Source organism: Micromys minutus (genome assembly GCF_963924665.1).
Source record: "Micromys minutus genome assembly, chromosome: 9".
NCBI lineage: Eukaryota > Metazoa > Chordata > Mammalia > Rodentia > Muridae > Micromys > Micromys minutus.
The window spans coordinates 41410251-41477267 of NC_137978.1; the positions used below are offsets into that span (position 1 = coordinate 41410251).

The 67017-nt window shown below is 42.6% G+C and overlaps 1 protein-coding gene across 1 annotated transcript; it reads left to right on the forward strand.

Moving 5' to 3' along the window:
* Positions 1 to 31966: 31966 nt before the first annotated feature.
* PSMB2 (proteasome 20S subunit beta 2) lies at positions 31967 to 60270 on the forward strand. Its single transcript, XM_080921645.1, has 6 exons — positions 31967 to 32133; positions 38963 to 39085; positions 40703 to 40773; positions 56760 to 56922; positions 58241 to 58290; positions 60034 to 60270. Exons 1-6 carry the CDS (start codon positions 32043 to 32045, stop codon positions 60139 to 60141), a joined length of 606 nt encoding a protein of 201 aa, XP_080777771.1. The 5' UTR covers positions 31967 to 32042; the 3' UTR covers positions 60142 to 60270.
* Positions 60271 to 67017: the final 6747 nt, after the last annotated feature.

Sequence of the window (67017 nt, forward strand, 5' to 3'; positions counted from 1 at the left end):
CACTTTCTCATGTCACTATTAGGGCTGTGTTACATGGTTAGTATCATTCTCTGCCCATGAGAAAAATAGGATCAGAGAGGTTTAGAAACCTGGGAAGCCAGTTTAGAGCACAGCCAAGCATAGCTCTGTTGACTGGGACAGATCAGAGCCCTCTTTTAGAAAATGAAACCTGAGGCCCATAGTTCCCGGAGAGTATTTCTCAAAAGATGATAAACAAGGAAGGGGAGAATCGTGTTATGGTGGGAGGTCCCCAGAGCCAAGGGCAAAGGCACTTGCATGGATGCCACATTTGTTTAGAACTTTCTACTTGAATTTGGGTATTCACTTGTTGGTTCTAGGGATTGAACCCAGGACTTCAGGCATGCTAAGCCCAGACTTTATTATTGAACTCTACCTCAGTCTCTAGTGTTTATTTTTACATTAAAATCTTTATGAATACATGTATGTATGTGTTTAGTTCAGTTTTTGCTGGGGACACAGTTTCATATAGCCCAGACTGACCTCATTATGTAGCTCAGGACAACCTTGTATTTTCTGACCATCTTAAGCGCTGGGATTACAACATGTACCACCATACTCTTTAGGAAGAGCTGGGTTTTGAACTCAGGGCTCTGTGTATGCTAGATGAGCACTGTAACAACTGAGCTTTATCTCCCTCCTACTGTATAGTTTTATAAAGTAGAAGCCATACTTTATTCCTCAGGACCTATAATAAAATAAATCGGGACCTAGATGGGAAGTGTCTTTCATTAAAGGCAGAACTGGACCCAGATCCAGATCCTGTTTTATTTTGTCCCATTGTTCCTTACGTCACTATGAGGTCATCCAGACACAGACCCACACTGTGCTATGACTGGCTCCTCATCACACAGGGTCATTAGCTACATTTAGCTATAGGGGACCAAGACTAAGAGAAGGTCTGTATTCTACACAGACACTTCCCCCACCTCTAGAACTGACAGCACAAACCATCATCTATAGGGGAGGAAGGGCTTTTGAACTGGGGCAGATCTGGCTCTGAGTTGAGGGACAGGGTTCTCAGATGAGGCTGAAAGAGAGGGGTGTGTGTGGGGGGTGGGTTAGCAGGGTCCTAGATAAAGGAGGTTTTGTAGAATTCAGGCAGGAGGCTTTCTGTGTCTTTTTCAGAGAGGTAAGCACTCTGCTCACCCAGAAGCTCAAAGGTGATCAGGAGTGGCAGTAAGAAAGAAAGGCAGAGTGGCTTGCTGAGCCAGCGCAGTTAGGGACAGGTGTATATGGCAGTGAACTGTGTGTTAGAGAGTGTGGTTCCATGATCAGGCTTAGGTCCCAGGTCCAGAGAATAGGAGGGGATTCTCCACCTTTGGCTCTGTGGAGGGACAGATCCAAAAGACAGATTGTAATACACTTAGACCTGGCATGGCCTAGCTCCCGCTACCCCTCAGCTTGTCTTGCCCTGGTGCCAGCCATGCTAGGAGCCACTGGCCATTTAATGCCTCATTAATGGTTACTCATTAAGTTGATCTTTCTCATCTCCTAAGTCTCCCAGTTCTGGGCTGTCACCTCTGTCACTCCCAGCCTGGGGCCGAGTTAACCCTTGGTGACTCCCACACCAGGAATCCTACAGAGGCTGCTGTCAATGCTGTGATACAGATTCCACAGAACCAACCGGAACTCCCCCGAGGGGATGTAGCTGGCTTCTTAATGCTTGTGCAAGACCCCACAAACTGAGGGGCTGGAAGAACAAGAATTTGTTCTGTCATGTTTTTGCATGTGAAGAGGTCCTTCAGGGGGCTTCCTTTGGTTTTGTGTCTTATCTGGGGCTTGTTGGTAATCTATAGTATTGGGTTTATAGATGTATAGGCTCATCTCTGTCTTCATCTTTGCCTGGTGTTCTGTCTGTCTCTATCTCTCTATCTATCTCACTCACTCCATATGGGAGGGGGGCTGTGTCCAAAGTTTACCTTTTTTATAAGGACATCAATCATATTGGATTAAGGCTCCCCCAAATGACCTTATTTTAACCTGTTTGTCTCTGTGATGAGCCTATCTCTAGGTAAGGAAACATCATGAGGTCATAGGGGTTAGGAATCTCCTCCTCTTTTTTCTGTTCTTGCTTAGTGTGTATGAGTGTGTGCATGTGTGTGTGTGTGTATGTGTGTGTGTGTGTGTATGCATGTTTGTACATGTGTACATGTATAGGTAAGTATGTGGAGCTCAAAAGACATCTTTCAGAGTTGGTACTCCCTTCTACTGAGGGTTCCAGGATATGACTCAGGTGGTCAGGCTTCCTTGCAAATGCTTTTCCAGCTGAGCCATCTTGCCAGCTCTCAGCATGTCTTCTGAGGGACACAGGACTATCTGGCTCTGACTTTAACTTTTTGTCCTTGTTTTTTAATAGTCATAACAAATTGGTAAAGAAGCTTGGTTTTCTTATTGCTGTTGGATTTTGTTTGTTTTGTTTCTGCTTTTCAAACAGTTTCTTTGTGTAACACTGGCTGTCCTAGAACTCACTTTGTAGACCAGGCTGGCCTCAAACTCAGAGACCTGCCTCCTCAGTGCTACCGGGATTAAAAGCTTGTGCCACCAATGCCCAGTTTTATTTATTTTTTTAAGTTTTTAAAAATTGTGTGTCTTTGTGTGAGCATTTGATTGCAGCTGCTCAAGAAGGCCAGAGGCCTCACATCCCCTGAAGCTGCAGGTACAGGCGATTGTGAGCTACCCAATGTGTGTGCCGGGCGTTGAACTTGGGTCCTCTGCAGGAACAATTAATGCTCCTAAGGAGCCATCTCTCCAAAGTCCTTATTTAAAATTTGTTCAGAAGTCTCAAACACCTCAGGAGTAGCCACCATATTAGCAATATAAGAAATGGAAAAACATCCTTAAAAAAACACCCAAGAAACAAAAGAGGGCTGGAGAAACAGCGCATTGATTAAGATTAAGAGCACTGACCGCTCTTCCAGAGGTCCTGAGTTCAATTCCCAGTAACCACGTGGTGGCTCACAACCATCTGTCATGGGATCCGATGCCCTCTTCTGGTGTGTCTGAGGACAGCTACAGACAGCTACAATGCACTCATGTATAAAATATTACATTAAATAAATAAATAATTCTTTAAACAAACAGACAAAAACCACCAAAGGGCTAGACAATAGATGTCCTTTAATCCCAGTACTTGGGAGGCCAAGGCAGGAAAATCTCTGAGTTTGAGGCCAGCCTGGTCTACAGAGGGAGTTCCAGTACAACTAGAGTTACACAGAGAATCCCTGTCTCAAAAGCAAAACTAAACAAAACTGAAAGGGACAGAGCCATTCCATTCTACAGGAGGGCTTACATTTCAGCTCTCCTCTGAACACCGTGTGTCTATAAGAAGCAGTCACCTGGAATGGCGGGGTCTCAAGAATGAGTTTTGGAAGGGTAGAGTGTGGGTCATGTCGAAAAGCAGAGGTTGGGAGAAGAGGAGGTATAAAGGGAGAAAGAACGGGGAAGAAAGATTAAAGCAAAATAAATTGCAGGGCAGTGTTTATAAGAGAGGGAAGTGTGGCAAAGCCTCTCTAGTATTCTGCAGTCAAATCTCTCAGTTAGGCCCAACTCAGTGGTAGTACAGGATCCCTACTCAGACATTCTCTGGTGGGGGAGAGGGTGGCCCAGACCCCTGCCTCCTCCCACCTCCAGACGCTGCCCAGTTGTAGGTGGTCATGGAAAGAGTAGAGACTACAAGAGGTGGACGTCTAACTGGAGGACTGCCCATAAAGGAAACTATGAGTCTTTCCTGATGCTAAGTTAGGCTTTGACGGTGCAAATGTCCTATAGGTTCAGTCTCGCTGGCTCACCAAGATGGATTTGAACCGACTTGTTTCTTTGGCCTGCTCTAGGTGGGGTGAACAGAAAGAGGCTCCTCAGGAAAAGTCACACACAAGTTGGCCAGAGGATGTTGATTCACTGCAGTAGAGCGTATCTCTGCTCATAGACAAAAGTTTCGAGAAAAGACACCATCCCATGGAATTCAATGTATGTGAAAAATGAAGACACAGCAAATCCAAATAGCTGTGGCTGTTTCAGGAAGACACGGATAGATTTGGGCATTGTTAAGTTCTCCAGAGCACAGAGATGTGTGTAGCCCTATCTATCTATGACAATTTACAAAGATTTGAATTTAAGAGAACCTTGATTATAATGTCAAAATTATATCCCGAGGGCTGGGGCTGTAGCTCAGTGACTTAGCATGCATGAAACCCTGAGTTTCATCTCCAGCACCACATAAGCATCCTAGCACACAGGAGACAGAGGCAGGAAGATCAGAAGCTCAGGGTCTTCCTTGTCTGTGTGGCAAGTTTGAAGCCTGCCTGGGTTACTTACACAAGGTCTTGTTTTGTTGTTGTTGTTTTTAAAAGATTTATTAATGTATATAAGTATATAAGTACACTGTATATAAGTATATAAGTATACTGTAGTACATAAGCACACTGTAGTTGTACTCAAACACACCAGAAGAGGGCATCAGATCCCATTACAGATGGTTGTGAGCCACCATGTGGTTGCTGAGATTTGAACTCAGGACCTCTAGAAGAGCAGTCAGTGCTCTTAACCACTGAGCCATCTCTCCAGCCAGTTTTGTTTTGTTTTATTTTGACACAGGGTTTCTCTGAGTAGCCCTGGCTGGCCTTAAATTCAGAGAACCTCCTGCCTCTGCCTCCCAAGTGCTGAGACTAAAGGCTTGTGCCACCAAACCCAGCAAGATCCTGCTTTGTTTTTGTTTTTAAAGATAAACACATAATAAAACCAAGAAAGAGTGTGACACGTTTCCTTAGTAATTAGCTACTGCTAAGGTGCCCATGCTCTTGTGAGCAATCTAAGAAAAATTACTGGATTATTTGAAAAAAACATAAGGAAAGAGGGAAGACATGAAGGCCTGGGAGGGGCTAGTGGAGAGGGGGAGTGGAGTCAGTGGGAGGGAACACAGGATGGTAACGGTGGTGAGGCTGATCACATACAGTGTAAGCACGTATAAATATGCAATAATTACATCATTATTACATGCAATCAATATGTGCCAATAAAACATGTATAAATAAGCAATACTATGAAAATAAATAAAATGAACCCCTTCCTTGCTTCTCCACAGTGATGGCAGTAAGATGCTCTGTCCAAGTGTCAGAGCTCACAAATGTGAACACTATTCTTAAAAAACGCATACCTTGTAGTCTAGCACCTTGTCCTGAGGTACAAATCCCCATTCCATGCCCACACACATCATGTTCTGGGGATTCAGCAGTAAGCTGAGAGGTGGTCTGAGAGCTTCCTACCTCCCTGCTCTGGAACAGGGAGCCAGTTGCTGGGAGTCAGGGGGCGTTCAGGCTTTGGTGGAATGGTTCAAACTAGTGTTCCCTCTGCCCAGGAACATAACACAGCCCAGCAGAAACCCCAAATCATAATTAAAAGATGCCCTGCAACTCCCTTGGCAGCATAAATTTTGAAGATGAAAGTAAATGATTAAAATAATTAAACACTTCAAGCTGACAAGCCGGAGCACAATCTTGCCAGCGGACGTTTGTCAGTAATTAGGTAATTAATCCTGGTGCAGATTATACGCCATAACAAACCAGTCAGGCTGAACGGAGCCGGCTGCTCAGAATTAGACTTTTAAAAGAGAAGAGAAGGGTTGGGGGATGAAAGGGCAGATAAGAAGAGAGAAGTTAAAATCGGAGAAAGATGCAGCTAGTGTGGCCACCTGGCTGTACTCTACCAGACAGTGTGGGCTGAGGCTACACTGGGCCTCCTGGAGAGTTCTGGGCTTGAATCTAGACTTGAAAGCAGTTGCCGCTGGGACTTCATGCTGGGGAGGGGGAAGTACCTCTGTATCTCTGTCCCCAAATCAGAAGGAGGGGTGGAAAGGAGCCCAGAGTGGGTGAGGTGTAGAACAGTCAGAACTACACAGTGACACCCTGTCTTGAAAAACAAAAACAAAACAACAACAACAAAAACTAAATACCTCACTTCTGACTTGGCGTAGTGATATATAGTTCTATTACCAACATTCAGAAGGCAGAAGCAGATAAATCTCAGTGAATTCAAGGCTTGCCTGGTCTACATAGCTAGTTCTAGGCCAGCCAAGGCTACATAGTGAGACCCTGTCTCAACACGGCCCCCAAGCAAACAAAACAAAACAAACAAACAAACAAAAAACCCAAAACCAAAATATACACTAAAAACTAAACCAAAACAAATCACACTGACTGCTCTTCCAGAGGTCCTGAGTTCAAATTCCATGGTTATATGGTGGCTCACAACCATCTGTAATGAGATCTGATGCCCTTTCTGGTGTGTCTGAAGACAGCTACAGTGTATTTATAAATAATAAATAAATAAATAAGTCTTTAAAACAAACAAACAAACAAAACACCCCTCACTGCTCCTAAAATTTTATTTTTGTTTAGATAAAATCCATGTGTCCTGTAGGAAGGAGGAGGGAAGATTGTGTATGGTGTATGTCTGTGTATGTATGTGAGTATATATGTCTCTGTGTGTCTGTGTATGTGTGTGTGTCTGTATAAGTGTGTATCTTTGTGTATGTGTGTCTATGTCTTTGTGTGAGTATGTGTGTGTCTGTGTGTCTGAATTTCAGCTTTGTGCCCATAGCAGAAGAAAACAGCACTTCATAAGACCAAAAATAGGACAAAAAAAAAAAAAAAAAAAAATCTTCAGTAGCTCTGAGCTCAGAGACATTCCTGTGCACTGGACCATCAATGCCCTCCCTTAGAAAGAAGCAAGCCCATGCTGTGCCTTGGAAATGGAAGAAATCAGAGAACACAGGAGAGGAAGGAAGGTGTTTTGGCAGAAGAATATAGATTGACTCCATTACAAAATATATCCACATGTGTAATACCCTTTCATACTCATTGGGCTGAAAGACCCTTGAGGTTCTGTCACATTTGATAGGCAATATAGTGGAGTAGCTAAGAGTATGTCTTTAATTTTTTCATGATTAACTATATAGCAGGTGGGATAAACACATGTATGTCTGCTTCCTCATCATACATTATATAATCACCACTACCGCCATCGTCATCATCATATTTCTTTCTGGAGGATGGCAAGTGGATGTGGGAGTTGAGAAATGGAGATAGCTGTGTACCAAGGATGTCAAAAAGAGGGCAGCAGACTGGGGGTGCAGGGCTAGGGAGAGATCAGACATTGTAAACACCACACCAGAGGGTGAGAGTGAAGTTTGAGTTAAAATCTACTCCAGGCATGGTGGAATAGACCTTTCACCCCAACACTCAGAAGGCAGAGGCAGGTGGACCTTTGTGAGCTGGAGGCTAGCCTGGGCTATATAGAGAACAGAGGTTAGAGAGATATCTTGGCAGTTAAAAGCATTCATTGTTCTTGCAGAGGACCTGGGTTCAGTTCCCAGCACCTACACGACAGCTCCAATTCCAGGGGATCCAATGCCTTCTTCAGACCTCTGAGAACACACATGGTGCACAGGCATATATTTGAAATTTTATATTTTATGTATAAAATAAAATGAGTCAATCCAAAAAAAATAGCCAGTGACAGCCAAACACTGGGGGAATGACTTGAAAGTCTCCACGAGACTCAGGCCTCTTCTCTAACATACCACCAGTGGTTGGCTATGCCATCCACCCACACATACAAAATAAGCTTGAGCCATGTGTGGCATCTCACGTCTGTAATCATAATGCTCCTGAGGTTAGGACAGAAAGACTGTCATAAACCCAAGTCCAGCCTGCAGTATAATACAAAACCAAAAAAAAAAAAAAAAAAAAACCCTCCCAAAGCTAAGTGTGGTGGCACAACCTTTATTCCCAGTACTCGGGAGGCAGATGGATCTCTATACACTGGAAGCCAGCCTGGTCTTCAGAGTAAGTTCCAGGACAGGCAGGGATACACAGAGAAACCCTTTCTCAATAAACAACAACAAACCACACACAAAACCCCACCCCAAAACAAACAAACAAACAACAACAACAACAACAACAACAAAACAGTCAAACAAACAAATGGGCTGATGAAGCAATGTGGTGGATACGATGAAGAGTCACAGAACAGGACACCCAACATCCTTCCCTAGGCTCCTCATGTATACAAAGGTATGCACATATAACACACACACACACACACACACACACACACACACATACACACACACACACTAAGAGAAAGAGAGAGAGAGGAGTAATAAAAGATTCTGCAAATCAAGAGTGTTTAGCCCACTGTTTCTCAACCTGTTGATCATATATCAGATATCCTGCACGTCAAATATTTATTTGATGATTCATAACAGTAGCAAAAATTATAGTTATGAAATAGCAACAAAAGAATTTTATGTGGTTGGGGGTCACCACAACGTAAACTGTTCATCTCATTTTTGCAGCTCAAGTACTGAGCTCATACAGTCCACAAGTCTTCGAGGGTTTCTACTGCTTCGCTAAAACACTAGCACCAAAAGCAACGTGGGGAGAAATGGTCCATTTCAGCTTACAGCTGTAGTTCAACCTGAAGGGAACTTGGGGCGGGGATGCTGAAGTAGGAACCAAAGCAGAAGTCATGGAGGAATGCTGCTTACTGGCTAGATCCCATGGCCTGCCTGCCTGCCTGCCTCCTCCCTTTCTTCCTCCTTCCTTCCCTCTATCCCTCCCTTCCTCCCTCTCCCCCTCTTTCTATCTGAGTCTCTCTCCTTCCCTTTCCTTCCCTTCCCTTCCATTTCTTTTTTTCCTTGCAAGACACAGTTTCTCTGTAAAACAGCCCTGGCTATCCTAGAACTCTCTCTCTGTAGACCAGGCTGGCCTCAAACTCAAGAGATCAACCTGCTTCTGCCTCCTGAATGCTGGAATTAAAGATGTGCACCATCAACCAGTCTCAACTTGCTTTCATATGTCATCAGAACTACCTGCCTAGGGATAACACCACCCCCAATGAGCTGGGCCTATCCACACCAATCATTAATTGAAAGAATGCACTAAAGACTTACCTGTAGGCAAATCCATGGAGGCATTTTTTCAATTGAGAGTCCCCCTTTCAAATGATTCTAGCCTGTGTCAGGTTGACTTAAGATAAGCAGGGACATCTCCAAATCCAGTCTGACCTCATCAGAGCTGGAGTTTTAGAAGCATGAAGTTAAAAGTAATCCTTTGCATTTGACATAACTGAAGAGTAGACCCATGTAGCTGAAATGAGTTTGTGCAGGGGAGGAGTGGGCAGTGACCGCTTGTCAGATGGTGGAGGTGAGCAGGGAGCGCTTGTCAGATGGTGGGGGTGAGCAGGGAGCGCTTGTCAGATGGTGGGGGTGAGCAGTGACCGCTTGTCAGATGGTGGGGGTGAGCAGTGACCGCTTGTCAGATGGTGGAGGTGAGCAGTGAGCGCTTGTCAGATGGTGGAGGTAAGCAGTGAGCGCTTGTCAGATGGTGGGGGTGAGCAGTGAGCGCTTGTCAGATGGAGGAGGTGAGCAGTGACCACTTGTCAGATGGTGGAGGTAAGCAGTGAGCGCTTGTCAGATGGTGGGGGTGAGCAGTGAGCGCTTGTCAGATGGAGGAGGTGAGCAGTGACCACTTGTCAGATGGTGGAGGTGAGCAGTGACCGCTTGTCAGATGGTGGGGGTGAGCAGTAACTGATTGTCAGATGGTGGAGGTGAGCAGTGACCACTTGTCAGATGGTGGAGGTGAGCAGTGACTGCTTGTCAGATGGTGGGGGTGAGCAGTGAGCGCTTGTCAGATGGAGGAGGTGAGCAGTGACCACTTGTCAGATGGTGGAGGTAAGCAGTAAGCGCTTGTCAGATGGTGGGGGTGAGCAGTGACCGCTTGTCAGATGGTGGAGGTGAGCAGTGACCGCTTGTCAGATGGTGGGGGTGAGCAGTGACTGATTGTCAGATGGAGGAGGTGAGCAGTGACCGCTTGTCAGATGGTGGAGGTGAGCAGTGACTGATTGTCAGATGGTGGAGGTGAGCAGTGACCACTTGTCAGATGGTGGAGGTGAGCAGTGACTGATTGTCAGATGGTGGAGGTGAGCAGTGACCACTTGTCAGATGGTGGGGGTGAGCAGTGAGCGCTTGTCAGATGGTGGGGGTGGGCATTGAAGGAAAATGGAGGGGGCTGTAATTATTCAGAAGAGATTGGGGAGCCACTAAACGTCCTTTTTAGATGCTTCTTTGGCAGCAGTGTGCAGAATGTACTGTAGCGGGAACAGAGAGCCCGGAGCCTGTTGGGAAGTTGCCACAATGAAACTACAATGTTCTGTGCTGGAAGGTGGAGGCAGAAGTAAGAAAAAACATGTACGATTTAATTAAGTTACCAAAATTAATATCAGAAAGCAGAGAGGGGTTGTCAATATAAAAGAGGCTGATGAAATTGGAAAGAGCTGGGATACATACAGGAACGCCAGCACTTCATAAACTAGGCAGAATGGTATATACCTGTGACTACACACCAGGGAAGTGGGAGCAGCAGGGCTACACTTTCAAAGCTATCCTTGGCTACATAACAAGTTCCAGTCCAGCCTGGGCTACCTGAGAGACTCTGTCTCAAGGACAAATAATGGAAAGAGGCTTATGTCAATGTATCAGAAAACTTGAATATAAAGAATTTTCCTGAATGACTCAAACTCGCTCAAGTAGAACTAGATGACTTGAATAGCCTCATTTCTTTTTTTTTTTAATATTTATTTTATTTATATGAGTACACTGTAGCTACCAGGCACACCAGAAAAGGTCATTGGATCTCATTACAGATAGTTGTAAGCCACCATATGGTTGCTGGGACTTGAACTCAGGACCTCTGGAAGAACAGTCAGTGCTCTTAACTGCTGAGCCATCTCTCCAGCCCGAATAGCCTCATTTCTGTCTTTCTAAAAGTAAAGGAGAGCTGGGTGTGATGGTACATCATTTAACACCAGCCCTTGGGAGGCAAAGGCAGGCAGATCTCTGTGAGTTCAAGGCCAGTCTGATCTACATAGTGAGTCCCAGGCCAACTAAAGTTATGATCTGCTATGTGGTTGTTGGGAATTGAACCTATAGCCTCTGGAAGAGTAGCCAGTGCTCTTAACCTCTGAGCCATCGCTATAGCCCTATTTTATTTTATTTGTTTTTAAGACAGGTCTCACTCTGTAGCCCTTGCTATCCTGGAACCCATCATGTAGACCACGCTAGCTTCTAAAATCACAGAGATTCACCTTCCTCTGCCTCCTAAATGTGCACAGTTTTGCATGCACAAGATTTCATTTCTTCATAATTAAAATAATTTTGACAAACCATACTCCTCCAAGACGGATCTTCCAGGCTAGGGCGGCAGGCGGCGTCTGTCCACGATGTTGCTCATGATCCGATTCTGTTTGTGTTCACACAGTTAGGAAGACCCCTATTCCCCATCCTGGCGTCTGTCCATGGTCCTGAGTACAATTCTCGATTGCCATTATGGCCCACGCTTTCCCGCTTGCTGTGACATCAGGGACTTTAATGGTACAAAAGAGCTTTACTCCAGCAAGACTAAGGACAAGCTCTTGTAACAGATGGTATGAGAAACGTGGGGCAGAGGGCCAGCCATCAGTAGACAAGTCTAGTAGACCCGAGGGGAGAAGTCTGGGCTATTAGGGCAAAGGGACAGAGCTCCTGTGAGCCCGGCAGAGCCTTGAAGGACAGGAAAGAAACCAGGAAGAGAGCACCCTTGTCATATGTACTTGCTACAATTGGGGATAGTGGAAAAGGCCACAGCCTCTGGCCAGTAGCTCCCTCCTGACCCCATCCCGGCAGGCAGAAAAATGCCTAAAACACCCTCTTCTAGATAGCACATGCCGACCTTTGGATGCAATCTCCGGGCCCAAGGAACTCTTAAGGCATGAGAAGCAGAGCCTGTCTTGTTTCTTTATTTGACAGTTTAACGCCCCCAAAGAAAACCCAATATTATGGGTTGAAGTTCCTTGAAGGCAGAACTGCTCCAGGTCTGGCCAAATGGGGAGGCAATTACTATCTGTCACTTCTGTGTGGCATTCAAATGAAGAGAATAGAGGCAGAAGCAGGGTCAACTAGAGAGGGTTTCCCACAGTGAGCACATCCTCAGGAGAGCTGCAGATTCAATTTCCATCTTACATGTTAGGCCACATGTGCTAGGGACTGCAGAGGACTTTCACTTATACTTCCTTATCAAACACAGACAATCTGGGGAGGAAGTTATTTTATTATTGTTGTCATTGTTATTATTTTTATTATTTGCATGCTGAGGAGCTGGGGCTTGCAAAACAGATGATTTACCCAAGGTCACATAATACAAATGTTTGCAGAGTCCTTGCCTTTTCCTTTGTGTGGTTTAGGCTCTAAGGTGAACGTACCCATCCATTCCCACTGGCTCTTTTAAGGGCTGACTCTGTCATGGCTGAATGAGATTCGTGCCAGCCATGTGCCCCTCCTTAGTCAGCAGCATCTCCAGGAGCCATGACTTCCGTTAGATCTGGGTGTTGGAGGAACCTGGAGACCTCTGGGGGCAGGGATGTGGTGAGAGGGAAGAAGATACCTCTGCGAAGGGGGTGAACTGGAGGGACTGGGGACAGAGGGGACTGACTCCCTGCTGGTCCCAGAACGATTCTCACCTGCCAGTCGATAGCTGGAGACTTACGCAAGTGCTAATCAGATCCATTGACACACGCAGGCTGGGGCTACAATCCATTCTCACATGGAATAGCGGATCGATTCCTCATTCTCTGAAGTCCCCAACCAGCCTCATCAGGCCGTCTCTCCTCCAGGGACTGAGAAACTGGTTAACTCTGCACCTCTAGGTACCCGCAAGTTCTGCCTGTCTCTGGATTCTCTACTAGACACAATCTCACTCTCAAAGTTTTGCTTGTAGAGCAATACAGGGGAGCTCGGGCAGGAAGTGCAACAGGCCTTAGTTCCAGTCTTTGATCAGCAGCTAATTGTGTGATGTTGGACCAGTCATGTCACTTTTTTTTTTTTTTTTGTCAAGTCTAACTTCACTTTTCACCTCTTCTAACCTCAATTTTCTCATCTGAGTAATGGGGAGAAAGATGTCGGTTCCACAGGGTTTCTACGGATCTTGACTGAATATAGTGATTGCAAGGCTAGACAAATTCTACAAACTGTGGCTAATATTAATCTAAAGCACAGATATCCACTGCCAGGATCAGAGAGGTTCTACCTTCTCCAAGTCCAGCCCTTTCCTCTCCCCTCAGCCCCATCTTTAAGGTCTAACTTGCTAGGTGGGCAACTCTCTTGACATAGATTTGAAGAGAACTTCTCTTTCTTTGAGTTGTACCAGGTCTCACAGGCACATATGCACAAGTGCACACACACACACACACACACACACACACACGAGCTCTTGATCCCTTGACATACTCAGACTGCCTGGTAGTAGCCTCAGAACCCTAGAAACTTAGCATAGAGGCAGCAGAAACCAAGTCATCCAAGTGGAGCTCCAGAGGAGCAAGTGTCTCTAAAGTTCTGGGTAAACATCTGTGTCCACTTACATGCAAGACAGCATCCCAGCAGCAACTCTGACTATAATGCCATCCCCTCATTCAGGAGGCTGAGGCAGGAGGTTTGCAAGTTTAAGGCTATCCCAGGCCACATAGGAAGTTTGGGGATGGCCTGGGCTGCATTCTGAGTCCCTGTTTCAAACAAACAAGCAAGCAAACTTGACGCCACACATTGACAAATATTTTGACAAGGCTCATCAGTTTAATCTAATCAGGGAGGAGTTCTAGTGCCGAGAAGGGGGATCATGCTGTAGAGAGGTCACTCATTTTCTTATGCCCCGGCTACTGCTGACTCAGTGGACTAGGAGATTCTTGGCCAAGACTGGCTACAGCTTCCTTCCAGCTCCATGTGCTCTGAGGAGGGAGGTAGATATTTGTGAAGTCATCCACATTAGCTTATGTGATAAGCAAGGAAACTGGCTGGCCGGAGGAAACTGGAACAGAGGTAGAGCAATATGGAGAGGCAAGAATTCCGGAGAAGCCAGGCAGTGTGGCTTACAACCAGAATCTCTGCATTTGAGAGCCTGAGGGAGGAAGATTATTATGGGTCTGAGGACATCATGGGCTGCCAAGACTAAACCTGTCCTTCCCACAAGCAAAATAAAACAGTCTGCAGTGTTCCTTTTGAAACAAAAATGGAGGGTGGGAATGTGTGAATGCAGCTCACAGGTATGGTCTAGCTCAGCACACACAAGGCCTGTGGTTCTAGTCACACCAGGAGAGAGAGGGAGGGAAAGAGAGGGAGAGAGGGTGATGGTGAGGGAGAGGAGGAGGGGAAGGGGGAGGGGGAGAAGGAGAGGAGGAGGGGGAGGGAGAGCGACCATAGGGGAAATCACACTGATGGTTTTCCAATTGCAGGGCAAATCAGCCTGCTCTTCTTGTGTATGTGATGGTTCAGCAAGCCTCCCTCTAGCCCTCTACACACAGCCCTCTGTAAGGCAGGCTTTCAAGCACTGTTGTTCCTAACCACCTATATAGAACAGGTGCTAGTCCTGTAACTGGTGCCTTTTGCTTTTCTTTGCTTGTTTGCTATACAGTGTTTGACTATACAGGGTTACTTAGTACTGACACACTGAGAAGGATCAATTATGAATAGCAGGCTGTTTGGCTGGATTTGTTCCCCAGGACTCTGTAAACCCGATGAGAAAGCTTTCATCTGTAATCCCAGCACCTGGGAGGAAGAGACAGGAAAAGTAGAAGTCAGAGTCATCCAACTCAGAAAGAGTTCAGCCTTGGATATATGAGACTATCTCAAAAAACTATATTGAATTAGCTGCTCCAGCTACCATACTAGGTTAATACCTACCTAGGTTAATACAGTACATCTAATATACTTGGGGCAATACAACATCTCTGTAAGTTACCTACTGAGATAATTTCCTCAGATATATAAACTGAGAACCACAGTATCGTTAAATAAAGCAAATTTAAGTAAACTAATCAAATTATTTAAACGCAACGGAACTTAGCAATGTCCTAGGGACTGTGATAATTCACTTTGTATGTTAACCAAAAGATTGATTCCTAAATCCCCTTTACAAGGCCAGTATTACTATGAGCTCTCTCTTTTTTTACAGTTTAGAGAGCTGAGGTATAGAAAACTTAAGATGTCTATCCAAGGCTACAGAGTCATTAGATGGCAGTGCTGAGATTCTAAACCAGGCAATGTGATGCCCTCATGCAGACTACCCATCATGCCTCTCGGTACACATGTGTAACGCCTCAGGACTTAGAATGCATCTCTTTCATCTGGACCTATATCTCCAGATGAGGGCCAGGCAGCTGGTCCTAACTAGCCAGTCACCAAGAGTAACTGAAGAAAACCCCTCTCCTCCAGGCCACGTACAGAACACAGCCTTGTGGTGCTGAAGGGAAGCCTGGCCATTGCCCATCTCATTCCAAGCTTGCCAGACTCCTGAACTACTCAGAGAAATTCCTGTTCACAGAAATGCTTGGTCATTCCCATGGAGGCTGCTACCTCCAACAGAGGCCTGCCCCTGACTCTACTCTTGGTCCTTTTTCTTTCAGGGCATCCATATTTGTTCAGGAGTTTCCACATACTTAAGCCATCCTATGTATCCCATGTTTGGACTGTATCCTTCATCTTGCCCACTAGGATGATGCTGATACCCCCTCTTCCTGGTCCATGTGTATTCATTCTCCCTCCATTCATCTTCCTCCTGTTTTTCCTCCTCTACAACTGCCACAATGAGACTTCTAGTACTTGTTCAGTTACATCTCACTTTGAACACAAAGGCCCCTTTAAGATGTTACCATTTGATGAAACTGTGTAAAGTGTGTACCAGGACGCTCAGTACTTTGCAACTTTCTGTAAGTCTGAAGTGATTCGAAAATAAAAAGTTCACCTAAAAAAAGAGCAGCTCCCAACACCACTTACCCTGACCAGTCAGAATATCCTTCCCAATCCTTCTCCCAGATTCCTGAGGAAGCCATCCTGCTGAAACATCAGGACATTGATGCCATTGTGCAGACTACCCATCGTGCCTCTCAGTACAAATGTGTACATTGTTGGGCAAGCCCTCTTCCTCATGCCTTTAGCTTTTCACGTTGTTAGTCTGAGTATCTCCTAGCCAGCCACATTCATTTATCAGACACGTATGTGATACTTGGCTATATAGCAAAAACTTTACAAAAGTTTCTTTTATAACACCAGAAGGAAGTTACTGTTGTTAATTCATTCTATACACAGGACCAAGGCCTCATGGGGACCAAGGTCTGAAACACAAAGACTCAGCAATGTTCCCTCAGGCATAGGTGATGTTCCAGCCCAAGTGTCTGGGTCCAGGCAGCACTGGGTGCTGCCTTTTCAGCCTTCGGAGTTTAGACCCAGGTGTGGTGGCACACAACTACCATCCCAGCATGTGGGAAGTGGGGTAGGAAGAACTGGAGTTCAAGGCCATCCTCAGTATATAGTGGAGTACATGAGACCATTTCCTCACAAGTGAAGGAAGGGAGGGAGGGAGGTAAGGAAAAGAGAGAAAAAGAACTCAATCACTTCCCTAGAAGCCTTCCTGATTCCTTTAATAAGCTATTCTGTTCCCTGGCTCAGGTCCTGAGCCCTTTGTATAATCATTCGTTTTTATTTACTCATTCCATTGAGTCCAAACTTAGTTACTGAGCACTCACTGCGTATCACTGTCTTCTAGTCATCATGAAGCTACCCATTTACAACTGTCTGTATAATATATATTTATCCCCTTCTTCCTCCTCTTCCTCCTTCACTTACCTTTCCTCTTCCTCTTCTTTTCCTTTTGTGGGTAGAACCCAGGGCTTTGGCATGCCAGAGAAATGCACTGCCACTGAACTCTCTCCCCAACCCCTTAATCTATTTCTTTTTTTAAAAAGATTTATTTATTATATATAAGTACACATTATTCAGACACACCAGAAGAAGGCATCAGGCCTCATTGCAGATGGTTGTGAGCCACCATGTGGTTGCTGGGATTTGAACTCAGGACCTCTGGAAGAGCAGTCAGTGCTCTAACCACTGAGCCATCTCCCCAGCCCCCATAATCTATTTCTTGAAAGTTTTTTTTAATGTGTAACTCCTTTATAACCTCGGCATAAACTGTTATTCATTTTGCCCTCAGTAAATGTACTTTGTAAGACTAAACCCAGAGCTACCAGAAATTGCTATGACAGGAATGACAATGTCAACTATTCAGAGGAAACCAGTGTGTGACTGTGACAGTGTGTACTGTGGGCCAAGGGCCAAGCACATCAGCAGCATGAAGCCTGGGGCTGGGAGGCTCCCAAGGAGATGACAAGTGCCTTCTGCATGTAGACCAAGCCATCGTCGTTGTTGTCACTGTGATTATTTTTGCCATTAGTGTTAGTGTTATGCTACAATGTGGCAGGTGCCAGCAGCAAGATGGCTTGCCAGGCTTCCTCGGAGCAGGAGGCATCGGGGAAGCAAATGCTCTCTAGAGATGAGCAGTGAGGAGGGCCAGATTTCAGGCTGGGCTTTCTGCCCGGTCTCAGCAATCCAAACATCAGTTCTTGGCCACTAGGTCCAGGACACATTGGCATCTTTCTCTTGTAGCCATGATCTAAAACCCTACGTATTATCAGAGGGAAGGCATAGGGGAGTCCGGTGCTATAGGGCATGAGCCAGTAGACTATAGGGCCCTGAGCAAGAAAGCTCACCAATTTCCATTTGCTCAGAGCCTGAGTGGATGGTAGATGCATGGACAGGACTGGATGTTGAGTTTTGGATGAAAATGAAAGGAGGCAGATAAGACAGGGATCAGCAGAGACCTGAGATCCCCGGAAGTCTCAAATCATGAAATCCTATCAGGTTTCATGATATTCTCTCATCTCCTTGGGGGACCAGAAGTCAGATGGCACAAGTGTCACTTTTGATATTTATGTAGAAGTCTCCTAAGTCCCCTGTGACTTTTCTTGAAAATCCCAGCATCACGACATTGACTTATTACAGATTTCCTAGGTGAATGGAATTCTCTGAAAGTCATTAGACCCATTCTCCTGCCTCTGGGCAGGAGTTTGATACAATTACAGATGATAAATAACAATTGTTTGCCAGCTATGTGTTTGCACAGTCAGTTTCAGACAGCGTAAGACACGGGATTCATCACGGACCAGTTCATCTCTGGGGAGCTGTGCCTGTCCCATGGGACCTGCAAGGAGAGCATTGTGTTGTTGACCATCAGCAGGTGTGACTGCCCTGGCCCCTGAGGAGAATACAAGAAATAAGAAGGCATCATCTGTTTGAAATTCCCTTGGGATGCCAGAAACGGTGAAAAGACACTAGTTACCCCTGGTGTTTATACTCTAAACCAATCATATATCTCAAGGGTAATGGGGGGCAGGAGGTGAGCAAAGAGCCAGTTTTCTAACAAGGGACTCTCTTCTCCAAGAAGAGAAGCTAATGCCTGGTGTATGAAACTTAATTTCAAAGTTTTTGGAGGTTTTTATTGTTTTTGTTTTTCTTTGAAATAGTGTCTCACTCTGAAGTCCAGGCTGACCTGGAACTCCTCTGGGGTCCTTTAGCCTCAGCCTCCAGACTGCTGGGATTACAAGTGTGCACCATCATGACCCAAGTCCTCAGTTACAACGTGTCTGCAGTCTCTCTGTCTGAGATTTTCAGTGTGACCTTTCCCCTATGAACAGCTTCAGTCCAAAGCCTCCTCACTGAAAGCAAGTCACCGATGGAGAGGGGATCTGAAATCAAAGGGCTTTCTCTGTTCTGGCTCTGCCTTGTAAGACTGCTTTTTATTACCTCGGTGTACAGTGGATCAGGAGGACCCAAATGGTGTACCTCACCCTTTTGTGCTTTAATCCACTACACCAAACATGTCTTGACCCACCCTAGGTCTTCTTCCTTGTCCTGCTGCTCCAGTAGAGGCAGCTTTGAGAACTTACCTTTCCTTTTCTGTACTTTGGCTTAGTACCCTTCCATCCCTATGGCTTGACCTACCTCTGGGTCAACCTATACTGTAATGGAAACCATTCTGACACATTCCCTAGGACCTTCCACACTGACAGATGGCACTGATGGGGAGCTCCATAGCTGCAGGACGACCCTGAAAGTTCAACAATGACCTTTGCAGACAGTGAATGCTGTTGGTAAAATCAAAACATGTGTTGAATAGTTAAAATATACTAAGTAATGCACTAAGTGTGTTGTTATATATAACTTTATCATCACTAAGAGCTTAAGTAGTGTGAGGATCACATCCCAATTTTAGAGAAAATGAAACTGAGACTGGAAAGAATGGAGCATCTTACTCAGTTCTTCCAGCTTCTATATGGGTAGAATTTAAATTCAGGCTTGTTTGATTGCTAGTATTACAGAAGCTTTGAACCACAGTGTTGCACTGTCTATTCAACTTCGTGGCATTGAGTTTTTTAGAACACGATGAACATCCCTGACAAGTACAGAGGCTGTTGTGTAATCATCAGAAGGACACATTTGGAAGGATTCCTGTCCTGGTTCAGATGGTGCTGAATAAATGGGTGGGGAGGATGTCAGGAGGTGGTGGTGCAAGCCTTCAGTCCCAGCACTCAGGAGGCGGAGGCAGGAGGACCTCGGTAAATTTGAGTCCAACCTGGTCTACAAATAGAATTCCAGGATAGCCAGGGATGCATAGGGAAACTTGTCTCGAAAAACAAAACAAAATAGAGAAAGAAGTGAAGGAGAAAGGTGACTATCCCTACCAGATAAAAATATAAAAAGGAGGTACCACGAAGTCCAGAGGCTCTATAGGAATGGAGAAGGATGCTGGCAGGAAGTCCTGCACAAAAGTACTTCCAAAGAGGTTTTGGAGGAAGGTGGAGAGATGGTGGAGCAGTTAGCAGCACTTACTGCTTTTTCAGAGAAACAGGGTTCAGGTCTCAGCACCCATGTGGAAAATTAAAACCGTCTGTTACTCTAGTTTCAAGGGATCTGATACCCCCTTCTAGTTTCCATGGCCACTGCATACGTGTGATAGGTACACTTATGTACTTGTAAGCAAAACACTCAACACACATCAAATTTTAGAAATAATTTCAAGATAGGCATAGTAGTGCACTCCTTTAATCCCAGCACTCAGAGGCAGAGACAGGTGGGTCTTTATGAGTTCCAGGCCAGCCAAAAGCTACATAGTGAGAACTTGTTGACTTGGGAATTTCTGGTTTCATTTCACAGTTGTGTCTTGTGATTTTTTTTTTTTCTAGAAACTGTCTTATGAGAAGATGTTTTACTGAGAACAGACATAGAGTGTTTTTCTGGAAGCTGCCTGGTGAATGGTGAATGTGATATTTTGCTGGACTGGACACTTGAGAGAGCATGTGATGTTTGGAGAGAGTATAAGTATTAGCTAGCAGACAGTGGATGGCACTCCTGCATTGGTTCACCTTGTAACTCCTTGCTGGTCTTCACTGGGCTTTGCTGACACTGGTAATAGCTAACATCACTCTTGTATTGGTTCACCTTGCTTTCTTCGCTGGTCCTTACTTGTCATGACTTCATAGAGAGAAGTTTGCCAAATGTTATTCTGGCTGCTTCTTGTCAGACTCATGCTGATTGGCAGAGCCTCACAGTTTCTTCTGGCTTGAGCCACTTCTATTGTGGTTGGTGTTTGCCGAGTAGACTGGACTGCTGACAACGAAAATCAGAATTGCTCCCAAAAAACTATTTCTAAACAGACCCATAAACCCCTTCTCCTATTATCCTTTCTTTTCCCCTACCTCTGGTGGGTGGTGGCTCGAAAGGAGGTTGAAGCATTAAAGAACCATAATAGGTTTTGAAAAAAATCTAAGCCTTTTAAAACAGAAGAGGAGGGAAGGAAGGAAGGAAAGTTAATAGGCTAAAATTGCCTTTTATGATTTTAGGTATCTAATCACAAATACACTGTGGATAACAGAAAGTGGCCTTGGACTATTGACTCACTTGGACAGCCTCAGTGGTACCTGTGAGATAAAGTAAAACAGAGTGAGTAACTTGAGTATGAAGTAAGTGCTTACACTCAGTGAATCTATCAAGAACCAATATTCTTGAGAACACAACACTAGAGGGGCAGGTAGCTCATGTTAGAGGCTGTGAAAGGAACAAGGCAAGGGTCTGGAGCTGTAGCTTCATTGTAGAATACTGTCTAGCATGCCCAAGGCCCTAAGTTCTCCAGCACTGAAATAAAAGGGGGCGGGGAAAGGGTGACATTCAAGCCAAGCGTAGATATTGCACACTGGTCGTTGAACATCAAGACCAATCTAGAAAGTAAGGACAAGGTAAACAGTGATCCTGGCTTCACCAAGGGTCAATCAGAGGACACCAAATGCACAAGCACATGAGGCAGGAGAACACAAAGCTTGGAGATGACCATTCAGTCAAGCCCAGTTCTGGCAAATGACTGCTTCCTGTCAAGCTGTGAACTGCCCTAGAGGAACTGCCTTGCATCTAGAAGTGGAAAGACAGTTCTCAAAATACCTAGGCAGTGTGTAGTATCCTGTGACAAGAAAATACTCACCTGGGGATTTTGCTCTCCAGTTCTTATAAGAAGCATCACATGTTCCATGTGACACATCTGTCAAGTAAGTCCTCCTATCAAGAGATTCAATTTCAAAAAAAAAAGGAGGTAGCCCTCTATCTAATATTACAAAAATATTTGAACCATGTGTATTAGCTTGGGTTAGGTTTCCTAGAAGTAGAGTTAGACACGGGGTACTTAATGAGAGATCTGTTTTTTTATTTTTGTTTTTACAGACAGTTTCTCTGTGTAGAATTGTTGTCTTAGAAATAGCTCTGTAAACCAGGCCTGCCTCTGCCTCCCATGTGCTGTGGCTAAAGGTGTGTGCTTCCACCACCTGGTTGACTGCATTTGAAAAATGAGGGTTGGTTTTTTTTATTTTTTTATTTTATGTGTATGACTGTTTTGTTTGTATGTGTATGTGCTTGTGTTTGCACTGCATGTGAGGGATGATGGTTCTCCTGAAGATCAGAAGCATCAAATTTCTTAGGACTAAAGTTACAGATGGCAGTGAACCACCATGTGGGTGCTGGAAATCAAACTCTGGTCTTGAGGGGGGGTGTGTTGAAGGAGTAATTTTTAGGAGAAAGAAGACAATCTGGGTGGGACAGGAAATTAAAAGCTGAAAAGAATGCAATCTTATATGATTTATAGGAGAGATTTTTAAGATACAAATGGAACCACAGAATTAGTTCCTAACAGGAGCAAGATGATCTTCTGTGTTCTTTTTCTTTTCCTTTTATATATATTGGTGTTTTGCCTGCATGTGTGTCTATGCACCATGTGCATGAAGTGCCTGAGGAGGCCAGCAGAGGGCATCAGATACCTTGATGGTTGTAAGACACCCTGTGGGTGCTGTAAATTGAACCTGGGTACTCTGGAAGAGCATCCAGAATTCTTAACCTCTGAGACATCTCTCCAGCCCCAATCTTTTACATTCATCTGTCAACCAGATATTGACCAAAGTGGAAATGAAGCCCTTTAGTTAAGGATGACAGTTATCTGGAATTGTTCCAGAGTCCTTTCTTGCTCTACGCATACTACAACACATTCCTGTGTCGACGGATGAGCCAATCACTCAATACCTAAAGAGAAAACTATGAGGCTTAACTGATTACTTGCTTAAGTGTATACTGGTTGGTGACACCTTCCACCAAGAAGGGCGTTACCACTGATCATAGAGTTTGGTAACAACATGGACTTTGGGTATTAGGTTTTCCATGGGTATGAGCAGGATGAGAGAATCTCTGAAAGTGGGATCACTTAGAGTAGGACTGCTGGTTGGCATTCAGAAATGTACCCGTTGAAATGTGATCTGATTAGCTAACAGAGTTGTGATTAAATGGCTGGTGTGTTCCCATGTGTGTGATGTTGACAACCAACACAAATATTTTAAAGATTTCTCATCATTGATGGTCAGCAAGGCTATAGAACTTGCATTTGTGGTCTAGGTAGGCATAGAATAAACTATGGACTTATACCATGATCTTCCCCAACAGCTTTCTCTAAATATGTGGGGAATTTCAATTTCTTTGGTTCTCTTTGGTTTTCAATCAGCCAAGACCAGTGGAAATGATAAACAAGAATTAGCTAGCTCTTTACCATTATTATTTATTTGCCTTGAAGCTGAGGTTTTATTTGGAAAGATTGAACTTAAGTGTCAAACAACGTAACTTTCCCCAGTCTTTGAGATACTTATGACTCATCTGTCAAGATGGCAACTGTGGCGCTGTGGAGGAGGCCCCCACAACAGGTACCAAGCAACTGTGAGAAAATAAATAAGTGTAATTAGAAATGTAAGAAAGTTTTGAAAAAATATTTTTATAAAATATTTTGAAAAAATATAAAGATATATATGCCTAATATTTCAAATAGCTTTTTAAATCTACCTTGAAGAGACTGAACTTTGTTTAGCTCAAATGTAAGCTTTTCCACTTCACCTGTGGTGTTAATCTAAATACAACAATGAAGCAAGATTTTGCATACCTATGTAGGTTTATATTTTTCTTTTTCTTTTTAAAAAAAGATTTATTTATTTATTTATTTATTTATTTTATGTATGTGAGTACACTGTTGCTGTCTTCAGACACACCAGAAGAGAGCATTGGATCCCATTACAGATGGTTGTGAGCCACCATGTGGTTGCTGGAGATTGAACTCAGGACCTCTGGAAAACAGACAGTGTTCTTAACTGCTGAGTTGTCTCTTCAGCCCAGGTTTATATTTTTCAAAGACCTATTTTAATAAGTGTACTTAAATGTTTTAACCTCCCTTCTAGCTCACCACCCACCAGAGGTAGTGAAAAGGAAAGGTTAATAAAGCAAAAGTGGAAGTGGACCTGTTCAGAAATAGTTCTTTGGGGCAAATCCAATCTGTATTTTGTTTGATTATCAGTAGTTCACTCATACGAATCAGCAGCAGTAGCTTGATCCACTCACAAACAGCATTAGCAAATCAGCAAGACAGTTCAATCCAGAAGAAGCCATAAGGCTCAGCCAATTAGAAGTCTAGAAGTGGCAAGAAGCTGCCAGAACACCACTGGATGTTTTTTGGTGTGTTTCTGTGAAATCATGACAATAATAAGCAAAGAGTGGCAAGGCGAACCAATAGCACACAGTGTTGTCCATTGTCTGTTGTGTTATATTAATACCGTTTCCAAACATCTTGTGTTCGCTCAAGCATTTGCTCTAGCAAATCATCACATGCCCCCTTTCCAAGCAGCTTCCAGAAAAACATGTGGGAGAATATGAAGTGGAAATTTTTTAAGGGTTCTTTGGAATGTCAGTTGTGTTAGAGGGAGTTTTGCTGTGGCAAACACCTGAAGGAGTGTTTTGCTCAAGTGGACACATGTGAAAGTCTAAGGCAGACTCATGAAGGAACGTTTCACTGAAGCAGACACAGGAGAGAGGATGTTCTGCTAAAGCAAACATGTGAAAAGAGGGGCTGGAGAGATTGCTCAGTGGTTAAAAACACTGACTGCTCTTCCAGAGGTCCTAAGTTCAAATCCCAGCAACCACATGGTGGCTCACATCCATCTGTAATAGGATCCAATACCCTCTTCTGGTATGTCTGAAGATAGCTACAGTGGACTTATACATAAAATAAATAAATCTTTTAAAAAATGTGAAAGGACACATGATGAAGATTCTTTGCTAACAACACACATATATCGGTTCACCTCACATTGTGTAGTTGAGCTCCTTGGACAAGCATCTTTGTCTGTATCAGCAAGGCTCTGGCAGAGCCTCTTGGAGATATCCATATCAGGCTCCTGTGAGCAAATACTTCTTGGCATCAGCAATAGTGACTGGGTTTGGCAGCTGCATACGGAATAGATCACCAGGTAGGGCAGATGCTGAATGGCCTGTCTTTCTGTCTCTGCTCTATTCTTTGTTGCTGTATTTCCTTTATACAGGAGCAATTCTTGGTTAAAATGTTGAGAAGGGTGGGTGAGCCCACACCTCAATCAGGGGCCCTGCCTAACCTCTGGATATGGTCTCTACAGGTTCTTTCTCCCCTTTGTTGGGTATTTCAGCTAATGTCATCCCCACCGTGTCCTGAGAGCCTCTTGCTTTCCTGGCATCTAAGACTTTCTGTTGGCTACCCCTGGTTTCCCATCCCCCATTGCTACACACCTCTGTTCATTTTTCTCACCCTCTGTACATCTCCCCTGTCTCCTCTCACACCAAATCCTGCCCCCTTTTCCCTCTCTCCCTCCTTTATTACTCCCAAATTCCACCCACCCTCTACCTCACATAATTATTTTGTTCCCCCTTCTAAATAGGACCGAGGCACCTACATTTTGGTCCTTCTTCTCTTTTACCTCCATATGGTCTATAAGTTGTATCATGGGTACTCTGAGCTTTTTTCCCCTAATATCCACTTATCAGTGAGTATATACCATGTGTGTTCTTTGATGACTGGGTTACCTCACTCAGGTGATATTTTTTAGCTCCATCCATTTGCCTGGGAATTTCATGAAGTCATTGTTTCTAAAGGCTGAGTAGTACTCCATTTTGTAAATGTAACACTTGTTCTGTATCCATTCCTCTGTTGAGGGATATTTGGGTTGTTTCTAGCTTCTGACTTATAAATAAGGCTGCTATGAACATAGTGGAGCATGTGTCCTTGTTATAAGTTGGAGCATCTTTTGGGTATATGCCCAGGAGTGGTATAATTGGGTCTTTTACAACTGGTCTTTACTCTTACTGCCTGCTATTTCAGAAGCAACATCAGGTCATTTAAGCACACAAATGGCCATCTTTACGCTTATTTTTAACAACTGGGCATGCCTTGATAAGGTCATACTTCATTTATTTAAATGGATTTGGCTTCTGGTTAAGGAACCAGCATCTACAAGAGACTAGACTAGTTTTTTTGTAGGAGAATTAATGTGGTAATGAGGCAGCACTGCCACGTGTTCCACGTGGATGCAAACGGTTTCAGACTGTCTTTGAATGACATGGAAGTCAATGCAGGTCTCCACCAGTGTTCAAGATGCTCCACTGAAGACTGTGCTGTTCTGCTCCAACACAGAGAGATGCAATGGTGGCTGTTACACGGCTGTTCGCAGTAGTCTGCTGTCTTCTGTATAAATCTGTATGGTTTTAATGCACCATAGCATTTAGCTAAATGGAGTGCTAGTAGCACTCATCCTTGTACCGTCCAAATATTTTAAAACAGTGTCAGTTTATTATTAATTACAACAGAGCTTCTCTCCAGAACTCTGAGAGCTCCAGTTATCTTACATTAGGATATGTGATTTTGACGCACATCTGGGACTTGCTGGTGTTTTTCAACTTTTTGCTTTTTGTGTTTCTCTACTGGTGTTTTTCTCACACTGATTAGAACTGAAGCTTCCATTTATTCGCTCCTGCTACAATCATTTTATTCCAGAGGACAAGGACTTCCTGTAAAAGTTCTGTCAACACCAGGCAGGCAGTGGAAGTGCACACCCTTTAATCTCAGCACTCAGGCAGGAGTCGGAGGCAGATAGGTCTCTGTAAGTTCAAGGCCAGCCTGGTCTACAGAGCAAGTTCCAGAATAACCAAGGCTACACAGAGAAACCCTGTTTCAAAAAACCCAAAATGTCCTACTAACTGTTAGTGGTGTCTATGTCTGAAGAATACATCTCAAAACTGAGAACTTGTAGAGTCTGGGGACATTCTGGGCTCCATAGCAAGGCTGTGTGCTTCAGAAGAAACCATCCAGGCTGGGGATACCATTCAGCAAGCATTGAGGACCCTGTCTAACACAAAAACAAACAAACAAACAAAAAAACCAAAAAAAAAAAACCCATAATAACAGCAAAGAACCTAAGAAAGTAAACCCAAGGTGACTCTCAGGACAAATGGGACCTACTAGGTCCTGGATCAGGGCTCCATTTATTTTTCTGATCTTGTTTTATACCCTAGCTCAAGTGGGGGTCTACCTCTCTTAAAGGATTCATATCTTCGTGAGTGGGGCTTTCTGATTCTTTCTTTCTTTTTCTTTGTTTTCCTTTTCTATTTATTTATTTAGGATTTTGAGACAGAATCCCATGCAACCCAGGCTGTCCTCTAACTCACTTTGTAGCTAAGTATGGCCTTAAGCCTCTAATTCTTCTGCCTCAGCCTCCCAAGTGCTGACATTCCAGGCATGTACATCAGTGTCTAACCTTTCCAATCCATCCAGACCTCCTTTTAAAAATGAAGCCAGCTGCTATGAAGTTTTGTGATAAAGAATTGGCAGCTATTTAGAAGACTGCTTCAGAAATTATATCTAGGTTAGGGGTTCAACCTTGGCAGAGGACATACACCAGACCAATGAAGTGACAACTTCTAAGATACCTGTCTGTTGTTGTTGTTGTTTTATGTGCATGAGTGTTTTGCCTGCATGTAAGTCTACAAATCACAAACTGTAATTATAGATGATTGTGGCACACCCTGTGGATACTGAGAATCGAATCCTGGTCTTCAGGAAAAGTAGGCTCTTGACAACTAAACTATCTGTCCATCCCAGCATTTTCTTTTGTGAGTTTTCAGATGATGCTAAAGTTCTCCAAACACCTGGCTACAATAAAGCTAGAAACCCAAAGAGTCCTGGCTCATAGTACATTATCTGGGCTGAAATATTGGTAAACAAAACCTCAGCAGGCTCACAGGGAGGTCATCTAATGCTTCTGGAACACCACACATGGGCAGTTATACAATCTCAGCCAGCTTTCATACTCTGTATTCCTAGCACTTGAGAGACTGAGGCAGGAGGATTAAGAGTTCAAGGCCAACCTTGGATACATGAGATGTTGTCTTAAAATCCTTTAAACAACAGCAATAAAAACCTGCCTCCCCACCTAAACAAACCAAAACAAAACAAATGACTACCACCATATCTCAGTGGAATACTGGAAACCCAGATTTTCACTACAGTTTGACCTGTCTTCCGAGCCTGCTCCACACTGTCTAAGACCAGCCACTATGTAGCCACAGCTACCGATTCTTACAATCTTTCTATAGGGCCTATCACTGATAAAAATTTTTGTTGCTTTTCCTGGTGTGGTGTGGTGTGGTGTGTGTGTGTGTGTGTGTGTGTGTGTGTGTGTGTGTGTGTGTGTGTATGTGTGAGCATTGGCCCATGAAAGCCAACTTGTGTATCAGCTCAACAATGCTCTAACCTTGGAACAAATCAGTAAGGTATAGAGAAGAGTTCTCTGCCATGATCTTGGAAACAGTACCTAGAAATTCAAGACCTATGACTGTGTTCTTTCCTGGATAGATGAACAAGGAAATGCTACCCCTGCACTGGGGAGGGCCAGTCAAGGAGATGACATTAAAACAAACTGAGTAAACCAGAGTTGCCATCTGAGCAACTTGCTACAATGGTAACATGCTTTGCCCAATACTCCATATATATATGTATATGCATATGCATATGTGTATAGATGTGTGTATGTGTGTAATTTTAGCATTTAAAGAACACAATTGTAAGCATGTGTCCCAGAGGGAGGAGGGGGTTTCAGTAGGGCTGTCTCTAGTGATGCTTAAGAAAAGAATTCGGTAAGGATGATGGATGCAGTTTGTGTTCGTAGAGATGGCTAGCTTAATGACCTTGCTTGCCCCTGGCAGACATCCCATGATAGATAGGCTTCTCCAACTTCCTCAGGCTCTACGTCCCCTTATGGGTAGAGACCTGGAAGAAACATGCAGACTGAAGTAATTACTAGAATTTCTACAGAGACAAGAGGATCCCATGGTTGTCTTTGGAGATAGAATTGCAACTTATTTTCCATTTCTCATTAAGTGACACGAGGACTCAGTTGCACATGCCAGAGCCTAAGCATGAGGTTATTCCCCCTTTTCAGAATTGCTGCAAGGCTTATAGACTATGGTGGTCTCTGTTGTCTTCTTAATTAAATCCTGGTGTGGTGGCATTTGATTGTAATCCCAGCACTAGTATGGCTGAGGTCGGAGGCTCAGGAGAGTTCAGCTACATAATGAGTTCAAAGCTATCCTGAGCTACTTGAGACCCTAATGCGAGCAGTTACTTGCAAATAATTAGCTGTGGTATAACTCAGTGTGCTTAACATAATAAAGAAGGCCCTGGTCTTAGTCCCTGGCGCACACCTGAGCACCGGAAAACATGCAGAGATATAAGTGTCTGTGTAGCCCTGGCAGTCTTGGAACTCACTCTGTAGACCAGGCTGGCCTTGAACTCAGAGACCTGGCTGCCTCTGCCTCCCAAGTGCTGGGATTAAAGTGCCAGCAGAGCCTGGTGAAAAATCATCCCGTAAATCACACACACTAAATAATAACTGCATATAATTGACCCTGAAATAGTCCTAAGTATTTTTCATTCACAGATGACTATCCCCTGTTTTAATAAAATGGCATCCTAATACAAAGAGGAAAGCAATTTTGTTTTCAGTTCAGTGAAATATATCTTGAGCTATAGAGCAATTTATTTCATTCTTTTTTAGTGCGTGTGTGCGTGTGTGTGTGTGTGTGTGTGTGTGTGTGTGTGTGTGTGTGTGTATTCCACTTTTTCTTTTGTTTGTTTTGAAGTGAGATCTCTCCAGGCCCAGGACTTCACCATTCATGCCAGGTTGGCTGGCCCATGAGCTCCCAGGGACCCTCTTGTCTGCACTTCTCTTTGCCCAATCACTAGGCTACAGGCATATAGCATTATATGAGTGAGGCCTGTGGGTTCCGGAGCGCTGAACTGAGGTCCTTGTGAAACCAAAACTTTACTGACTGAGCCATTGCCTCAGCCCCACTTTATTCTTTGGAATAGATGAATAGTATGTTGCTGTGTGCAATTAGCAGCATATAAAAAACATATCTCTACTTAAACACAGAAGTTGCTCCTCTTTTCATCGATTCCCCAAGGGGGTGACATAACATATATCTGTGCACAAACCTTGTTGTACAGACATTTCTTTGGATACATTCGAAAGATAATGTATATTAAATATACTTCATTTTGTTTTTTGAGACAGGGATTTTCTTTGTATCCCTGACTGTCCTGGAACTTGCTTTGTAGACTAGGTTGACCTCAAATGTAGACATCCACCTGTCCCTGCCTCTGCCTCTGGACCACTGGAATTAAAGGCGAATGCCACATCGACTGGCAAACTGTTTTTATTATTAAAGTATGATCTTAGTTAGGGTTCTCATTGCTGTGATGAAATATTATGACCAAAAGACAAGCTGAGGAAGAAAGGGTTTTTTCAGCTTCTACTTCCGTAGCGCTGTTCATCACTGAAGGAAGTCAGGAGAGGAACTCAAATGGTCAAGATCCTGGAAGCAGGAGCTGATGCAGGGGCCTTGGGGTGGGAGTTGGGGTGCTGCTTACTGGCTTGCTTCCCATGGCTTGCTCAGCCTGCTTTCTTATAGAACCCAGGACCACCAACTCTGGGGCAGCCCCACCCATAATCACTAATTAAGAAAAGCCTTATAGGTGAATCTTATGGAGGCAATTTCTCAATTAAGGTTCCCTCATTTCCATCTATCTTGTGTGTCAAGTTGATAGACTAGCCAGCACAAGTATGTTAATTGTACAGTGTCTCATTAAGACATTTCCATGTGTAGTTTAATTGTAGTCTGTCCTCTGTTACCCCCCTTTTTTGTTAAAGGATTATGTTTACTTTATGTGTAATGGGGTTTTAGCCTAAATGTATTCGTGTGCATCAAGCCCGTGAAGTCCCTTCAGAGGACAGAGACAGATCAGAGTTACTGATAGCCATCTGTGAGTTGCCTTGTGGGTGCTGGGAGTTGAACCTAGGTCTTCTGGAAGAGCAGCCAGTGACCCATCTCTCCAGCCCCTTCCTAATCTCCTATCTATTCTTTTCCAAAAGGTTTCATGTAGGACACGGTGGTCCAGGACTACTTTAATCCTAGCACTGGTGAGTCAGAGGCAGGCAGATACATCTCTGAATTTGAGGTCAGTCTGATCAATATAGTTAAATTAGTTTCAGGACAGCCAAAGCTACATAGTAGTAAGAGTCTCTCTCTCTCTTTCTCAAAAAAAAAAAAAAAAAAAAAAAAAAAAAAAAAAAAAGGAAGGAAGGAAGGAAGGAAGAAAGAAAGTAAATGAAAAAAAAAAAAAAAAAAAAAGGCCTAGGTAGGTGGAGCTCTGAGTTCAAGGTCAGCCTGGTCTACAGAATGACTTTCTGAGCAGCCAAGGCTACACAGAGAAATCCTGTTTGGATAAACCAATATGACAAAGACAAAGAGAGAAAGAGAGAGAGAGGGAGGGAGGGAGGAAGGGAGAGAGAGGGAGAGAGAGCTGTGAACATTTAAGTTTATTTGTTGGGATGAGGAACAGTTGGTGATGAACAACGGCTGGTATGTAAATAATTTTAAAAAATTTAAATGTTATGAAGTAGACGTATAATAAGATGTTCAAATCTAAAATATTTTTTTGGTAGGGAGGCATGGAACGCGCTAGTGTGAAAGTCAGAGAAAAACCTTGGGGGAATCTGTTCTTTCTTTCTACCGTGGGTTCGAGGGATTGAACTTTGGTAGTCAGGATTGACTGACCCACTTTCTGCCTCAGCCTACCCAGTACTAGGATTTCAAGAGTAAACCACGCCAAGTAGTGTTTGTTTTGCTTTTGAGATTTGTTTTCCTATGTTGTTCCGCCGGTCCTTAACTCTACGGCGTAGGATGGTTTTCTTCAATCTGGCTTGCAGGGAAAGATTTCCGCTCCTTTAACCAGCAAGGAAATGAAAACCAGAAACTTGAAGAGCTCGTCTATAGCACCCACAAGTGCCGGCACTTCTCACACTGGGTGCGGTCTTATATACGTACAAGTTCTGAATTTCGAATTGGTAGATAAGGAAACCGACCGTCGCAAAACCCACAGCAACGCTTTTATACACCTCCAGACTAGCCTACTCCACAATCACGGCGAAGAGCAGCCAAGTACGCGCACACACGCTCTCTCGCGAGAGTCGACGTCATTAGCCCGCGCCAATGGCCGGGCGGTCGCGTATCTTGCGTCACACCCAGCTTAGTTCGGGTGTGCTGTCTCACTGGTGAGGCCGTGTGCCCGGGAAGTCCCTGTCTTGGCCCCTGCAGCCTCCCGCTTCCCGGCACCATGGAGTACCTCATTGGCATCCAGGGCCCAGACTATGTCCTGGTCGCTTCTGACAGGGTGGCTGCCAGCAATATTGTCCAGATGAAGGACGGTGAGAGGAAGCAGGGAAAGGCCGGGCGGGCCTGGGTGTAGGGGCAGTCGGTGGGAGTTGGTGAAGGTAGGGTGAGCAGCTACCCAAGGTGGGCAGCTTGGAAGATGGAGCTCCGCGTGCTCTGCCCTCCCGGCACTGCAGGATTTAGAAGCCGGGAAGCTAGCAGACAATCTTAAGACCCTAGCTTAGGATTCTAGGTCAGGGCCGTGTCCCGGCCTTGGCCAGATGAGGCTTGCTAGGTGGGGAATTCAGTTTGTTAGAGCTCAAGTCGGCGCAAGGCGCCTCAGATGTCTGAATTTTTGGTAAGTTACCGTCGTCACAGATAGAGGTTACTTTGCGGGCGCCTTAAGGTGGGATCTTGGGGAATGTGAGACTCCCCAGAGTTTGGCATTTCCGCCCTTCTTCCCGCTGTCTTCAGTTGCGCAGCTCAGAGCCTCTTGTGGCTTTCACTGGCTGTTAGGTTAAATAGTTAATGCAACAGAGATGGCGTCTCTTTATTTGCTTTATGATTTTCTTATCGCTCAGATTACTAATACCCAACTCAAAACTTGTTGAGAGGATTGAGTGAACAAGTTAGCATCAGACAAATACTTAACAAACTGAAGCATATTTGTATCAGGTGTGTCCAGTGTTAAAAATTTAATTTTTTAAAAGTTTGGCTTTACTATGTGCCCTTTTAGCAGGGTTAGTTGGAGACAGAACATGTATAACTAAGATATATTCGTATATATTATATATAATTTATATATTATATGTAATATATATGTTTACAGCTTTCTTAAGGAAACGGCTCAGTAGTAAAGATGCAGCTTTTGGCCAGATTTGACAACCCGAGTTTGATCCCAGAACCCAGGTGGTAGAGGGAGAGTTCCCATCCCAACTCCCTGCAGGTGTCCTCTGACCTGTACACCTGTTATGTGTGCACCTGGGCAGAACAAGAGAGAGCCCATACATAAATAAATAATTTTTTAAGTTATCAAAGAAAAGGTTTCTAAACTTACACGTGGTAGAACCTAGGTTCATATCTGTGTAATTTGGGACTGAGGATACAGTTCAGTGGCAACGTATGTTTCTGCCATGTATGATGCCCCAGGTACCAGTCTCAGCACTCCAAAATAAGTTAGTAGATGTTGTGCAAAGTAATCTCTTTTACCCTTAACAACTACACTGCTTCTTTTATAGTCATAGTTATCCCACAGAATCTTGAGTGTTTTCATGACTGATCACAGGCATGTTATACTGTTTGAAAGGTATTTAGCTTTTGTTCAGTGGATTAAAAGTTCATTTGACAAGTTTCATGCCTCTTTACAGTGTACTTTACAGTGCTAGGTACTGAAAAGAGGAAGAAATAAGAATGCTATGTAGTTGGGAAGATGGCTGAGTAGGTCAGAGTGCTTGCTATGCTAGCATGAAGAATTTAAATCCCAAATACTCACTTAGAAAAAAAGTCAGACAGGCATGGCTGTGTGCCTATACCCCTACTTGGGAGCAGCAGACACAGATCCTGGGAGCTCAGTGACCAGTCAGTCAAGCCCAAAGGGTGAGCTTCTGCTTGGTGGGAATAAGGTGGAGGATGTCCTGATGTCCTTCTCTGTCACTTGTGTGTGTAATACATATACAGAGTTAGTGATCGGTATGAGCTAGATGTGTGTACAAATAATTGTAGCACAAACTAGAAAGTGACGGCTGTGTCGAGCAGTCAAGCTTTGGGTCTGTTTTCAGAAAGTGATGGTGAGGGGGAGGTTCTGGTTGTAGAGATTAGGGGAAGCTTTGAAGGCAAATGGCAATTAATCCTAGATTCCAGGAGGGAAACTGATTAGGTCTGGAGTTTCCTGAAGTGTGTTGTCAGAGCTGAAAGAGCACAATGGCCATAACTGATTTCACAAAGAAAAGGCACCTGTCTGGTGTGCATCCGGAGCTCCCATCTGGGGAAATAGAGAGACTGCTATGAACTTTGCTTGAATTCTCTTCTTTTTGAAGAACTTGAAACCAAACATCTGTGGTATTGTTTCTCAAGAGACTTTATGAAATTTTATGACGAGTTTGTAGAAGTTATGTTTGTAAATCAGTCTCCAAAGTATTAAGTTTATTTTGAGAGTAATGTTGTCCATGCTTTGAATAGCAAGGCCTTTGATGGGAAGTGATTTTAGCATGTAGAGTGTAGGTGGAGTGGTCACCAAGTTAATGGGTCTTCTGTTTCATCATAGTGAATGTGAATGACTTTGAAAAGGAGAATGTGCTCTATGTCCTTATCCATACTAGATGTCACATGGGATGCAACCTCTTCAGCTGAAATCTGAAGAAAAGGCCAAGGAGAGCCAGGCATATATATTCTATAATTCCCTCCTACAGACAGAGGAATGGTGATCTCTAGTTGGCAACTAGCCTGGTTTACATAATGAATTTAAGGACATTGTAGGAGTTCATACTGAAATTTTGTCTTAAAAAAAAAGGCAAACATCAAAGAAAAACCTAAGAAATAAATACAAAAAAAATTTTTTATGTGTTAGAAGTATTACTAATTAGTGTTATAACCTAACAACAGTTTTAGGAATAAGTTGTTGGAATAGGCACAGAGAAGAAAAAGATTATGATATGGAAAAAAGGATGAATTTGAGTAAGTTCTTTAAAAAAGACTTGGAAATAATTGTACTCAACTAATAACCTCTGGGATGAAAAACATAGGGTAGAAGTTTAGAATTGTCTGAGGGAATGTATGTGGAATAGTCAAGAATGCTGAGCAGTAGTAATTTTGAAGGAGACTTTTTGCAAACACTTTAGGGGAAGGTTTTTTTTTTTTTTTGGTTGTTGTTCTGTGAAGTAGAGTCTTGCTGTGTGACTGACTAAGCTGATACATGTAACAGCCTCTAAGACCCAGAGAACTACACTGGTTCACATTGCCTCTTGTCATGTTTTCATCCTGCTACGTTGATACTAGGAAGAAGACATTTCCCAAAACTGCCGCTTATGAAGCTAACTGGCACAGCGCTCAGTTTGGTTGTACGTGTGCTATGTTTCATGGCTTTTTTTCTTTTGGCCTAAACAGAATGACTTCTTTTCCCTGACTAGACAGGGTTTCTTTTTGTAGCCTTCGCTATCTGAGAGCTCACTCTGTAGACCAGGCTGGCCTCAAAGTCACAGAGATCTGCCTGTCTCATCTTCCCTAGTGCTGGGGCTAAAGGTGTTCACCACCACTGCTTCTCCAGCAACAGACTGGACATAACTCTGGACATTACTGGACATTAACTCTGATGTCTCCAGAAACTTGCTCTTCGGAATTCCTACAATATATGTGATGTAGACTGCATTGTCTAACACTGAGTGTAACAGTTCATTCTCTGTGAATTAGGCATTGGTAAGTGATAGTGCCACTGTTTTACATAGTTGATAATTAGAGTTCAGACAGGCAAATCATTTGCTCTCTGTGTCTGAGCAGATTGTATGTCTAGTGGGTTCTGGTCAGTTTGACTGCATGGCATTACATGTTGATACATATTTGGTTGTGTGTATTTATGAATCCTGTGAGTTTCTTGTCAAGTCTAAGAACTTCCTTGAGCTGTACAGACAGCTTCTTTGTACAACTCAGGGCCATAAATATCCATCAGTTCTGTTTTGAGGCATTCTCTTTTGCTCTTCACTGAGCATGTTCACTGTTTAAAATAAGTTAGGCCTGATTTATATTGATTTAATAATTGTTTGCTGCCTTGAATCTTAGCCCTTTTTGTGAAGTATGACATAAACCTTATTCTCCCTAAAAGATTACCTTTGCTCTGTTATTTAGTGTGTAAATGCACACTGACTTGTGACAGCGCATGTGTGGAGGTCAGGGTACAACTTGGAGGAGTCATTTCTGTTTGTCCACTGTGTAGGTTCTGGGGATTGACTTGAGGGGTGGGGCAAGACCTTTACCTGCTGAGCCATATTACCTATCTGCTTTTTTTTTTTCTTTAAAAACAATGCAAATTTATTAAGTAATCTTTTCTTACAAAAATGAAGCTTGTTAACTATAGAGATTTAGAAAATACTGAAAAGGAAGGAAATAAAAATTGCTCAGATTCTTGCCACTGTTAAGAATTTAGAATATATACCTTTTTGGTTTTTTTCTTTGCCAACATGTGTCTAAATGAATCTTCCTTTTTGAATAACTTTGCAAACTAACAGTCTTTGAATGTGTAACAAATGAAAATGTGTTTACTTGGGAATCTATGACAATAGAACATTATACTTTATGTGGGAGCCCGCAGTCCAGATATTGTGTACAGCTCTCCAACACTTGTAAAGTATTTGATAGTTGCATTTTTCTTTAAATCCTAGTAAGAGATTTTGACATTTCAAAAGCTTTCATACAGGAAAACATGTCTCCCAGGGGAGATTATTCAGCACTATTAGAAAAATGGAAAGTGAAAGTCGGGGTAAGATAGGAGGAGTAAGCTTTTCTCTGAAGCTGCAGACTAAATACTGCGCTTCCTTCCCCAGGCAACAATTACACCCTGAGTATTTATCTGTTTGATCTGAGTAAGTCTGGTTTAGCTAGATAAGGCTAGAGCATTATGGTTTTCATTAGTTATTTAGATAGTTCACTTTTAGCACATCCCTTAAATGTCTGCTTTGGCAACCAATTTTCTTTTTTCTTTTTTTCTTTTTTTTTTTTTTGAATATGCAGCTGGTTTACTTTATAAAGTAATTTTAAGCTGATTTTTTTCCCCTCTTTCTTGAGATGGTTCTTTACATTTAACTGTAGAATCCATTTTTTTCACCATTTCTTATGTTTACGTAACATTTGTTTTAGTGGTAACGTTTCAGAACTTTGTATTTAACTCTTGTGCCTCAAGATAAATTACCATAGTCTGGATTCCTTCAGCTTCCTTCACCACCTCCCCTCCCCCCCTATTTTAAATGTTCTTATATTGGTTTTTTTGCTTGTTTGCTATTGTCTGTTGAAATAGATCTCATTATGTAGCTTGGATGGTCTCTAACTTACAGGGTTCAGCCTGTCTCTGCTTCCAGAGTGTAAAAGTATCTCTTATTATCTTTTATTTGCCTGATAAAACTGTCAGTTCCAAGACTTACTGCTTCTGTCTCCTAACCTAGATCTAATCCTGGGATCTTCTATCTTCTGTACAACCTAATCTGGCAATTTGTTATAATCAACTCCTTCTCATTCTCTGGCTTGTTCTGTCTTTACCTGTGTCTAGCTTGCTCTCTCTTCAGTCTGTCTCTGTATAAAAGTCCCAGTAAAACTGCTCCCCCGCCTTCTCTGCGTTGCTCTCTTAAGTAGTTTGTCTTTCCTCTCTCTTTCCTTGAGGGTTGGGCGCATCCTATTCTATCAAATCTTTCTCTGATTTGTCACTTTGTCTGCCACTCAATTAGACATTAGTTTCAAACATGGGTGCTCCTACAAACTAATTTTAGCTTTATTGTTTGGGATTAAAGGTGTATACTGAGGATGGGTCTATTTCAGCCAGAGGGATTAAATGTGTTGTCTAAGGGCTGAACCTTACCACAACTAGAAATAGGTTGTTGTTGTTTTTCCCAGTAAATAACACAATCTCGGGGTTCATAGTGTTATCAGATATCCTGCAACACCAGATTGCTTGGATTAAAGCATATGACCCGTGCCAAGCCTAAATTTTATTTTTTAATTAATTGAGTAAGTGGTATAGATTGAACTTCATGCCTCACATATGCTATATCACTGAGATATATCTACAGCCCCAAATTATAATTTAAAAAATATATTTGTTATGTGCATAGGTGCATGTATGTATGTATACAACATATATGCAGTACCCTCAGAAAAAGGTACGGAATTCCCTGGAACTGTAGTTACAGATGGTTGTGAACCTAATGTCAGTGCTGAGAATCACCAGGGTTCTCTGCAAGAGCAGCCAGTGCGCTTAACTGCTAAACCATCTCTCCAGCCCTACCTTTCCCCGCAATTGTATCTTAAATAGTCTGCTTTCATAATATAATTTTCAATATAAATTAATAGAATATGTAGATAGTTAACCTGTTGGCTAGTGAAATTACTAAAGTCTTATAATTACAATGGTTGGTAAAATTATTCAGTACTTACCTGAAGATCCAGCTATTCCACTTCTGGGCATATACCCCAGAGACACTCCAATATACAACAAAGATACATGTACCACAATGTTCATAGCAGCTCTATTTATAATAGCCAGAAGCTGGAAAGAACCCAGATGTCCTTTAGTAGATGAATGGATACAAAAATTGTGGTACATTTACACAATGAAGTATTACTCAGCTATCAGAAACAATGACTTAACCAAATTCTTAAGAAAATGATTGCATCTAGAGAAGATCATCCTGAGTGAGATAACCTAGTCACAAAAGAACAGACATAATATGCAGTCACTGATAGTGGGATGCTAACCCCAGAGGCTCGGACTGCCCCAGAAACAACTCACAGACTGTGTGAAGTTCAAGAAAAAAAGAAAAAAAAGAAAAGAGAAAAACATTATGCTCAATCCTTACACACCAAGAAAACGTTGACTAATTCCGGGTTACATCCTGTTTTACATGTACTTTTTGCTCATTGTAACTAGTAAGACCTTAATGCAGAGTATCAAACCTTAAAAAAAAGAAAAAAAAAAGCCAAGCACTGACAAAAATGTATTTGTATACATTTATGCAAAAATGTTTAAAATTTTTTTTCTTTTATCTTTGTTTTTTAAAATAAAGTTAAAAAAATAAAATAAAGAAAAAAGTTATTCAGTACTTAGTAGATCTGTTTATAATTGCATATATAAATAGCTTTTAGTGTCTGGTTGAAGTTTCTAATATGAATTTCTTTTCCTTTGAGCAGATCATGACAAGATGTTTAAGATGAGTGAAAAAATCTTACTCCTATGTGTCGGAGAGGCTGGAGACACTGTACAGTTTGCAGAATATATCCAGAAAAATGTGCAGCTTTATAAAATGCGGAATGGTGGGTAAGACTTAGAGAATGGCTTTGGCTGGTGGTGTATTAGTTTTCTAGGGTCACCGTACAAGGTGCCACAGCCTAGGCAGTTGGAACAACAGAACTCTTTCATAGTTCTAACGGCTACAATTGTGAGGTCAAGGAATTAACAGAGTTGATTTTTTTCTGAGGCTTTCTCCTTGGCTTGTAGATGACCATCTTCCCCCATGACTTTTTCCTCATTATTATCTATCCAAATCTCCTCTTCTAAGGACACCAGTCACATTGGATTGAAACTCACCCTTATAACTACATTTTTGACTTATTTGTCTTTTTGTATACTATCTCTAGATATAGTCACAGTTTGAGGGTCTATGATTAGGGCTTTAGCACATGAAGTTTTGGAGGATATTCAGTCTGTAGCCATTGGTATGTTTAATTTTGAACTGAAGCTGGGTGTTCTTTATTGATGGTCTTATTCACTACACAGAGAAACCCTGTCTCAGAAATAAAACAAAAATCTAGACCCTAGATTCTAATTATTCTGTTCTTAAAGATTTTCTACAAACACTCTAACACTGATATTGGTGATAGAATGCTAGAAATCAGCATTTTGTAAAATTTTTGTAAAAAAATGTTCTTTGTTTTATTTCATGTGTGTAGATGTTTCCCTTGCACACATGTTAGTGCACCACATGGTGCCAGAAGATCCTCTGTAACAAGAATTACAGAGCGTTCTGGGTCTTGGGAATTAAACCTAGGCCATCTGGAAGGGCAACTCCTACTCTTAACTGCTGAGCCATCTCTCCAGCTCCATGGCTTTACAGTATCACATATAATAAGTCATTTGTCCTCTCTGGGACTTATCTAAAATGGGAGTATATTTATATTAATGAAGAAGTTTTGACGAGGGTGGTGGTACATGCCTGTAATCCTAGCACTTGGAAGATAGAGGCAGGAGGATCAGAGGTTAAAGGTTAGAGGCAGGCAGATCTCTTGAGTTGAAGGCCAATCAGGGCGACAGCTCAAGTTCCAGGAGAGCACAGGCTAGGCAGAGAAGCCCTACCTTGAAAAACATAAAGACTTAGACTATAGCTTTGGTGTAATTTTATGATTACTTATGTAACGTGACTAACATCCATTCATACATATTTTTAGACAGTACATTTAGCATTATTCTCCCAATGCCTAAATATCTTTGAAGGTCTTTCTTATTGTTATTAAGCACTATGCTCAATACTGCAGAAAATTAGTGTGTGATCAAGACTTAGACCCTGCCATTCAGGGACCTAAAAGTATGTTACTGGGAGTTACAGGTATGGTGGTATCTCAGAGTACAGTTTAAAAGATGGAGGTAGAAGGATCAGGGGTTCAAGACTATATCCTCAGTTGTGTAATGAATTTGAGGCCAGCCTGATGACTTGAGACCCCATTTGCATGAGATCATGTTTCAAAAAACATAAATAAAAAACGGATTTTGTTATAGTTAGGGTAGGTATGGTGGTGCACTAAGAAGGCAGAAGCAGGAGGATCTCAAATTTAAGACCTGTTTCTAAAAAGAAAAGGTATAGAGAAGTGATTTGGGTGAATACCATTATTTTCTTCAGCTTCACTGCAAATGTGATTCTTTTTGTCTTGTACCAGGATATGAATTGTCCCCCACAGCAGCAGCTAATTTCACACGACGAAACCTGGCTGACTGTCTTCGGAGTCGGGTAAGCAGCTCGTGACCTTCAGCACAACAGAAAGCTGTGCTTTCACATTCCTGTTCCACACGAAGAGTGTTTTTGCCATTCTTTTACTTTCCCCAGCTCTTCCTATTGTTAATCATTCCTTTTTAGTCCCCTTGGGTTTATTTTCTCTTTGGTTATTGTTGCTTTACAGTCTAATTCTGTTGCTTGGGAGGCTAATGAACTCTAGGCTACCCTGGTCTATGGAGCTAGCCCAGGCTATTCAGTGAAAATATGCCTTATTTTAAGAACAAAATGAAAAATGTTTTAATGTTTATTTTGCGTGAGTTGCCGGTGGGTGTGGAGGTAGAACAAGTTGCAGGAACTGTTCTCTCCGTCCACTGTGTGGACCACCGGAAACAAGCTCAGGGTGGGAGCCTGCTGCCAGTTGCCTTTACTTGCCGAACCATCTGTCTGGCCCAAAAGAAACTTTTTTATTTTGTTTGTTGTGGTGTATTAACATGAAGCACTGTGATAAACCACATCCCCCAGATTTTTTTTCAAAGCAATTTTAGGTTCACAGCAAGTTAGGAGTAAAATACAGATATTTTTCCCATATAAACTCAGCCCAGATGCACATATGTAGCATCCCGTGTTATCAGTTTAGATAAATGTGCAAGGACCTAAATCCATCAGTATTGTGGAGTATTTTCACTGCCCTTAACGTCCTTTGTACCTCACCTGATCTCTTATCTGCTGAACCCCTGAGCACATCTAATCCTTTTACTGTTTGCATGGTTACCTTTTTCAGAATGTCATAGCATAGAGCTGGAGTCATACCATAGTTAGGCTTTCAAATTGGCTTCTTGGTGAAGTGATTTAAAGTTCCCTCACATAGGGCTGGAGAAGTGGCTCTGGTTAAGTACAGTTGCTGCATGCCAGAAGACTTGAGTTCAGTTCCTAGCACCCAAGTTATTCAGTTCATAGTAGTCTGTATAGCTGCCAGGGATCAGATGCCACTGCCTCTTCAGGGACCTGCACTCGTGTGTGTGTGTGTGTGTGTGTGTGTGTGTGTGTGTGTGTGTGTGTGTGTGTGTGTGTGTATACACCTGCATGCAGATGTATACACAAATAATATAAAATAGGAAGACAGGGTTTCCTCATGTAACCCTGGCTGTCCTGGAACTCTCTCTGTAAACCAGTTTAGCCCTAAACTAATAGAGGTCTGCTTGTCTCTGCCTCCCTAGTGCTGGAGTTAAAGGCATGTTCCACCACTGCACTGCTAGGTTATTTCTTTTTAGTCCCGAGTTAAATTCCTTTGTCTAAGTGTACTGTAGTTTACTTACCCTTTTCCTATTGAGGGATATCTTAATTGCTTCTGGTTTGAGGCAGTTTGTATCTGGGATCTTTAGGTGTGTTTGCAGGTTTTTTGGGTAAATCCTAAGAAGTATGATAGCTGGTTTGTACAGTAAGAATATGTTGAATTTTGTAAGAAAGTGCCAAACATTTTTGAAGTGTTTTTATTTTTGTTGAACTATAGCTAAAGGTCCCTATATGGTTATGGAGGTATATCTTTCTGTGACTGTTTGGCTAAAGCATAGAGATTTATTTTTCTTTATTCTAGTCTATATTGTAGGATTCTCTATCTCATGTAAAAGGAGGCATCATTAATTTAAAAAGATTGAGAGCTTAAAGACTGTGTAGAATGTGCCAAGAAAGCTCATGTGATTGTCAAGGGTGTACACTTTCCCCATCGGGACTAAGGAAGTAGAGCCTTACCACATGACCTTACCCCCTGTGCCTATTTATTCATCTATGATATCCAGATAACTACTAACCCCACAGGGGTTCCAGAAAAATGAATGTTTGTAAATCATAATATTTAACATTCATATGACTTTTGCCCAAAGCATTTTGCTTAATAATTTAATCTACTCACTATTCCACTGAGACAGATTGTAGTTGGTTCTCAGGCTGATTCAGTGACTAGTTCAGGGCACACAGCAAGTCAAACAAAGCGATGGTAATTGTACCATAATTTGTTTGCCTTAAGGTGAACTCTTTGATTCCTCAGTAGCAGTTTAGAAAAGTAGTGCTCTTGATGATTGAGGTTTCATCTACCTTCTTAAACTTAGTCCTGTGTCATCAAAACAAATATGGGTATTAAGTTTTCATAAACCTGCTTGCTATCAATTGTTTAGAAGATTTAGTTTAAAGATGTGTTTGTGTCTCTGCATGAATGTGCATGAGTTCATGTGCCTAAGGAGGCCAGTGACATTGGATCACTCCAGAGCTGGAGCTATAAATATCAGGTTGTGAACCACTTGATATTTATAAGTATCTGCTGTGTGTGATGTGGATGTTGGGAGCAGTGTGGACTCAACCATTGGGCCACCTCTCCAGACTACTGTAGATCTTAAAGCACTTTTATCTCCCAGTGCCTAACATTAGACCCCAACCATCTCACTAAATAGAATCTGTCCCAGTGCTAGCTTTAATCAAGTGCTTTGCAACCTCGGTGGTCTATAAATAGTTTTTTAGTGTGTGTTTTGCCTGCATGTATGTCTGTGCACTGTGTTCATGTGAGTGATAATTCTATTTAAGAAGAAATCAGAGACAATTGCAAGGTAGAGAAGGGTTTACATACAATATTTTGATCTGGGTGAAAAATTAGGGATCTTTTATTTAATCCTTGAGGGAGAATTGTGGGTCAAATACTGGGCTTCCTACCACCCAGAAGTGCCCGAATGATTGAAGGAGAGTGCATGTCATGGCTCCCTGTGTAGGTAGAATGTTCCTCTGATTTACCAAGCAGACCTAGGATAAGAGTTCCAGCTTTGGGCATAATAAAAGCTTTACCATTAAATGCTGCGCACATTAAATGAATTAAGCTCCTTTTAAAATTGAGATAAGAGTAGAAATTTACTTCATGTAAATACAGTGAATTCATTTAATCTTCTCCACTAACAGAGATGTTTGATATTTTGAACAAGTAAATGTCCCTTGTAGACAATGACAAGAAACTCTAAGTGTTGACTACCTTGCCTTGTGCTTTTCTGTTCTTCTAGTTTCTTATCAAAATAGATTGTAAAATAGGAATTTTACTTCAGTTCGTTTTGTATATATGTGCATGTGAGGGTGCACATGCTTCTACATGTGTATAAGTAGCTAGGGAGGAAAGAAGAGGACATTGGACTCCCTGGGGTTAGAGTTAACAGGTGCTCATGAGCTGGGTAACGTGGGTGCTAAGAAGAGAACTCAGATCCACTGAAAAAGCAGCAAATGCTCTAAACTGCTGAGCCATCCCCTCTAACCCCAAGAGTCAGTTTTCTATAGAGAGAAGTGATAATAGTTTTACATATTCCTGGTATAAAGTCACTATGTTTGATATTTGTATGATAACATTGGTTGGCACATGATACATATTTTGGGGTAGCCCGATTTTATGTATATGAAATTTCATATAGATGTCTATAGCTCTGAGTGTTTGACTTTCATTTACTCTGTGTGTGAGTGCACATACACTTGCTCTCTCACTCATGCTTACTGGTGGGATAAATATAATCATGCAAAGCTCTTTGTACATTATATAAAACATGTAATGATTGAATGATTTTTTTTTGTTTTTATGATGCTATTGTTTGGTTTAAGCAATTTAATGGCTGTGTTATCTTTATAGGGAATTAACTATTGAATTATTCTAATTGAATTGATGAGATACTAAAGTGGGGCTATAGGAATTTACTAGTATTAATGGACAATGTAGAAATAAAGTAACATTTAACATCTGTTACATGTTAAGATTTGTTCTAGATTTACCGGGTATGTGTGAACACCACTACCTGTAAAGGGTTATTTAAATTCCAATTAATTAACCTCTCCCTACCATGCCATCTGCCACCATTATTGAACCTAGGACCTAATAAAATATTTCAATGCATTTTATTAAATAAGAAAGTCCAGGAAGGGGCTGGAGGGATGGTTCAGTGGTTAGAGCACTGGCTGCTGTTCTAGAAGTCCTGAGTTCAATTCCCAGCAACCACATGGTGACTCACAACCATCTGTAATGGGACCTGATACGCTCTTCTTCTGGTGTATCTGAAGATAGCTTCAGTCTTTAAATAAATTTTTAAAAGAAAGGTGCTGAGAGAGCTGCCACTGATGTGATCAGATAGCAGATCTAAAGGTGGAGGGTGTTGCTCAGCAATAGAGCAGGAATTTGACTAAGCCCTAGGTTTAATCCTGGTTCCAAGAAAATAAACAAAGATCTGATGTCAGCAACATAAAGATCTGATGGTTTTTTTTCAGTGAAAGGAAAAGAAATGTAGGAAAGAAAGAAAATTAGTCACTGTAGAAAAGACCACAGCTAATCTCTGCTCTGCATATGAATGCATTTGTTTGGGGGAGGCAGCAGGTACAGCAAGCTCCTATTCTAAAAGAATCCTGTTGCTGTGAGACTTCTGCACTAAAGTTATTGTCTTCATGCCTTATGTGGCTGGTACAGAGACCATCCCGTTTACTGGTATCCTCGGGTCATGTGACCCAGTGAACAGCTGGACCAGGTGAAACCTTGACTTTGCAAGTCTTATCCCCTAAACACAACCAACCATTTGTTACATGTGATTAAAATATCACTAACAAGGGTAATTTCACGTGCTTTTTTGGCAAATGTGTTTAGCAGGATGTGACATGACGAAGCACTGCCATCTCCTCTCTGTGCCATCTCCCTTGAGGCCTCCTCTTCCCTGCTCGCCCCCGTCTTGCCATGCCTGGGCTTGCCTTCCAGCTCACCTGCTCCAGATGGGTGGCACAGTGGGAGGACACTGGCAAAGGCAGATGTGTTTATTTTCCGGAGTCAAAATGTTGTGCTGTTACAGATGGCAGTGCCTTGGAGCAAGTGGCAGCCTTTGACACCACTACCACACAGCCTGGGCATCTTGACAGACAGGGCTGGCTTACTCTTGGTGATGGGGAAATTGGAGAGAAAAACATAATTGAAGATGTTAATCAATTCCTGGACTTTTGGTGCAAGCAGCAGTTTTCTGCCAGTGGGGAGTAGTTTTCTTCCCCACAGTTGCCTGAGTCAGCTAGTCTGCTAACTGGACTTCACTGTAGGCCTGGAATTAAGTGTGTTTGTGACATTGATAGGACAGACTAAAAGCTGGGGACAGGGCTCCATTTAGATAGGTGTTCATTTGTACTGCAAAACATATGTATATCCCAGGTCACAGCAGTCTCCTAGGGTTGGGGATGGCTCCTGTCTGCCCCATTGGAGATACTACTGTTCTATTTTTAGTGGTCATTTTGATTATTCAAAGGCCCAGGGACAGGTGTGCTTTGAAGTTGAGGTACCTTAATTAATATGATAACACTATGCTTATAGTGTTTTTCTACCAGAGTGAAAATTCTGACAGCTGTCCTTTTAAGTAGTTTGCTCATTTAGTCATTAGGGCTTGACTAAGTCCATTAAGAAGACAGAGTGGTTGTTGAGTCATTCTGCCTACTGGCTCCTGAGGGAAAGAAAATGGCGTCAGAAGATTCTTCTTTGAAGCTACTAGCTTTATTTGAAAACCCTTTTTCTCCCTTCTTTTAAAAAAAAAAAAAAAAAAAAAAATTATGTGGTGTTTTTCCCAGCCCCAGTGCTGATAGAGTTAGGAGTCTGCAGGTGTAAAGTCCTCCCCCTCCCCTTCGCCATCTCTCTCCAGGGGGTTGTATGTGAGAAGGTGTTGCTTTCTCACTCAGAGAGCATATATGTGCTACCCTGTTGGATGCCTGCTGTGAGCAGAGAGAACCCCTGTTCTGGATGAAAGGAATAAGCCTATTGGATGGTTGGAACTGTACAATCCCATAATGCCAACTTTTCACCTAAAATATCTTTCCTAAGCACAATGGAGGTGAAATAATTGGTTTAAGTTTATGTTGTTTTGAAACTTAGGTCTTTAAAAATTATGTGGTTTCCGCTGAAGGTTTGACTTGAGGCTAGAGCAGCAGAAAGCTGTGTCTGCTTAATAAGAACATGCTTTATTTTTCAAGTTTTTACCATTAGAAATACCAGTTTACCCCTACCTTTTAAGATTACTTTAAACCAGCACCCTAGTCAGAGTAGGCCCAGTGGCGGGCAAACCCTAACACTCAGACAGAAATACAGTAAGCCCTGGCTTCTGTCTTTGCAGAAGCACATCATGTTATGAATGTAAGGACTGGTCCCAAAACCCTTTCTTATTGTCAGCCAAGAAATGCATGTAAACAGTTACAAAAGGCTTGGAAGTAGAGGAAGAGGTGACTTTTTTATTTTTTAACCTGGGAAGTAATTACATGTCTGTCTATTAACCTATACATGTATATTTTATGTGTTTACATGTTATTCATAAAAGGGTAATCTGTGAAAAGACAAAAGAAAGGCTAAACAAGGAAACAACATTTTAAAGTAAATATGGGAAGTTAATACTCTAGTAAATATAATTAACAGAATGGAAAGAAGGGAAGAGAGGTTATAATTCCTGTTTGCTAATTGCCTGTGTGGGTGTGCGTACGCATGTGCAAATGCACAAAATTAGGGCCTTGTGCTTGCTGGGCAAAAGCTTACCTCTGAGTTAAATTCAGTAATCTCTGAATAACTGAAATGTTGTACTAGAATCCCATACTTTCCTGTCTGGTGCCCTTTGAATAGGGGTGGTTTTGTAGCCACGATGCTCTTTTATCAGTGGTAGTCATTCGTTCAGATCTCCAGCCTGCACTGTCTTTGGGGCTGAAAGGTACAGAGTTCAGTGTGTGCCTTCAGACAGGGAAGTGAAGTATAGAAGTCACTTGTACTGCATAAGGCAAGTGCTGGGATACATGTGTACACGGGGTGTTCTGGGAAAACTGGAAGCACAGAGCAGGCTGTGAGAGAGCCTGTTGGTGTTGGCTGGTGTTCAGAGTAACAACAGACACTCTCTGATCCACTTACTCATAATTCTATCTGTTTTAAGTAATAGGGTACTGTGCAAAAATTAGGATATTACTGATTTTAGATGTAAATAGAGGACATATTCTCTTGATATATAAAGATCTGTAGTTTGGTGAGTAAGGCTGAGCAGTTAAGGAGGACCCAGGTTTCAGAATTTGTATCACACAACCGTCTTTAACTCTAGTCTCAGTGGATCTGATTTCCCTTTGCTGGCCTCCTTGGGCACCAGGCATACATCCAATGTACATAATACACGCCATGGAGACAAACACGTACACACAAAATAAGAGTAAATAAATCTAAAAGCACAAAACAAAAAGCAGTGGGCCTTTCTGAAAAGCTGTTGGTTAGATTATTGGCTGCTCTTTGGACTGTTTGAGGAAAGAATTGAGGAATAGAGAAATTATGAGCCACATATCCGCTGTGGCTGTAGCATAACTTACACTGTTCTCACAGAATGGTTCCTAAAGAGTCTCTTCCTCAGGAATTCATTGTTACTTTCATTTGCACTGTTAACATCTGAAAACATCGACAATCATATATATTCTAAGTATTGTCTCCCAGGAGACCATGATGTTTGTTAGATGTTATGCATTCAGCATTCCTAGATATCATGGAAATGCTCAGTATCAACACCTAATGTGTACCCGGTGTTGTGTGTGTAGCAAAGCATGGCTTCTGCATGTGTGTTTTAGGAACTACTTCAATGTATGTGGAACCCCACATTTGTCCTAGAAACTACTGGCTCCTGAGAAAGGATCCAAGCGGCCTTGCTGCAAACGTTTGGTGGTTTTGCCATTGCAGGGTCAGCAATTTTATTTTGATGTTATTTGGGAGAAAGCAGTATTTTTGATTAGCAAGTAAAATTAATGTAGAAAACAAATACCGTGTTAACTAGTTGGTATAATAAGGCATCTGTGCCATGTTGCATTTCAACTCATTAAATTTCTCAACTTCTAATTACAGTAAGGTTACAGCTTTTAATAGAATCAACCAAACTTGAGCTTAGCAGTGGCTTCGGAGAAATAAAATTGAAAGCATTTTATAGGGCAGACTTTAAAGTCCAGTTTTCTTATTTAATTCTTTTTTTTTTTCCTTTTTTGGCTCCTACAATTCAGATTTATTTAGTACTTACTGTTCACATCTAGGAACTTTTAATACAGGTAAGCACTGTGATTCCTCATGACATGATTATTTCATTTGAAGTATATTGATTCCTTTGTTCTCAGTGTAGCATGAACATTTATAGATGTTGAGTTACTGGAGTTATACCTAGGGCCTCATACATGCTAGGGAAAATTTAACCACTGAGCCATATCTGAAGTGGTGTATGTCTTTTCATTTGAGGCCTTTGTTTCTTTCAAGACAAGGTTTCTCTGTGTAGCCCTGGCTATTCTGGAACTTGCTGTGTAGACCAGACTTCAAACTCAGAGATCCACCTGCCTCCGCCACCACCAACCACTTGGCTGGGTTTAGTTTATAAAAAATTTTTTAAAATTTGTTTTATGTGTGTGACGAGGTGGTTTTTATGGATTATGTATGTGTACCACATGTATACCTGGTCCCTGTGAAGGTCAGCAGAGGTTGTCAGTGCTATGTGACTGGAATTACAAATGTTGTGAAAGCTGTGTGGCTGCTGTGAATTGAAACTGGGTCTTTTGCAAGAACAAGTGTTCTTAACCACTGAGTCATCTCTCCGGCCTCAGATTTAATTTATTCTAATTGTTTTTTAGACTTACTTATTTAATGTATGTGAGTGTTTCACCTACATGTGTATCTGTGTACCACATGTGTGCCTGGTTCCTGAAGAGGTCAGAAGAGGGCATTGGATCCCCTGAAATTGAGCCACCATGTTGGTGCTGCAAGAGCAATGGATGCTCTTAACCACTGAGCCACCTCTTGAGCCAAAATTTACTTATTTTTAATTGTGTGTATGTGGGGGCAGGCACAAGGGAGCACAAGTAGCCTTGGAGGCCAGAGATACAGGATCTCCTGGAGCTAGAATTACAAGCCATGGTAAAGTGGTCAGAAGTGCTGGGAATTGACCTTATATCCTCTGAACCCCCCCCCCCCCGAAAGAAAGAGTCCCTCTATGAGTGTGCATGTGGGTAGAGGCCAGAAGACATTGAAAGTCTTCTTCAGTGCTGTTTATTCAGTTTTTGTTTGCTTGCCTCCTTGTTTGTTTGTAAAGGTAAAATCTTTCTTACTTAGAACTTAGCAGATTCAGATAAACTAGCTGGCCATCAAGTCCTCAGGATCCTCTGTCTCTGCCTCCCTGGCACCAGGATGCAAATGCACACTGCCGTCCTTGGCGTTTTTACATGGATGCTGGAGACTGAATTTGACTGAGCCATCTCCCCAGCAGTTAGTTTTAGTTTTTGAAACAAAGTATAGCCAAAGCTGGGGACTTGGTGTTCTGGAGGCCTCCTGAGTGCTATGGTTGCAGACAGTGCTACAGTGGATGAGTTTATTTGTGAAACAGTGTAGGATTCTGATTCTAATTAGTTTAAACTTGTAAGGTTTATCAGTTGAATTAAGGACTAAGAAACTGCCTTTAAACTCCAACTCTCTTAGCCAGTCCATAACAGGAGTCCGACTTTGCTTGAGGTCTTTCTTGTCTCTATGTCTTTACTATTATCCTCTCCAAAATATGCTTGTGTTTCCTGTGGTTGGCTCCTCACCGCTGATTAAACTCAATTTATAGCATTTACGGGGAAATTTTCTCTGCACCCTTCATCCCATCTCCTCACATGAGTGCCACCCTCAGCTTGTTTGTGCTGTCACAGCAGCCTGTATGCACTTCTGTGTGTGTCCTGGTGTTTTCTTTACTCTTCCACATGGGAAGTGTTTGTGTTGGTTCGAGGAAATCCTCCTCACTGGCTGCCTCAGTCCCACTGACTTTGACTGTCCACCATCTTCTCTTTCCAGCACTGCTTTCCCCTTAGTGAAAGAAAGTTTTAGCTCTTCATTACATTTTCTGTCCCTCTAGTTCCACAGTCTTACCAGTTCACTGTCTACATTCACTTCATAACTACCCCATCCCTTCAGCCACACGTTAGTCTTCAGTATCTGCCATCTAGACTACTAGGATCCCTTCAAATGGTCCCTTTCATTTTATCCTAGTTCATCATACATGTAAATGTCAGTTACTGTCCTAAAATGGTAAATTTTCACTTCTCTGAGGTTACATACTACTGGTTTGTTCGTTCATTCGTTCTTTCTTTCTTTTTTGTCTTTTTAAGAAAGGGTCTTAAGGAGGTTAGGCTGGCCTTAAATTTAATGTCTATAGGGGTAACTGAATTTTTAATACCCCTGCTTCCACTTCCCAGGTGCTGGTATTACAGTCTTATGCCACCACACACCTGGTTTATCCTGAGCCAGGGATCAAATGACACTGGTTGAATATCTTCTCATCTCCTGTCTTGTTACTCCAGGGAACTTTTTTAGGATTTGGTTAAAAATTATAAGCTGTTTAGTACTTAAAGTTAGAAGAGATTGATTCTACACATGGTCTTTTTTGGATGTGTTGTCTCATGCCTGTAATCTCAACATTTGGGAGAACCGAGACAGAATTGTTACAAGTTCAAGGCAAATTGGGGTTATTGAGACTTCTGTTTTATGGAAATGATTCTTAGGAGTAGAGGCCATAATATTCTAGATTAAGTAAAACTATTTAATCACAAGAATTGGAAGTTGTTAAATTTTAAAATGTTTGGAGTGAATTTTATTTTAAATGTGAAAATCTGTAATTGGGGCTAGCAAGATAGCACAGCAGGTAAAGATGCTTGCCGTCATGCCTGGGTGTGCTTTTTGGAAGTTAAATGGTATTAGCACATAACTAGACTTCAGGTGCCCATGTGTGTACTGTGGCACTCAGGCATGGACAGATATTTTTAATCTGCTATTAAAATGGCAGAATTAGAATTTTAAAATTCTGCTCTGAAACCACCCAAAGGTAGTAAATTCTGTTGGTTATTGAAAAGAAGCTCCTGATTCAAAGTTTAGAGCACTGTTGTAGAAAAGTAGTAATCGATTCAATTTGCTTAGTATTAAGGCAAAAATAGATGTTGACAAAGCAATTGGTGTCATAAATATTTATTGAACAGCTCCTACAGATGTTTGGACGCTTTTAGAAGAATTACAGCTGTGACATTAAACCTGCTCTCTTAAGACCTAAGATACTATTGGTCACAGTTGATGTGGTAGGTGAGATACGGAACAATGGGTGCTGGTATAAAAATATTGGGGAAAATTTGAGAATATTGAATTCAATACCAAATATTGAATTTACCTAATCGAACCGTATTTCCATTTTGTGGAGGCAGAATGGTTCGCTGGGAAAGCATATGGGACTTACTGATGGAAGCCTGACGGTTGGGCCCCATGTGTGAGAGGTGTGCTGGATAAGCTCAGTGAGCTCGGACCTCCAAACATGCAAACTACTTTTCATGAGGTATCTTAGGATAAAAGATGAAATCTTGGCAGGAGGCTAGACTAAAAAAAGTATCAAGCATGGAGTTGGAGGATCTCTGCTGAAGCATGTTTAGCATGCACAAGACCCTGGGTTTAATTCCTGCTACCACCCCCAAAATCCCAAAATGGACACAGTGTGTGTGTGTGTGTGTGTGTGTGTGTGTGTGTGTGTGTGTGTGTGTGTGTGTGTGTGTGTGTGTGTGTAGTCTGTTTAAAATATTTAGTAGTCCGTTAATTAAAATGCTTGTCTCATTTGTCACGTGGTGGTTTAGCATCTACCTCCACATTACTGACCCAGCAGTCATAGAAGTAGGCTTCCCACACTGCTCAGACAGCAAAGTGCTACGTGCACCTAAGAAACTGCACTGTTCTTCAGGTCCCCTCGTCATAGTAATGTCATCCCATTCAATTAGAGGTGGCAGAGGCTGGCCTGGCTCCAAAAGAAGACTGTCAATTCCTCTCCCTTTCTGTGTCCACGCTCGGCAGGATGCTTCCTCACGCCCACCTCTCTCCCCCTTGCTGTGACTTTGGCTTCCGCCAGATGTCACACCGCTGCTTGTCACCGCCCAGACTCTGCAGTCGCTGATTTTGTTGTTTCAGTGTTTTTGTTACAACTGTTCTCCTCAGCTGTAAAATTTATGGAATTTCAAGCACTTCTTAATCACCACAGTGTTTCTTTATCATGATAGAGGAAACAGACTAGGAAATGTTCCACCTCATTTAAGTAAAGTTTCTATGTAAGATACACACTCTCCACTCCCAAATGTACAGGAATCACAAGAGAACAGGGCTTAGTTCAGTAGTTCTCAGGGGTACAGAGATATTTCTGCAGGAAGAAGTACATAAAAGATACACTTTATGGATGGTACCCAGTTAAATGTTATCCCTTTGGCAACCATTCTCTGTGATAGCATCTTCTTGATCTCTGTATTATCTAGTCAGATCTTAAAAATGAGCAGGTGGGGGTAGTTAGGTTTTGAAATTACTGAATATCAGGCATTGATTGCACTAGGTGCTTCATATGTATTTAAGCCTTAGGAAATCTTAAAATGGCCTGGATCTCTTCACTTGGTAAATAAGCTTATTATGTACTTTTTAAGAGGGGAGAATATATTTGTCTAACCCTTCACCTCAACACACACACTTGGAATAAGAGGTTTATTTGTTCATTTTGATTTTTTGTTTTTTAGGTGTTTTTGTTTTTGTTTTTCTTGAGACAGTTTCTCTGTGTAGCCTTGGCTGTCCTAGAACTCACTCTGTAGACCAACCTGACTTCAAATTCAAGAGATCTGCCTGCCTCTGCCTCTGCCAAGTGCTGGAACTACAAATGTGGAACACTACCTCCTGTCCCAGTGGCAGAATGTTTTAGTTGAGTATGATGATGCATATCCATATTCCCCACACTGGAGAGATGAGACTGTTGACAGCAAGTTCAAGACCAGCCTAATCCACCTACTGAGTTTCAGACCCATCAGGGCTATATAACAAGACCCTGTCTCCACCTGCTTCCCAAAAAGAGAAAGGCAAAATTTATCTTATTCCAGAGGCTAAAAGCTATTTTTAAGTATGATTTTTTTTTGTTTTCCTTTGTATATCATACACAATTTAAAACTAAGCATGTTGGTGTTTATAAACTACTGGTGGTGATTCTCAGGCATGATTAGGGATTCTCAGGTGGTGATTAGGAAGTACCTTAACTAATGTGTGGGTTCATTTACAAGATGGACAGTTGGATATTTGCATTGGTTAAAATATATATAACATCCAGTCTCAGCCTTTGCTATAGAATATGTCTAGTCATCTAATACACAGGTCTCCACTGACAGACCTCGTAACTTTGTCCTGTTTGATTTGACCCAATAGAGGTTACTTGGTAAAAGACAGATTTTGGGTCCTGTTGTTGGTGTTTGCACATCTCAATAGTTAGGCAGATTCTTCCATGTGATACTGTGCAAGGAAAAGTACATAGGCTAGAAAGTGATGCTTAATATGTGTTGACTAGGTTTCCAAATGTAGGTCTGTATTTTTTTCTGGGGACCTGGGATAGACTGTAAGTAAGCTAACACTGTGAAGTGTCTAATATTGCTGTCAACCTTAGAGTGTAGGTAAAGAGTCCTATGAAGGAAAGGCTGGAAAACTTTTGGGGTTTTTGTTTTGTTTTCAAAACAAGGTTTCTCTGTGTAACCCTGGATGTCCTGGAACTCACTTTGTAGATCAGGCTGGCCTTGAACTCAGAGATAGCTGCCTACAGAATGCTGGCACTAGAGGTGTGTACCACCACAGCAGCGTTGAGATTAGGAAACTTCATCTACTACTTTATTTGCGTGTTCCAGGTAATGTGCTGGGTATTTTTAGTAGACATCTCTCTGAATCCTTTTATGAAGATACATCCTGGAAGGAATTTACCTTGTACCAGGAGTGCTTGGGCTTCCTAATTACTTGTACTTTTAATTTCATAGATTAGTTTTTTTTTTTGATATGAATATCTACCATTATCAAGCCTGTGCCTATGCTTTAGACATTTGTCATGCATTGTCTCTGACCCTTACTGCAGACCTTTTGTACTAGGCATCATTTTAGTTGATATTCTAGAGTTCAGACTTTTTCTAAAGTAACACATATACTAATAGAACCAAAATTCAAACTCATGTTTAGCTCTTTGTTACATGGCCTATTTCTTCCTGAGTTGTGTTTTATCCTTAGTAACTCATGTCTTCCGGGAGGTTGAGAAGAGAAGCAACAAATCTGTTTACTTATGGAGATGCAGGCATTTGACTTAAACTTGAAGCGCTTCTCGGAAATGGGGTTTTTGGGGCCAGAGAGAAGGCTTAGTAATTAAGAGGACCTGGTTCAGCTCTCTGCACCCACATGGCAGCTCACAATTGTCTGTAGCTTCACTTCCAATGGATCCAATATCCCTTCTGACCACTGAGAGCTCTTATACACACGTAGTGCACACACATATACTCAAGACATACACACATATATTTAAAATAAATATTTTTAAGAGAAAAAATAGGATCCATCACATCCTTTCTTTGGTTTAGTTGTTTTCTTAATGTTTGTAATATTAAGCATTAACCACAAGTATATTAAAGTGTGCAGTGTTTTTTCTGGTGTATTAGTACTCTCTCATTTAACAAATGTTTATTAGCCACAGGCTGTATACCTGTACGTCATTGAACAAAACAGAAGTACTCCTGCCTTCGTAGAGTTTATAATATATGAAATATTTGTGGATAGGTAAATTGTTTACTGTTTACCCCTAATCAAACCACAAGAAGTCACAGTTGTGTAAGTTGTTGAATAGAACAGAGCTGTAGGAACTTAGAGCTATTAACTTTTGTGTAGAACCACTCAGAATAGCACATAAATGAATTACCTATAATTGATCTAATTTTAGGGAAACAATGCCAACATACAAATTTTTGTTTGAAATTTAAAGAAAAAACTAAAAAACTAGTATAAGTCAAAAGTCTTTGATGGGGCAATGTCAGAATTTCTGAAACTGCAAGTTGTTACACAGATGTATTGACTTAATTAGTCTAGATAACACCACCTATTTATGCTTCAACATCTCACACATGCAAAAGTTGGTAACTCGAAGTCACACAATAATTTGTGAGTTATCTTCTATACTACAAGTTGCAGTTTCTGACTACCAACTCTACTGAGTGTATATGAGATGCTTAAGCATAAATAAATTATATTTTGCTTCTGAACTTGTGTTTACATGGGGTTTCTTGTAAAATCTTCTGGTGATGGTTCTTAAGTAATGTGAATTGGTCTGAACATGATTTAATCTTATACTGTGGGCAACAGCTTCATTAGGTAGAATAGTTCTGGACTCTGCTGCTTGAGGCGTTTTTGAGTGTCTATATGGATTCATCATATACCATACATTTGGTAAAAGTGTTTTGGTTAATTGTCCCAAGGGTATTCTAGCTACATGGAGTTGGGAAAGTGAAGTTCTACCCTTAGAGAAAAGATTAAACTTACTCTGTGATAGGTAAGAAGTTTATCATGCCAGGTGGCAGAGGCAGGTGGATCTTTGTGACTTCACTCTGTTGCCCTGGCTGGCCCCAGTCCTGAACTCCTGGGCTAATTAGCTTGCTTATTTTGAATGACATGATTAGATTTAGTTTCTGACCTGACCTGTTAGTCTCTATGTTGTTTTGAGTGGTGGTGGTTGTGGTGGTTGTTTGAAATAGGGTCTCAATCTGTAGCCTTGACTGACCTGGAACTTACAGAGATCTATCTGCCTGCCTTTGCCTCCCAAGTGCTGGGATTTAAGTGTGGGCCATTATTCCAGGCTCTTGAGTGAACCCAAGGAAATTAAGAATGACCTAAAAGCATCTAAGCCTTTGAAATGGTTTATATCAGGTTCTTAACACCTCTGTGTGTGTGGTGTGTGTGTGTGTGTGTGTGTGTGTGTGTGTGTGTGTGTGTGTGTGTGTGTGTGTGTGTAGAAGTCCTCCAGGTAGGTATTTATTTATTGCCACTATGACTTAGTTTCTGTTACGTTTTCTTATTTGTCAAGAGCCAGAAAACTCCTGTTTGCACTGTTGTGTTCTGCTCTCATCCACGCTTTGCTGTCTTTCCTTTGCAGACCCCGTACCATGTGAACCTCCTCCTGGCTGGCTATGACGAGCATGAAGGGCCAGCACTTTACTACATGGACTACCTGGCAGCCTTGGCCAAGGCTCCTTTTGCCGCTCATGGCTATGGTGCCTTCCTGACTCTCAGCATCCTTGACCGATACTACACACCCAGTAAGTACTAGCAGTAGGAAGAGAGCAATGCATAGCCCTGCCTTTAGCTCTTCTCGGTCTTGTCAAACTACACCCTTGCTAAGGGACAGACAGCTCCTCTCTGGAAGCTGTCCTCTCTTGTGGATCAGTGCAGTCTTCAAAAACCTTATTGATGAAAATCTTCTATGTCTGGGGCTGGGTTTTGCTTTGCTTTAAGGTGCTGGAGTAGAAGTCAGCATGAGCGAGAGGCTTCTGTCTGGTGCTCTAGCTTTGCTCACATTCACTCTCCTCCCTAAGTGACTATTGATTGACATCTCAGCTGTAGAAAGTGAGCCAAGCAGTTTATGTCTGTGTTTTGAACTTGTGAGGACTTCTTTGTTTAAATACCAGAACTTTTGAAGACCATTCCCTCCTGCATATTAAATTGTTTCTTCCCTTTTACCTAAGCAAGCAGCTCAACAAATCCTGGGATAGGCAGTGTTTTTGTGCTGAGTTCTGTCTTCTGACCCCAATCTCATGCTCCTCTGTAGCCACTGTGGACAGAGGACTTGAATCCAGCTGCCACAGGCTAGTTCTGCGTACAGTTAACCACTCTTTTCCTGACTCTCCCATCTCCCTATCAGCATCATGACAATTGGCATAGTCTTTTCTTTTTGGTGCTGCCCTCGCACTCAGCTTCAGCCATGCTAGAGCTCCAGGCCACATCCTGAAAAGAATTAGCCTGGCCTCCTGGTGACTGTCTCTTGATTTGGCATCTGTCAGTAATACAGCTGATTCCCCCACCAAAATAACCAGCCGCCACCCTTGAAGCCTAATGCATAATATGTCATCTCAGTTTGCCATGCCTACCAACAATCCCTTTGGATCCTGTCTAGAAGTCTCAGTCCCATCCTCTTAATTGTCTTCCCATTGTTAAGCTGAGACCCAGCTGGGAGAGTGAGGATGGAACTCTGGCCTTGTCCTCCCTCTCCCTGACTTGCAGCTGGCAAAGGCAGATGGAATTGATTTAAGCCCTGGACTAAAAGGACTGGTGAGGGTGAGCCATGAAAGAGAGGCTGGCTGCTGGACTTCTTTAGAGGCGGGTCCAGGCCAGGAGACAGAATTCCGTCATGCTTACCCTCCTCTGTAGCAAATCAATTTGTAATGGCTTTCAGCCATGGGAGCACTGGGTCTGGGGCGCCCTCCTCCGCATGTGGAGTAAGTCGGTTGCAGGCTAGAAGTCTGGACATGTTTTGTCTTTTCCAATTGTGTGGCACTCTGACCTGAGGAAGCTGAAACAAGCTGTTGAGTGCTGGACACAAGACAGCTTTCAGTGCTTGGCCTCTGTGTTCTCTTTCAGCCATCTCACGTGAGAGGGCAGTGGAGCTTCTGAGGAAGTGTCTGGAGGAGGTGAGTAGTTCACAGGGGATCCTGAAGGAATGGCTTCTCTCAGTCTGAAGTACCGTTCTTGTTTTTGGTTGCTTTTTTTTCCTGCTTCTTGCCAGAAGGTAATAATAAATACCCTGACCAAATATGAAGTTGTTACCGGTAATGGAGGTTGATGTGGGTGATGGGTTTATTCTCTCTGTCATCAGTCATTGCTTCATTAATGTTCGTTTTACAATTCAATTACAATAAAGTTAATTACAATTAATTTCTTTCTGGATCATTTAGACTAGTGATTCTTAAAATTCACCGTATGTAAAAATTATCTTGGGGAACTTTCCTTTTCCTTGATAGTCCCCAGCACCCAATTCTGAATCTTAAGTAGGTAGGTAGAGACTGAGTCTCCTGTTTTAACTGTCAGTCAAGTGATTTTAATGTAGGTGATAATTGGCCCCTACTGAAAGAGGCCACCCCTGGACTTTATATACTCTGTGTTGTGCCACCTAGAAACCCTACCACCTTAGCAGTGGATTTGGACAACTGTAGAAAGCACCTGGGAAGTTTTGGGAAGCCAAGAACCCCAACTCTGATGGTTGTGGTAAGAGTGTAAGGATATAGGATAAAAGTGGCAAGAACTCGCCTTGTTAGACGTTTTCATTCTTTTATTTTTCTCATGGCCTGAGATGGGAATGAAATGGGAGTCTAGTGAGAGCAGGGGTGAACACAGCTCAGCATTGGATGGGTTCAGTTTGCCTCATAAGACCCTGGCAACTCCTGTTAACTCTACACCACAGCCCCATTCCCTCTTCCTCTTTTAAAATCTTCTTTCCTCAGGAGATGCAGAGAAAAACTAAGAAACACAAATATTCTAAGAGGTAGCCAGAAAGAAGGCACCATAATATCAGGTGCCCTTGAGATTTTGTTTCTCTTAGATCTTAAAAAAACGTAGAGTCAGGCATGGAGGTACATGCCTTTACCCCAGCAGTTGAAAAGCAGAGGTGTGTGGATGAATTTCAAAGTGTGTCGGAGGCCAGCTTGGTATGCATAACAAGTATTAGGCTAACCAAGGCTACAAAATGAGACCTTAAAAAAAAAAATTAAGGAAACCATTGTTTGCTTATTTTCACCCTTTTTTGAGCTTTGACCTTGATTCTAGACATGAGCTGTCAGCCAGAAAGAACTGTGGAAATGAAATAGGCTCTTACTGCCCAGTCCTCAGCTGCAAAGGAGATGGGCAACATGAAGGAGGGAGGTCAGAAGCCTGAGGTCACTTAAGATAGATGGAGAGCCTGTGCCTTCTGCAGGCTCTGGGAGAGGTATTTAGCAAGGGCAGACACAGCAGTGCTTATCTTGTCCTTCTGTAGGGACACGACTGTATAAACTGTTGACACCTAACAGGCCTCTGTGGGTCCAGACTTTGTTCTTCGTTCCTTGCTAGCTTACCACCTGAAGACTCAGAGGCAAGTGTGTCTTGTAGACTGATTGGTAACAGGCTGTGGGGATAAAGGTTGGATTGTCTTATGCACCAGCTGACTGACCAGAGGCAGGCTCACAGCACGTTTCACAGATCTTGGTCACTACCTTCCAGTCAGCCTCCAGCTACTGCCTGGACACTCTCCCGTGACATAGTACCAGCTTCCTCTAGTAGAATATCAGTTCAGTTTCACAAAAAGTTTTTACACTTGACAATTTCTCTTAGAACAGGACCTGCCACATAGTTTGTATTCAATAAATGTTTGCTGACTGATTTCTTTCATGTCTCTGCAGCTCCAGAAGCGCTTCATCTTGAATCTGCCTACCTTCAGTGTTCGGGTCATTGACAAAGATGGCATCCACAATCTGGAGAACATTACCTTCTCTAAGCGGGGCTCCTAACATCATGTCCTTCCCTCCCACTTAACAGGGAACTTTTTTTGATGGGCTCCTTTTATTTTTTTCTACTCTTTTGACGTTCACTCTTGATAGATGGTTAATTCAAAATAAAGCTGAATATAGCTAAATTGAGCTTTCTGGTTTGGGCCTCAGTTTACCCAACATTGAATTACAAAGGAACTGAGAAGATGGTTGTAGTCCTGCCAGGATGCTCCCTCCTGTCTCTCCCTATGTTAGTGATCTAAGTGACTATGCCAGCTCACAGCCCCACATTCTGTTCACTATCTAGCCTCTTTCCTCTAGCTCGTTCAGTCTCCTACTTGTTATCTAAAGCAGTGGATCTTTCTGCCTTTAAGCTTAAATCTTGCCAAACATGATGGCACATGCCTTTAATCTCAGCACTTAGAAGTCAGAAGTAGGTGGATCTCTGAGTTTGAGACCAGCCTGATCTGCATAGTGAGTTCTAGGACAACTAGGATCATGTAGAGGGATCCTGTCTCAAAACAAGAAAGAAAGAAAAACTGTTGTGTTGAAATATGTGTGTGCAATTTGGGAGCCATAGGACTACCTTGGGTGTTATTCTCAGGAACAGACTAAGAATAGCAACGATCTCAGGTTTGGTTGTATTAGAACCAGGTGTTCTTGGGCTCAGACCCAGGTACTATGCTTTTTAGGCAAGCATTTTCCCAACTGAACTATGTCCCCAGCCCTTAAATCTAGTGCAGTTGATTAATTAGTGTGCTTAGTAAGTGTCAATAGTGCAAAAACATCAAGAAAGTATCCCTCCTATTTTACTCTGATCACTTTCTCAGAGGACAGCTCAGCTACTAATTTCTTATGCATTTCTTTGTTTGAGACAGGGTCTCATGTAGCCCAGGCTGGTCTCCAATTCTGTGTTCAAGGAGGATGCTCTTTAACCCTTTATTTTATTGTTCTTTCTCTACTTTCCAAAAACTGGATGCAGGCCTGCTTCACTGCCTTTGTACTGTGAGTGTTGGCAAACATCAGGGATGGAACCCAGAGCCTGGCACTGGTAGCCCTTCGGCCACTGGGCTCCATCCCCAATCCTCCTTTTATGTTGGTTTTGTGGCAGAGTCTTGCTAGTTTACCTAAGCCTTGAACTAGCTATGGAATTCAGGCTGGCTTCTTTCTGCCTCCGCCTGTCTAGTAGCTAGGATTATGGGCTTTTGCTGTCAGGCCCAGCTTACTTGCCTGTGTGCCTTTTATTTTATGGATTTTTAGTATATGGATGTATACCTGTGCACCATGTTTGAGCCTGGTGTCAGAGAAAGACATGGGATTCTCTGTGACTGGGGTTTACCAATGTTTGTGAGCTGTCATGTGGGTCCTGGCAATCAAACCCAGCTCCTCAGGAAGAGTAGCTAGTGTTCTTAACTGCTAAGCCACCCCTCCAGCCCAGTTCCAGCTTTCTTCCCTGTTTTTAAAGATATAAGTAAAAGCTGGACAGATGAGTCATCAGTTAAGAGCACTGACTGTTCTTCCAGAGGACCCAGGTTCAATTCCCAGTAGCCACATGGTGGATCATAATTGTCTGTAACTCTAGTTCCAGGATACCTGACACCCTCTCACATAAACATACGTACAGGTAAATACCAATGCATGTAAAAAATAGTTTACACATATAAATAAGATATGAACACACACAGGTACCTCTAAGGGAGTAGAGTATCTGCTTAACAAGTATCAGACTTGGTGTGATCTGCAGCATTACACATAAAAATAAGGCTATTTATAGCTTATGGGGTATTTTTTTTCCTAAAAGGCGTTTTTTTACTTTTAAATTAATGTGTTTGTATATATGTCTTGGTCAGACATTAACTTCCTGGAGTCTGTTTCTCCACTCTTATGTGGGTCTGAGGATCAAACTTGGGTAGTCAGGCTTGTATAATTGATGCATTTTCTTTTTGTTTTTAAATAGAATCTCGCTGTATAGCCCAAGCTGACTGGAACTCACTCTGTAAGCCAGGTTAGCCTTGAACTCAGAGATCCACCTGTCCTGCCTCTGCCTCATGGGTGTTGGTACTGGGATCAGACTTGTACAATAATGCCCAGCTGGCTGTAGGGCTTATTAAAACACAAGTCATAGGCCCTGCTCTCACAATTCGTGCCCTTACCTGACCTTGGACATCTGTCCATTTGCTGATGTTGCTTACCGAGAACATTCTGAATGCCGTTTTGCCTTAGACTAAGGTTAAGTCCTGCTTTATCCAGTTCTGCACTACTACTATTATAAAGTCTTGTCATAGTCCACACTGTTCTTAAGTTCACAATCTTCCTCTGTGTACTACCACGCCTGACATCTGTGCTAAAACCACATACAGAAGCTCAGCAGTGGTGGTGCATGCCTCTAATCCCAGCACACGCACACAGGTGGCAGAAGCAGGTGACTTTCTGAGTCTGAGACCAGCCTGGTCTACAGAATTAGTACCAGGACAGTTCAGGCTACACATAGAAACCCTGACTCAAAAATGATATACCATACATAGCTAGGTTTTTGGTTTGCCTGAGAGAAGCATCTCCTGTTTCTGAGATTGCAGTCTATCTTTCATAGTCAGAAAACTGAAGGAAAAGTCAGTTCTGGTGCCTTACAGGCTTCTTTACGCACTGACGCTCAGTGCTGAATGTAGTGAGAACTGGGTGGAGAGATGAGTCACATTACAAGTGATGCTACCTCCAGCATCACATGAAGAGCCTCTGGAACCTTCTGGGTTCCTAGATTGCTAGGCATCTATCTGCCTGACAGGTGCTTCTCATCGCTCCCTGGGTGGAGCCCTGTTGAAACACATACTCTATAACATGGTTGAAAGAGGACCTAGTTGATAGGAGTCGTGAGTATTCCGTGCAGTGATATATGTGTAGTGAAGTGCTCAGGAAACACAATCATTGCTAACCTTGGTCTGCAAACAGGATGCACCAGGAGTGAAAGGCTCACTGCCCTTCAGTGCGTGTTCCTGGGGCAGCCTCCTACAAGCCCAGCTTATCTACACCCTAGGTCTCTCTTGAGCTATAAACCAACTTCCTTATACATATTGCAACCTCAGCTTTAGAGACACCAACCACATCAGCATGTCCAAAACTGACCTTACACCTGCTCATTCCAGGCCTATCTAGTATTTCAAATACCCATGCCTAAAACCTAAGCATGGAATCTTTTCAAAGAGTGGGGGGGAAACTGCAGTTTTCTCTTTCTGCTTGGTTCTGGGACTCAACTCCAGTCACCACGCATAGTGACAACCAACTGTAACTCACCGAACCACCTCACTGGCTCTCATTTTAAGTGAATTTGATTTGGGAATAACTGGTTTTACAGAAATATTAATAACTATGTGCAGTTTCCTTATAGCCCTCCCTGCCCAGTTTCTGCTACCATGGTGTCTTACATAACCAGGGCGCATTTGTCCAAATGTCCAAGAAGCTGACATGGATACATTCGTCTTGACACTGGCTTTTGTTCAGGCTTCATCTTCTCCTTTCCCCTTTTCTTTTCTCAGTGGGGTTCATGCCACCACATTGCATCGTTTTTAAACCATCCTTAATCTTGCTGTGTTTACATCTTCTGCCCTCTTTGCCTCCTAAATCTTTTTGAAGTCTCTGTGGCTTTGAGGCAGCATCTCTGTATAGCATCATCTGGAACTTGCAATATAGACCAGGCTGGCTACAAACTTCTAGTCCTTTGGCTTGGTGTACTAAGCATGTCATAATCCATGCCCATCTGAGTTCCTTGGGTTCCTTTCTCTCTTCTGCTTGACACAGAGCTCAGGGTCCATTTAGTTATATTCTGTGAAATTTCTCCTTACTACTATGGTTATTTCTCAGAAAGCACGAAGGCTTTCATCCATAAGCTCACTCTGAAGATCCTGATCTGTACGCAGTCTACATATTCCCTGCTTAATTCTGAGCTTGTGTGGCACAAGAGGAAGAATATACGCATTGTACAAATGTGTTTTTAGCCATCTCTCCCCTCAGGCTAATCCAGCTAGTCAGAAGCTGAAGTGTTCTTTAGCTACACAGGAGGTGAAGAAGGAAGAGCCAGTGCCCAGGCTCCATTGGGTGCTTCTTACACCACTCACAGTCTGAACTACGGCTGCTTCTGCCGTGCGATGGTCCTAACCTTATGCTGGCACAGCAGAAGCTGAGGGCTGGATGGGAGGAAGGACCTGCTCCTTTCTGTGGCAGGCTTGTGGGGGCCAATGAAAGAGATTTGGTTATCAACAAACTAAAAGTTTGGGACATCACAGGCATCAGGCAAGTTTACTCGGCTATAATTTTATCCTAAAATAGGACTGAAGACTATCTGGACTTGTCCTTGAGAAAAGCTACCCAGAACTAAAATGTTGAAAATGGGTTTCTTCCGTTTACCAACTTTTGACTGATTTATTACTATATGACTGGCCAATAGTGTATAAACACTATATGTATGTAGCTCATTTACTTTCGACCGCACATAGTTTGAGAGTTTGTTTATTGAGACGGTATCCACATCACTCTGGCTGTCCTGGAACTGACTATATGTAGACCAGGCTGGTCTCAGAGGTCCACCTACCCATTTCTCCTGAGTGTTGGCATTAAGTGTATGTGCCATTATACTTGGCAGTCTCATAATTTTAATACTCATGTCTTGCCAGGCCAAAAGTTTTGGTTAAAGCAGAGTATATGTCCTCATTCTCGTATTCTTTTGTATATATAGACTCTGGTTAAGAAACCTTGAGAGCTCAGTTAGTAGAGTGCTTGTCTAGCATTCAGAAGGCCCTGGGGTTGTCTCTGGTACTGTGTAATTCAGGTATGGTATTTCCAGCTTTGGAATGTAGAGTCACTCATCCTCAGCTATGTAGTGATTTAGAGGTCATTTTGGGATACACTGAGATCCTGTCTCAGACAAAACAACATCTTCAGACAGTAAGGCACATGCTTGAACTCTTAACAGAGACCCCTAACATCTGCATGTGCAGATAGTAGGGGAAGGACATCCCAGACAAAGGGAGCGGTGTGAGCTGTGGCCCTGACACATGGTGCTTGGGAAACAGAAAGAAATTAGTATGGCTGCTGTAAAGTGAACGAAGAAGAGAATCGGTGAGGGTGGGGAAGTCAGCCAGGTTTGGCTCATTGCGTAGCACAGCCTTAGGATGGAGGCGCACCAGTGAAAACCCCAGTTGGGAGGCTGCTGTAGCAGGCCTAGGAGTGTTGGTGGCAGTGGTGGTACATCTCAGCCTGCTGTTCAGAGACAGCATATATATGGCACAGAAAGTCCCCAGTGCAGCGAAGCCTTCTAGGGAAACATTGGCCCCCAAGAACCAAGATTTAGAGGTCAAGTGGGAAAAGATCAGGCAAAGGAGACCAAATGGGACCTGGCCAGTGAGATGAAACGAGGAAAAGCTGGGAACCACACACTACTACAGAAGAGAGCAAGTGCAGCCGGTGGCACATCTGCAGCTCGAGTAGAGGCCAGCCTGAACTGTGAAAACCTGTCCCCAAACAAGGTTTTTTAAATTCTTTTATTTACATTCCAAATGTTGCCCCTCTTCTGGTCCACCTCCAAGAGTTCTTCACCCATCCCCCCACCCTTTGCCTCTGCGAGGGTGCTCCCCAACTTACCCCCTCACACACACCCACACACACCTTCTTTCCCTGGGGCATCGAGTCTCTACAGAATTAGGCACATCCTCTCCCACTGAGGCCAAAGTAGTCCTCTGCTACATATGTGCTGGGGGCTTCCGACCAGCCTGTGTATACTCTGGTTGGTGGCTCAGTCTCTGAGAGCTCCCAGGGGTCTGGGTTATTGACACTGTTGGCCTTCCTATGGGATTGCAAAACCCCTCAGCACCTTCAATCCTTCCCCTAACTCAGTCCAGTGCTTAGCTGTGGGTGTCTGCATCTGTCTCAGTCAGCTGCTGGTAGAGCCTCTCAAAGGACAGCCATGTTAGACTCCTGTCTGCAAGGACAACATAACATCAGTAATAGTATTACTAATAGGTATTGGTGCCTGCCCTTGGGATGAATCCCAAGTTGGGCTGGTCACTGGTTGGCCTTTCCTTCTATCTCTGCTCTGTTTGTTCCTGCATTTATTCTAGACAGGAACAGTTTTGAGTCAAAAAAATCGAAGGTAAGTTGGTGACCCCATTCTTCCACGTGGGGGGCAGGGGGCTGTCTATATACTGGAGGTGGTCTCTTCAGGTTCTGTCTCTCCACTGTTGGGCATTGTGGCTAAGGACATCTCCATGGAGTCCTGGGAGCCTCTCACATCCCAGGTCTCTGAGCCTTTCTAGAGGTTCCCCACCCCACCCCCCTGCTGCATATTTCCATTCATTCTCCTGGCCCTCTGGGCTTCTCTCCCGTCCCCACCCCCGTATTTTTGGTTAGTCACATCAAATCCAAAAAAAAAAAAAAAAAAAAAAAAATCTTTAGCTTTGACATGACCATTGATAAATAAACAGACTGGTGGGAGAAATAGAGTTGGGAGTGAGGAAATAACGTCTTTCAAAAACGTTTTTAACCAGCCAGATGGTGGTGATACCTGCCTTTGATCCCAGCACTGGGAAGGCAAAAGCAGGATCTCTGAGTTGGGGCCAGCCTGGTCTACAGAGTGAATTCCAGGACAGCCAGGGCTACACAGAGAAGCTCTGTCTTGGAAAACAAAACAAAGTTTACCTGCAAAAGAAAGGATTTTTGTTTGTAGAGTGACTCCTAGAATGTGTGCTAGGTACAGTCTAGTGGGTGATTACATGGAGGGAAAGACTATCAGGAAAGATGTCTGGAGAGGGAAAGCCTTGAGGATGAGAGCTCAGTTAGCATTTACCCAGTTCAGACATACATACAGTCACCTGTATCACATGGCTCAGACTACAGCACTGCACTGACCAG

Excerpts from the sequence above, each read along its gene's own strand:
- PSMB2 (XM_080921645.1), top strand. The coding sequence starts at position 32,043 with ATGGAGTACCTCATTGGCATCCAGGGCCCAGACTATGTCCTGGTCGCT. Across the intron at positions 32,134-38,962 it reads TATTGTCCAGATGAAGGACG|ATCATGACAAGATGTTTAAG; the intron begins GTGAGAGGAAGC and ends TCCTTTGAGCAG. Across the intron at positions 39,086-40,702 it reads GCTTTATAAAATGCGGAATG|GATATGAATTGTCCCCCACA; the intron begins GTGGGTAAGACT and ends GTCTTGTACCAG.